This window comes from Rhipicephalus microplus, chromosome 3, assembly GCF_043290135.1.
Source record: "Rhipicephalus microplus isolate Deutch F79 chromosome 3, USDA_Rmic, whole genome shotgun sequence".
In the NCBI taxonomy this organism is placed as follows: Eukaryota; Metazoa; Arthropoda; class Arachnida; order Ixodida; family Ixodidae; genus Rhipicephalus; species Rhipicephalus microplus.
Genome location: NC_134702.1, coordinates 134,312,955 through 134,385,043, shown reverse-complemented (window position 1 = coordinate 134,385,043; position 72,089 = coordinate 134,312,955). Strand labels below are relative to the sequence as shown.

The following is a 72,089-nucleotide window of genomic DNA, read 5'->3' as shown; positions in this document are numbered from 1 at the left end:
GTCGCCTCAACAGATGGCATAACGTCTGCTGCTCGTGTGACCGCAAAGTGGCGCTAATCATGCCTAGGATCTGCGACTCGTAAGAGCAACTGCGCTTGCCAGAGACTGTGCCTTTCTCGCTTTCATCGTTGTTAACGACCGCTACAGAACCTTCAGTGGAATCATCGAAGACGCCAAGCTTCATTTCTCGAGAGAGCACAACCGGCGTAGGCGAACAGTTCAGTGCCCACCGAAAGGTTGCTCCTTCATCAACAGATACCAAACAACGAGGGACGAGTAGGCCTTTGTTAGCACATTGAACGATGGCAGGTTCAACGATGGCGTCAAAAGATGTGGCAGGTTCTGGGGCGAACACTGCAACTGACCTCATTGACCACGGCGGCACTGTCAGCTCATCGGAAACAATCAGAGCATCCTTCGCGGCCTCCGGTGCCTCATCGACGAGGGCAGGAACAATGTCACCGCTGACGGAAAGTTCACCGCTTCTACAGTCAACGAAAGCGCCACATCCTTGGAGAAAGTCAAGACCAAGAATCACGTCGTGGGTACAATGTTTCAGCACAAGAAACTCTGTTGGGAACACCTTTCCTGCCAATAAGACATTGACGGCACAAACTCCGACAGGATGAAGTACTTCCCCATCAACACCACGAAACCTTGTTGATTCGACTCAAGAAAACATAACTTTGCGGCCAATGCGACTTTCGAAAGAAAGACTCATAACTGATATCGTAGCACCAGTGCCCACCAAAGCACTTGTGCAAAAGCCATCTATTTCCACACGTATCTTTTTCATGGACATTATAACTGGCGGAGGCATCTGAGGCAAACCCTGTTGTGCGACCTCACCTCCATCGGTCGCGCTGGCTAGTTTGCCGGTGGTGGAGGTGATGACAGGCATCGTCCCGGCGAAGAGGAACGATGCAGTCGGCCAGATGGAGGCGTCAAACTACGGTCAGAAGCGGGAGAACGGCCATGGTGATTTCCCAGCCGTGAGGTACTCCTGGAATAGGCGAGCCAATGACCGTTGTTGTGACCAGTGCCCGCTGGCGGAAACTCTGATGGGGAACGATATCGGGATGTCGGCTCTCTCTGTCGACGACAGCACCGAGCTATATGCCCAGCGATACCGCAACGGTAGCGCACAGGGGCTTGATGGTACGCATTGTACTCCTGGAAGGCATTGCGCTGACGTGTTGGTGGTGAGGGTGCATCTTCGTTCGGGTCGTAATAGGTGTTGGCTGGCTGATGGGGGTAACTGAAGTGGTCTTCGTACCTCGGCAGCGGGTAGTTATTGCGCTGTGACCTCGGTGGTGAGGGTGGCCTGTAGTTGCAGTCATCGTTGCCTGCTGCGGCAATTGACACAGAAGGGTGAGAGGGAGGCGGTGCAGGTGTAGGTTCGTACGGCGTCGGGCGAGCGTGTCGCGTGAGCTCTTCTCGAACGATCTGGCGTATTGTCGACGCGAGATCAAGCGGCGTGTATTTGTCAACACTTGCCACGGTGGTTACATTCGGTAGGCGACCGAACTTGGGGGTGATACGTCGCATCTTCAGTGTCTCGAATGTGCGACAGTGGCTTATGACGTCAGTCATCGTAGCAAGGCTGTCTTTGATCTCACGTAAATGTGAGATCAGTCATTCTAGAAGGTGTTAGAATGGTGTATGACAAATGCAATGCAAAGTTTCTGTTGTGATCAACAGAAAACTGACTGAAGTGTTTCCATAGAAGTAGGAATGCTGTTTGTCATCCCTACTTTTTGATCTGTATTTAGAGCCCGTTTGTTTAAAAGTTCTTGGAAATACAAATATTCATGGCTACAATTTATTCCATAGCGAGGTCCAGCTTGATTTTTGCTTATGCCAACGATATAGCTGTCTTTTGCACGGATGAAAGCAGTGTGCAAGAAGTAATTGCAGACGCTAAATACTTCCTCAAAAGAACTGGGAGCGTCATTAGCTGGACGAAATCTATTAGCTTCTGGCACAGAAATTGGGAGCATGCCCCAGATGAGGTTGGCAGCATACCTTTTAGCACATTGCCCAGAAACTATTTAGGACCGCCCCTTGATCAAAACAAAAGCAGTAAAGACTACTAGGCAGATGAAGGAAAATGAGTAAAAATGCAAACAGAAAAGCGGGGTGGACAAGATTTCTTGATGTTTACAAGAGCGACCGTTTGTAATGTCTTTTTGATCGTTAAACTTTATTATATGCTACACATGTTAAGCATGGCTGGAATCCCAGCTCAGAAGCTGCACAGGCTTTTCGCACTTCCTATCTGGGGGTCATCTTGGAAACGCATGAGCCGTTCCAATGTTTTTCTTCGTGTGAAAAACGGTGGCCTATAGCACTATCACATTTGTTCTTCAAGCAAATTGTCAGAAGTTGTTTTTTTTTTCTTGCGGGACCAGAGTGATCCTTTTCTTTGTACGGTAATCGAAGTGCGATTAGAAGAGCCTCTCGGAGACTTCGTTATATCAACGTATTCCTTGTGGGCACGGAAATTGTCCACCTTCTTATGTGAAGTTGTTGTTTCAATGAAAATTCTCAAGGCCAGATTTTTTTTTAATAATTGGTGGTTTTGACGCGAAAGCGTTTGTATAGGGATATAATTGATGTCTTTTTTGCCGGTTCCCTTGTATCGCGCGTTGTATAACTCAGGCCCTGCACGTGATGTGCTTAAGTGGGTAAAACGAATGTCAGTCAAACCATCAATGGAAACGGGCACCCTCCCTACGAGGCCTTGGTTGCAGGGCAAATGCCTCTTTGTTGGATGGTCAGTTGACTGTCATATCTGTGCAAAACCAGAAACCATCGATCACATGTGTCAGCGGCACTCGAGTTCGCACAGCTGAATTCTCCGGCAGTGTTTCATTCTCCGGCAGCGCCTCCTTCTCCGGCAGCGTCTCCGTGCTTGCTCGGGAAACGCTGCACTGCGTTAACGTGGACTCCGAGCCCTGAGCGCGTCCACTCGACGCGGTTGCCCATTGGTTCAACGAACATTCAAAAAACAAAAAGTGAGCCTTCGAGCGAGACCGCATAGCAACGCATCGCCAGAGAGGGAGAACGAGCCGAGATTCGAGCCGGGACCGCAGAACAACGCACCGCGGAGCGAGCCGAGACGCGAGTGGCGTCGGACGTATCCGATCGAGCTCCTGCTCTGAGTTCAGTTTCCTTATACATGTAACCACTGCCGATTCACCTGTAACTTAGCACAATACAGTTTTCCTTAAAATTTGAACCTTGCCTTGACTACATTCATTCGGACATCGCTGACATGGCGCAGCCGACAGGATGTGAATCGACCGAGCTGCATGCGGAGGAGGAAACGACGCCACGAGAAGGAGCGACGCCGCGCCGTGCATCGTCTCGGGACTCCGAAACGACCATCGTCGAAAGCGTGTTCACGACCCTCGACCACAGCACGATGGCCAATGCAACGAAAAGGCAACTCGTCAACGAGCTGAGAGCACGAGGTCTACGGTGCTCCGGAGGAAAGGACGAGCTCATCGCAAGAAGCATCCGCGACACATCACTCGCCAAGCCCTAGAGCCGACGGACTCGTCAACGAAGGACCAGGCTGCCTACGACGACAGGCAGGCGCACCTGGAGACACTGTCCGCCGACAACGCGAGGCTTTGCGCTGAACTGAGTAGCCTGCGAGCCCAGCTTAACCGTGCGACCACGAGTGAACGTGAGACATTGCACGAAGCCCATCAGAACGCTTCACTGCCAACGGAACGGGTGACGACTCCAACCCTCGGGCTGCACCATTCCGTCCCTGCTGACATAACGATGTCCTCGGGTTCGACGCCGCCACCGTCACTGAACGACGGCAACAACCAAGACGCGGCACGCACCGCCGCGCCGACCGTTTCAACGCACGAGGGAGAACCTTCCATGGCCCAGATCCTCGCCGCGCTCGTGAACACACAAGCCCTGCTCGCCAACACGCTGTCGAGAGGTCCACCGACGATGAGCCCGATCCAGATTCATCCCACAAGCGACACGTCATCTTCGATCCCCTTGTTCTATGGGACGCCTCAACAAAGTGCTCACGAATGGATTACGCAAGTGGAGAGAATCGCAGCGCTCGCCCACTGGACGCGATCGCTGACGTTGGTGACAGCAGCAAGCCGCTTGACGGGATCTGCCAAGGATTGGCACAGCGCCTATGGCTCACAGTATGACACCTGGGAGCAATGGAAAGAAGCGCTCGTTCTCTGATTCAAACGAAAGCTGACAATGCAGGAGTTCCTCGAACTGCAGACGAAGCGACGCCTTCAGAGCCACGAGACCATCGTCGAGTACATGTACTCGAAGAACGCCATTCTGAACAAGGCGCCGTACCGTTTAGCAGAGGAAGAACGAATTTCCCTCATTCTCAGCGGCATCGAGGACGACACATGGGCCAACCCACTCGCAGCGCAGCTGTGTGGCACAGTAACCGAACTCATTGACAGAGCGGCTTTGCTCGACGCGAGGCGTCGCACGACCGTGTGTGCCGAGAACGACAAGAAACCGTCATCGTCTACAGCGAGCCGTGGTCAGGGTTCGAACCAGCGGGTGCCAGCCAGCAGCTCTGCCAACTTGCCGAAGGCCAACCCGCGCAGCAATTTCTCGGGAGCTCCACACCCGCGGCCCATCTCTGCTCGTTCGTGCTTCAACTGCGGCGACATCGGTCACCTGTCCTGTGATTGTAGAAAGCCGAAAACGCCAGCAACGATCAGAGCGGACGAGAAACGAGCGAAGAGGGACAATAGCAGCCACGAAACAGGGACTACGTCACCTAGGCAAGCGAACTGTTTTTTGCATTCGATGGGCGGCACATTACCAATAGTGTCCGGTACTGCTAACAACCAACCCGTCCGCGTGTGCATTGACAGTGGCGCCAACTTATCCATCATGAGTGCCAATGCCTTGACGGACGACATTCCCACACACGCATGGGTATCGCGCGAGAACATTGAAGTTCTCAACCGTAGCATATGCCCAACTCTCGTTGCAACGCTTGATGTGACACTGGGCACCACGAATGTGCGACTCGAGGACGTCGTGGTAACGGAATTGCCCAGCGGCATCGACCTGATTCTGGGATCAGACTGGCGACGAGTCGCGAACGTCGACGTAACGTTTCACACGTCAAACGATGTGACTATTGTTCCAGTCGAGCCCTCCGGAAAATTTTCATCGTCCGAAGTGCCACACCCGAAACAAGGCACACCACACCGCACCAGGGAAACGCTTATTGCGACGTTCTGCCGGCAATCGGACGAGAGTGTTTCCAAAGACGAAGGGTACGTGCGCTTCAACACGAAATGTCCCGCACCCGACGAAGACTTCACGAGTCTAGTCGAAGACGCCACACGGAAGATAACGAAGGATGCCACCGAGGCAGAGAGGGAACAACTTCACGCAATTCTGTTAGGGCATCACCAAGCGTTCACTTCCAAAGGTGACACTTTTGGCGTGTGTCCTCACACCGAGCCCAGCATCGAACTCAGAGACAATATACCAGTGTCATCGAGGCCGTACAGGTGCTCACCGGCTGATCGCAAGTTCATCCGAGAACAGGGGAATGAATACCTCTCCAAGGGCATCATAAGGCCGAGCGAAAGCGAGTACGGTGCTCCAACGATAGTGGTCGACCAACCGCACCACCCGACGGCTCCACGAAGAATGGTACACGACTATCGTAAGCTCAACGAGAAAACCATCAACCCTTCTTATCTAATGCCCGTCATGGAAGACGTTATTGACGATGTCATGCGCGACGGATCGGCTTACTTCACTGTGTTGGACGTGAAGACGGCATTTATGACAATACGAATGAAGCTGGACGACGTACACAAGACCGCATTCGTCACTCCAGACGGAAAGTACGCATACCTTCGAATAGCCTTTGGGTTTTGCAAGGCCCCTCAGACCATGCAAAGAGTCATGCGCCGCACGTTCAATGGCTTACCTAGGACAGCTACGTACATGGACGATGTCGGGCAGGGAGCCACAACAGTGAGGGAGGCTTTGGATTTGCTGAACGAAGCACTCAGGAGAGTCGTGATCAACGGCTTGAAGGTGGATCTCCGGAAATGCCAGTTGATTCAAGACAATTTATCTTTCCTGGGTTACGTGATCTTCGCCGAAGGACGAACACTGGACGAACCCAGAGTTGCCGCTGTCGAGAAGTTCGAGCCGCATCGCAACGCAAAGAAGCTGTACTTCTTCCTGCAGTTCGCTAACCACTACCGAAAGTTCATACCGGAGTTTGCAAAGGTCACGCACAAGCTACGGCGCCTTCTGGCGAAGGACGTTCCTTTCGTATGAAGCAACCGTCAACACCATAAAACACGCCTTGAAGAACCCACTGATTTTGGCGAGCTTCCGCCCAGACTGCCCGACTAACGTTCACGTCGACGCTTCGCAAACCGGGCTGGGTGCGGTGCTTTCTCAAACTCAAGACGGAAAGGAGCGAATCATAGAGTACGCAAGCAGATCACTAAACGAGCACGATCGTGGTCTACACTCTAATATGCTTGAGTGCATGGCGCTCCACTGGGCGATCACTGAGAAGTTTTCGGTCTACCTGAGAGGAGGCCCTCGTTTTACAGTGTTCACGGACAACTTCAGCTTGTCATACCTCGTCCAGAAGGGAGACAGCAACCGCAGATTTGCGAGGTGGACGCTCGACTTAGCAGAGTACACCTTCGACGTCAAGCACAAGCCAGGACGCCAGAACTCCGCTGCTGACGCACTCTCGAGGCAGTCGGAATCTGCAGAGGCTTTTGACCAGGGCATTTCGACCCGAGACCTCCACTGCTACGCAGTAGTGGTCGGCAAACACAGTCGCCTACGCGAGTTTCAGGAGAGGGATACTGACTGAAAAAGATTTCGGGAGGAGGCCAAGCACAAATCTTCAGACTACTAGATCGAAAACGACATACTGGTGAAGAAATCTCTCGAGGGAGGACGGGTCCGTCGGAGGGTGATCATTCCCGCTGCCCTCCGAAGCAGTGTGATGATCGTTTTCCACGACTACAACGGCCACCTAGGCGTCGAGAAGACAAGAGACCTGATCCAGCGAAAGTACTGGTGGCCATCGATGAGAAAGGACATACGCGAGTATGTTGACTCCTGCCACACGTGCCAGACTATCAACGCCCGCACGACACGGAATGAAGGTTGCCTCATCCCACGCGATATTCCTACTGAGCCAAATGCGGTGATATCCCTGGATCACATGGGTCCGCTAAACGAGAAGGGAGACCACATCCTCGTGTGTATCGACCACGCCACGAGATACATGGACGCCGTGACCATACCGAGCACTTCGTCGACGCACTACCTTGACTTCATGACAAACCGGTGGATTCCGCGATTTGGAGTTCCCAGCGTCATTATTACGGACCAAGCCAAGGGATTCGTGAACAAAAAAACCAACCAATTTCATCGCAGACTGGGAATTGCTCATCGGAACTCCCCACCGTACTGGCCACAATCAAACGGACTGATCGAGCGAATGGTAGGAACATTGAAACAGGTGCTACGCAAAATGCTAAACAACAAGGACAAATGGCAGAAGGAACTACCCCGAGCAACGCTAGCAATCAAGGCCACGAAGCATCGTCACAGTGGCCACAGCCCATTTCGACTCATGCAAGGCTACGACCCAAAACTGCCAGGAGAACTCAACCTCGCCTCAGTCGAGGGAGACATCGACGAGTCTCATAGACTACACGACTTGGCAAGGGGACGTGCGGAGACAAGAGAGAGGCTACTGCAGAGTCAGCGCAAAACAACGGTCCGATACGACAAGCGGCGAACTCCGAGGTTCATAACGGGGGACCTCGTCCTGCTTGAGTTGAGAGCTCGAGGCACATTAGACCCTCGCTATGAAGGTCCGTTCGAGATAACGGCCCTCGTAGGAGGAAACAGGGCCGAGATCCAAAGAGTACCCCACAAACCGGGCATGATCAACCAAAAAATCGTCAACGTGGAGCAGCTTCGTAGATATAAGGAGCCGCTCCTAGAAGTTACAGAACCATCGCCATGTAACGACACGCACGCCTGAGAACAGGCGTGATTTTCGGGAGGGCCGTGTCAGCGGCACTCGAGTTCGCACAGCTGAATTCTCCGGCAGCGTTTCATTCTCCGGCAGCGCCTCCTTCTCCGGCAGCGTCTCCGTGCTTGCTCGGGAAACGCTGCACTGCGTTAACGTGGACTCCGAGCCCTGAGCGCGTCCGCTCGACGCGGTTGCCCATTGGTTCAACGAACATTCAAAAAACAAAAAGTGAGCCTTCGAGCGAGACCGCATAGCAACACATCGCCAGAGAGGGAGAACGAGCCGAGATTCGAGCCGGGACCGCAGAGCAACGCACCGCAGAGCGAGCCGAGACGCGAGTGGCGTCGGACGTATCCGATCGAGCTCCTGCACCGAGTCCAGTTTCCTTATACATGTAACCACTGCCGATTCACCTGTAACTTAGCACAATACAGTTTTTCTTAAAATTTGAACCTTGCCTTGACTACATTCATTCGGACATCGCTGACACATGTTTCTGGACTGCCATGATGCAATTTTCCTCTGGGATGGGATTCAAGGGACGTTGAAAAAAGACTTGCCATTATGCCCCTTCAGGATTCGCTACTTGATGTGCGCGGTAGGTGATGAAGTAGCATGCAATATGCTTATGCTCATGTGTGTGCATAGTGTCTGGCCTATAAGAATGAACGTCAGACATACGCAATCAAAAGTGCTTCCGGCCAATCATTACTTTTTGGAACAAGTGATCTATGTGCGAGATGTACTGCAAGCAATAAGTGATCCCCCAGAGTACATAACACTTCTGAATGAACTTGTAAAGGTTAAATACTTTTTTTATTTAAATAGCATAGCTGAACAGCTAGTGATCTGACAATTCTGTGCTGCATAGCTGTTACTTTCATGTTCTTATATTGAATGAAGGAAATGAAGAAAAAAATCCGGCATGGTCTAGTGGCTAGGATACCTGGCTCTCACCCAGGATGCCCGGGTTCGATTCACGGGATCGGAAGTACGTTTCGCGTTTCCTCACTTTTAGTTTTTGCTGGGTTGTTTCTCTTGTGACATTTTAAATAGGTTGGGATGGTGCTTTGCTCCTTCGAGTTCTCCGGAATGGTCTAGTTATATTCCACTTCCGGCCTCCGAAGCGAGCGGACGTGTGTGACACATGCTCCGTTATCAAAGGGGCGGTTTCAGCGGCCCAACAGGGCCGCGGTATTAGAACAACTATCAAGGATTCAATAGATTACCAGGTGCTTTTGCCATGGCTACCTACAGGGTGAGTCGCTTCGAACACTTCGTTTTTACATGCCGATGTCAGTGCAAGGCCATATCGTGTAGAACATTTCAGGGACATGTTGGCGAATTTGAAATTTCTTTCTGGAGTGGTTGCGCTAGGGGCCTATCAGATGAGCGTATCAGAGAGCGACATTGAAGAATAGCGATGCGGTGAAAGAAATGTTGCGAGCGAAAGAATTCAATGTGAAGGAGCACCACTGTGTGGTCATTCATCCAGAGAACCAAGCTGTACGCATAAAAGTGGATTGGTTGCTTCATAACCTATTTGACGAGGATCTGTGTGAGGCCTTGGCACCCTACGGCATCGTTAAGGAGATTGCGTGGGAGTGGCGGCGTGTTTATGGCCTACAAGACAAGCGTTCTTCGACATGGATTGCCAGCCTTGTGCGGAGGAAAGGCTTAACCGTAGACGGCGTGCCCCATCTGTTACATGTTGACGGCGAGCAGGTGTTGGTTGTCGCCCCAGGCAGGGCTGCGCTCTGCCTACGATGCAAGAACGCGGGACATATACGCCGTGAATGTTGTGTTTCATGTTGCGCACTCTGCCGACGCTATGGACACGACGAGTCACAATGTGTTGGGACGTATGCGAACGTAACAGGCCCTGCTGCAAAGGATGAAATGGTGAAACGCATTATGAACGAAGCCGACATCGAAGAAGTGTGTCCTGGGAACACACAGAAGGCGAAAGTACAGGACACGCCCCCTGAGCAAACGGCCCCTGAGAAAATTGGCCCGAGGAAGTTGACCAAGACTAAGACCAGTAACCTACACAAAAATTAAAGGGAAAGATAGACAAAACAAAGCCAAAGAAGACAGCGACACGCAAAAGGCACTGAACAGCGAGGAGCTAGACAGCGAAGAACGCCACGCAGATGAAATGGATGTAGTTTTCTCAAGCGGGAGTGTAACAAAAAGGACTCGGGACCAAGCGGCAGGTGACGACCAAAAAGAAAACCATACCAGTGAGGAACCAACGCAAAAAGCCGTGACCATGCCACGGGCGATCTTCTGCCCAAAGCCCAACATTCCGCCGGACAGAGGACTGGCGGACAAGGAGCCCAAGTAGGATGCGAGCCCAAGTAGGGCACTGTCACTCACTTCATCTGGTTTTGCAATGCTGCCGTGATCAACCCTTTGTTGAGGAAGCGACGACGTCATGTGTCTCACTTGTAACGACTACATTAAGAAGTTCTGGCGATCTGTTCCAGGGGAGGCCACTAGTCATCGCTTAAGCATCGCTTGTCCCAGAGTACAATTTGTGTGAACTTATTCTTTAATGACACGCGTTGAATCAACCTGGGCTCTCCCCTGGCATATCCTACCAAGGATCAGGAAGACTCGTGGCCAATCCACGCGCTACAGTCGCGAGCGACCGACGTTGGAGGTCGAGGCTGCGGACACCTATGGAGCAGGCCACCCCATGAAGAGTGGCGGGAGGAGCGTGAACTCCTGTCTACAGTGGTGCACACACAACGTTACCACCTTGTGCGTGGGCGACAGAGCGGAAGTGGTAGCTTCCTCTCTCTGCCGACACGCATGGTGGCCCCTACGGACGCTGCGAAGAGGACACTACCAATTCCTCCCCGCGCACAATCGTTCGATGAGTAAATTCCGCGTGCCAAGCCCAGGACGTGACGGTCGCGTATCGACCACGCCCTGCGCAGTTGGTCGCGGGACAGACATTCTTACCGCCTCACTTCGGCTCCCCCAGCGGAGGAGGGCGGTAAGCGTGACCCCCACGTAAACGGCCTGGACCTACCTGGGCCGCAGTGTCACCGGTGGCCAACGCCAACTATGTCGACCTTAGAAGCCAATCATTCTGTAGAGTCGACTGTTGTTCTGGTGACATACAGATGCACGCCGGGGTGATTTGAACCTACAGGCATAGGGGACACCATTTAGGACACTACAAGCATCACAATTGCGATTTATTTATTTATTTTGTAGCGAAGCCTCCGAACTATAAAATGGGTCGAACTCTTGAGTACCTTCTAGTGGGGCTACCCAACAAGGACGCCGCTCGCGCTGAGAGCCCGTGCTTGGCTGTGACTGTCGCCATTATATATTCTCGCTCGTTGCTGGCTAATAAACGCCTTAACAATTTGGTGGAGAGTGCTGCGATCCCTGTCTATGCCTTTGGAGCTACGATCACGTACCCTGCCATCTACTATGTACCACGACGCTTCTCAGCAAACGCCTCCTCCAATGCCACCCCCTTGTCCCGGTGTCCCCAGAATCCGCGATCCACCCATCTTCACTGGCGCTGATGGCACTGACGTGGAGGACTGGCTCGCCATTTACGAGCGCGTGAGCGTCCCCAACAAATGGGACGAGGACGGCAAGCTGACCAACTTGGTGTTTTACCTTGCCGGTGTCGCCAGTTTGTGGTACAACAACCACGCGTCCGATTTTGCCACCTGGTCCGATTTCAAGACCGCAATCGTCAACGTCTTCGGCTGCCCTGCTGTTCGCAAGCTGCAAGCCGAGCAGCGCTTGCGTGAACGTGCTCAGGAGGCTGGTGAGTCATTCACCAGCTATATTGAAGATGTCCTGGACCTATGTAACAAATCCAATCACACCATGTCCGAGTCTGACAAGATCCGAAACATCATGAAAGGGATCGACGATGATGCCTTCACGATGCTGCTCGCCAAAAACCCTGGCACGGTGGCTGAGGTCATCACACTGTGCCAGAGCTACGAGGAGCTCCGCCGGCAGCGTTCGATGACCCGACGCTCCCCACCACGAGCTGCAACGCTTGCTTGCTTGGAGGCCAGTTGTGACCAAGTGGCGTTGATGGCAGAACTGAAGTCCTTTATCCGTGAGGAAATTGCGCGTCAGTTCTCCCTCCTGCCCTTTTCCCACCAACCTGCTGTTCAACAATCGGCTACTACCCTTCTCCCTCCCATCCGCCGAGCGATTGAACAGGAAATAGCGGAGGTAATGCCTGCTCACCACCCCCAACAGCCTCCGGCTCCTGCGTCCCTGAGTTACGCGCAAGTGGTCGCCAGGCCGCTCCAAGTCGTTCAAGCACCCGCCCCTCTGACCTACGCTGAAGCTGCTGCACGACCTCCGTCATTTGCAGCGGGTATGCCCGCTACGTATGTTGACGTAACCCCTCAGCCTCAGCTTCAGTCCACCATGCAGCCACCGTTCCATCCATCAGCCCTTGCGACATGGGTTAGACCTACCCTGGTGAACAGATGGCGCACACCCGACAACCGGCCCATCTGCTTTGCCCGCGGTTACGCCGGTCACGTGGCCCGTTATTGCCATCGCGTACAGCCGGCTCCAATTTCTTCACCTGTTGCTGGCCAACTCAGCCGTCCTTATCGCGAAGAACCGCCGTCTATGCCACCTCGATCTCGCCCAGGTCCATCTCGAAGATCACCGTCTCCACGACGCCGTTCCCTGTCTCCCATGCGGCCAAGTGCGGCAGCTCATGAGCGGGAAAACTAGTCGTCGCAGTCCCTGAGGCAAGGACTGCGACGCTATCGCAATGTGAAAGCCCTCAGAGCAGCCCCTCGAATGTCATTGACGTGCTTGTGGACGGTGTTTGTGCATCGGCTCTTATTGACACTGGAGCTGCCGTATCAGTTATGGACGAAAAACTCTGCCGCTTACTTCGAAAAGTGACGACGCCACTTTCTGGGTTATCCCTCCGTACTGCAAGTTTGCACCGGATTCATCCTACAGCAGGGTGCACAGCTCGCGTTGTCATCCAGGACGTTCTGTATGTCGCCCAGTTCATCATCATTCAGGCATGCTCTCATGACGTCATCCTGGGATGGGACTTTCTCTCCCGCCATGACGCCGTCATCCATTGTGCCGCCGCCGAAATTGAGCTCTCACCCTTCTCGCATTTGACGCCAGAAGACAGTCCCCCGACACTGAGCAAGATTCTAACGAAAGACGATACAACAGTGCCTCCAAACTCGACGACGGCTGTGTCTGTCTACTGCGCTGGTCTCTCCGACACCATTGAACTTGTTTCGCCATCTGACCGCGCTTGCAGCAGGAAAGGGTTGCTAGTACCTTTCGCGACCGTGCAGGTCAACCAGGGCAACACTGCTATTTTTGTAACCAACCCGTCCCCGTACGAGGGGAATGTCTCGGCAGAGTGAAACCAGTCGGCGACGCACAAGTCCTGGACGTACCCGATGACACGCGCGCTCCCAGGTCGTGTACCATCAATGCTGTTTCCACTTCTGATTCGTCGTCTGCTGATGTATTTGGCCCCTCCATCGCTGACAACCTTACGGCCGTACAGCGTTCCCAACTTCTGGACCTGTTACAAGAATATCGTTCTTCTTTCGATGTCGGGCGAAGTTCTCTCGGTCGCACGTCTGTTGTTACGCATCGCATCGACACTGGTGCCCATCCACCTTTACGGCAACGTCCATAACGCGTGTCGCCTGCTAAACGTCGAGTAATTAATGATCAGGTTGACGATATGCTCCGACGCGACGTTATTCGGCCCTCCGACAGTCCATGGGCGTCTCCTGTTGTTCTTGTTGCGAAGAAAGACGGTTATGTGCGGTTCTGTGTGGACTACAGACGGCTAAATAAGATCACTCGCAAGGATGTTTATCCACTGCCACGCATCGATGACGCGATTGACAGCCTTCATGGAGCCGATTTTTTTTTCTTCTCTCGATCTGCGCTCGGGGTACTGGCAAGTACCCATGGCTGACGACGCTCGACCAAAGACCGCCTTCGTCACGCCAGACGGCTTGTACGAGTTCAACGTCATGCCGTTTGGTCTATGTAATGCACCTGCGACCTTTGAGCGCATGATGGACACCGTTCTGCGCAACTTGAAATGGTACACGTGCTTGTGTTACCTCGACGATGTCATTGTCTTTGCTCCGGATTTCTCCACGCATCTCCAACGTCTGAAAAAAGTTTTCGCACGTGTGAGCAATGCCGGCTTACATATAAATCTGAAAAAGTGCCGCTTTGCAGCACGGCAACTCACCATACTAGGGTACGTCGTGTCCAAAGGCGGCATTCTTCCTGATCCTGCCAAGCTTCAGGCCGTGGCCGAATTCTTCAAACCTGCATCTGTCAAAGAACTGCGTAGTTTCGTGGGCCTGTGCTCATACTTCCGACGCTTCATACGAAATTTCGCCACGATCATATCACCGCTGACGAAGCTCCTTGGAAGCAACGGGCCCTTCAATTCGTGGTCATCCGAGTGCGACGACGCGTTCGCGAAGCTCCGCCATTTGTTGACGTCGCCTCCCATTCTACGCCACTACGACCCTACAGCCCCAACGGAGGTGCACACGGACGCCAGCAGAGTAGGCCTCGGCGCTGTCCTGGCGCAGCGAAAACCCGGATATTCTGAATATGTCGTAGCATATGCAAGCCGTACGCTCACGAGAGCCGAGAAAAACTACACCGTCACGGAGAAAGAGTGCCTGGCGATCGTCTGGGCTCTTACAAAGTTTTGACCTTATTTGTATGGTCGCCCATTCGATGTCGTCACCGACCATCATGCACTATGCTGGCTTTCATCATTGAAGGATCCCTCAGGCCGTCTCGCGCGTTGGGCTCTTCGCTTACAAGACTACGATATCCGCGTGCTGTACCGCAACGGACGCCAGCATGCTGACGCCGACGCCCTCTCGCGCTCCCCTCTGCCTGAAGGTGAAGTGCTCTGCTCAGTATCCTCGGCTGCTGTTTCTGCCATTGATGTTGACATCATCGCTACCGAACAGCGAAAGGATAATAGATCGGCCCGCTCATCAACATGCTCTCTGATCCATCCGCAACGCCATCCACGCGTGCGTTGCGTCGTCAAGCTCGCCATTTCGCCATTCGTGACGGCCTCCTACACCGACGCAATTACGACGCCGACGGCCGGCAGTGGTTACTCGTGATATCCCGCAGTCTGCGGTCAGAGATATGTGAATCCTTCCATTCTGATCCGCAATGCGCGCACTCTGGGGTATTCAAAACCTACCATCGCATTTGACAACGCTACTTCTGGCGCGGGATGTACCGCTATGTGCAGCAGTTCGTTCGCTCTTGCCTCACTTGCCAACGCCGTAAACCGTCAGCCCACATGTCGCACGCCAGTCTACAACCGTTACCTTGCCCTGACCGTCCCTTTGGGCGCGTAGGTATCGATTTGTATGGACCACTTCCTCTGACGTCGGCTGGTAACCGCTGGGCCATCGTTGCCGTTGACCATTTACCACGATACGCCGAAACCGCCGCTCTCCCTGCGGCTGCTGCGCGCGATGTTGCGTCCTTCCTGCTGCATCGATTTATACTGCGCCACGGACCACCCCAAGAGCTTCTCGGCGATCGAGGCCGTGTCTTCTTGTCGGAAGTCGTCGAAGCCATTCTGACGGAGTGCCATTCTGTCCACCGCAAAACTACTGCTTACCACCCACAGACGAATGGCCTCACCGAACTTAACCGCACCCTCGGCGACATGCTTTCTATGTACGTCGCTGCCAACCACACTTATTGGGATAATATACTGCCCTTCGTCACCTACGCCTACAACACCGCCCCTCAGAGCACGACTGCTTTTTCACCTTTCTACTTGCTGTACGGAAGGCACCCGTCGCACACCATGGACACGATACTCCCGTACACGCCGGATCCATCTGAGTGTACACCTATTTCCGAGACAACCAGGCTTTCTGAAGAGTGTCGCGAGCTTGCCAAGACTTTTACGACGCAAGAGCAAGAGCGGCAGAAGAGTATCCGTGATGGCTCCACCACTTCTGAGCCCACGTTCCTTCCTGGTGCGCTTGTATGGCTCTCGATCCCGACCTCTGCCGCTGGCCTCTCTTCCAAACTACGTCCCAAATACGAAGGCCCCTACCGTGTCATCTAGCGCACCTCACCCGTCAACTATCTGATCGAACCCGTTGAACAATCTTCGGACATGCGCCGCCGTGGGCGAGACATCGTCAACGTGAAGCGCCTGAAGGCTTATTATGACCCGCTCATAATAACAAGCTGTTAGGTCGCCAGGCGGCTCCCTCTTCGACCCCGGGGTAATTGTAGCGAAGCCTCCGAACTATGAAATGGGTCGAACTCTTGAGTGCCTTCTAGTGGGGCTACCCAACAAGGACGCCGCTCGCGCTGAGAGCCCGTGCTTGGCTGTGACTGTCGCAATTATATATTCTCGCTCGTTGCTGGCTAATAAACGCCTTAACAATTTATTTATTTATTTATTTATTTATTCATTTATTTATTTATTTATTTATTACATTTGCTGACCTGTTTACTAGGCCTTAAGCACAAATGGGCATACATAAATGTTTACTACAAAAACATAATTGACATAGCACAGCATACTGACAGTGGTTACAATTCAACACTTTTGTATTAATTTTCAAAAAACTAAAGAAGAACATTACAACAATGGCATAGCTTAGCTGACTGAAACGTACTAAAAAATTGAAGCATTGCGTAACTCTGGGCTGCATAACTGTACAAAAAAACTGTTAGTGGTTATTGAGAGCATGTAGAAATAAATCAACTGTTGGACACTGTACAGCATCGGGTGATAGACAATTATACTCACGGGTAGTGCTTGAAAAAAATGAATACCTGAATGTATCTGTGCGGTTTATGTAATCTAAAAATTTCTTTGAATGATGTGAGCGCACAGCATATTCACTTATTTGTCTATTGAGCACTGTTTTGTTGATACAAATTTTGTTGTGGAAAATGAGGTAAAAAAGCTTCAGCCTCTCCATTCTTCTTCTCTCCTGTAGTTTTTCGAGATACGCTTTAATTAGTGGAAGTGAAGGCAAAGTACGCCAACTATAACAATTAAAAACAAATCAGACAGATTTTCTTTGGACCATTATTTCTAATTTTTTTAATATTGTACTCGGTAAAGGGATACCACACTGCAGCTATATATTCTAATACTGGTCTAATGAAAGTTTTGTACGCGAGAAGTTTGATGTGTGGTGTGGCATTCACAAGCCTCCTTCGCAAATAGCCAAGCTTTTTCATTGCCTTTCTTTCAATATATTCCATGTGTTCATTTCATTTTAAGTCTGATGTGAGTATTTCGTCTAAGATATGGACCAGTATCGTTTGAGAGCTCCTGTCACGCTATCATTCTGGTTAGCACACCACTGGCAAGTATGAAGTATGGCAGCACAAAGTGATGACACATGCTATTATAGTGGACGTGTGAATTGCGCTCATATTCTAACGCGTCTTTATGGGTATATTCTTCACATGTGCACAGTTTTTCTACAGGCTAAATAATTATTCAGTAGTGCTCTAGCTATTCACATTATCCGCTAGCTAAAGCTTCATTCTATTCACTAGATATATCTTTCGCGAGCCGTCACATCAACTGGTGCTAATGTGTGCGTATTTGATGAACCAGTGTGTGACGACAGTAAGGACCTCCACAAGTGACTAGCTCCAGAACGATTAACCCTATCTGTCATGTTGTAATCTCGTGCAGTGATTCGGAATGGCTGTGATTACGGGCATGTACCATACGCCTGTATATCCGCATCGTGTGCCCAAATGCTTCGAAAACCACCAAGTGCAGGGGTTGCTCCACCCGGTGGTTCTATGCCGAAAGCACGCTGCCAGGTATGCGCGTGCACCTGTTCTTTCCTGTGGGCAGGCCTCCGTGATATGGACGCTGGGCTGATGACACCTAGGTCGCGGATTCGATACCTGCCGGAGCGGTCGCATTTCAGCGGAGGCGAAATGGCAGAGGCCTGTGTACTGTGCAGTGTCAGCGCATCAAAGAACACCAGAGGGTCGAACTTTTCGGAGCCCTCCCTCACGGCATACCTCATAATCACGTCGTGTTTTTAGGACGTAAAACTCCAGGTATAATAATATTAATATTATATTGCTATTATTATTAGTATTATTAGTAGTAGTAGTATTATTTTTAGTAGTAGTAGCAGTAGTAGTAGTAGTAGTAGTAGTAGTATGTTGTTGACACGAGGCATGAAACAATCATTAAGCTATACGCACACCCTCCAACGGACAATGGCGATGTCTTTGAGGAAACATCTTTTACGCCATCCTGCCTCGTCGGTGAAATATCACACATATTTCGGTTCACTTTCGAGCCATGGTTGTTTTTGTTCAGCGCAAAAACGCTGGAAACAGTCCGGTCATTCGGTTCGCCGAAAATTGTTGTTCCCATAAGAGTGCTTCGTCCGTGGACGTGATTCACCAGGGCTCAACCATAAAGACAAAATGACGCACTTTTTAAATAAAACGCTCCGTGCAGCTTCTCGACCGACCTTTTCGAGCTCGGTGCGTAAGGTATGCGCGACACCGCGCATCGAGTCGAGCTAAAGTGAAACTGAAAAACCTCTTCACTGGTGAGAAGCAGAAATATCCGGTGCCTATCTTGAGTCGACACGTGCAATTCTAGGTCACACTGCGAAAATGGGCTCCAGCATAAGCATTTTTAATCGGTATCTACTCCCCCGATGCATAGATTATATGGGCGTCCGTTGAGCGCGGCTGTCGCAAGTCCTCGAAATGTTTTCCTTGCCGCCTCGTTGCGCGCGCACTTTTCATCCGTTGCGCGCTTTTGCAAGACGAGGCATCGTGTCGTTGGAATGTGTCCTTGTCGCCTATAAATGCATTCGCAAAGTGTCGCTGGAGTCAACGAACCAAACCTGTGCGCGTGCGTTCACTTTGTTTCTATAATTGGGCTTTTCTTGTTTTGTTTTGGCTTGTGTCTTTTCTCGTCGTTAGAGTCGTGACGTTTCTTCGGAGAGCTGGATATATAATTTTATCTTATCCACGCTCAATCGCGTGACAATTACGACTATAAAGTACGTACAGACATGAAATTGCATGCAGTTTAATGTGAGCAATCTTGTCACCTATGTCGTAATTCAGAGCAGGAGCGATTGCTTGTTTATCTTTCGTACTGATCTTACACACACTGCGCGGGTGCCTAAACGCAATCATAAGAAGTCAATACACAACGTAGTTCTATAAAAACCATAAGTTAACTGTTTGAATTTAGTTTGAATATGCTCGACAGCAAACGGGAATTCATCTACAGCGACTCCAGGCCGGCCATCAAAGCCTTCGAACGCGGAGTCATCTCCGACCAGGCGTTACGTATCCTGCGCAGCGCAGACTCGAGTGCCCTGATGCACCACACGGTCATCTGGTTCCCCGCCCATCTCGGCCAGGTGCCGGGTTCCCTATCCAACCTGCTCGAGATCGCCCATGATGCAGCGGGCGTGCTTACCGACCGTGCCGCCACAGGGCAACCCAATCTCGCTGAGTTAAGGGACCACTCGCGATGCACTCATTACGTACAACGACATAACAAAGCACTTTTACCTTGAACGCCGCATTTTTTCCACCCCCACATCCGAAACTTAACAGACTGCATGCGCTAACCCTATGCCTATTACAGACCCATACATACCCTAACCTTTCCAAGCTTTACGTTCATTATCCTGATGCATACCCCAGTGACGCATGCCCCTCGTGTGGACACACGGTGACACTCTCACACATGCTGTGGGAGTGTAGAAATACTCCTTCCGATTCTACTTCAAACAAGTGGGAGAGGTCTCTCAGGAGCTCCCGTCTGGCTGACCAGCAATATGCCGTCCAGCAGGTCCTCGAAGGTGCCGCCAGGTACTCCCTGTCAGTCCCTACGTGGGAGACCCCGATACGTGCTCAGCGCGTCCTGCAAGAATAAAATAAAATTTTTTCATTCATTCATTCTGGGTATATTGCCTTAAATCGGTGATGTAAGATGTGATAATAAAGAACGCCGTAACTTTTAGGTTACCATGACTGTCTTATTCTGCATGTCAGTCTTTTCTCTTTCTTTACTGTCAGTCTTCATGGTCAAAATTTCATCAATTGATTGCCGTCTGCTGCCTAAGATACAACGATGAGTGTGCTGGCCTGTTTGGTCCCGTGTGGTCACATTCAGCGCAATCATTCAATGGTTTTTTTATAACTCGCTCATCACATCAGCCACCATTTCGGCGAACGCAAGAAAGAAATGAAGGAAGGAAGGAACAAGTGGAATGACTAAGGTTATTTATTTATTTATTTATTTATTTATTTATTTATTTATTTAGTCATAATGCTGTGCTAATAGCACTATGATAGGAGTAGATATACAAAGATACACAGAAATATAACTAAAAACAACGAGAATAACGCAAAGAAATAACATAATCATCGTGCGAACATTAAAACAAACACATCAGAACATGGAAAAAAGCAACCAAATATCATTTGCAAACAGATCAGCGTATTTCACAAATATGTGATGTAGATTTCGGCAACAAAGCTCTGCGATGGGCATGAACGAATAGAACCAGGTAATAAGTTCCAGTCCTCGATGTAACGGGAGGAAAAGGGAACTGGAGGAAAAGTGAGCGTAATAAGGCCTCAACTTCAGGTTGTGATAGCTTCTCGTCATTGACTGTGGGGCAAACTTTGTGTATCCCTCGTTGATTGATTTGTGGGGTGTAACATCCCAAAACCACCATATGATTATGAGAGACGCCGTAGTGGAGGGCTCCGGAAGTTTCGACCACCTGGGGTTCTTTAACGTGCACTTAAATCTGAGCACACGGGCCGACAACATTTCCGCCTCCATCGGAAATGCAGCCGCTGCCGCCGGGATTTGATCCCGCGACCTGCGGTTCAGCAGCCGAGTACCTTAGCCACTAGAACACCGCGGCGGGGCGTGTATCTCTCGTTATTTGACAGTTTTACAGTACAGAAAACGATGGTTAGCAAGAATTTTAATGGCTCTATTCGGTGACGCGAATCAGGCGGAGTTAATTCCAATGAAGATAGAGTACAAGAGGGTGACAGATCACGGTCGTAACGATGACATATCAATTTTACCATTTTTTCTGGACTTCTAACAGTTCTTGAATCTCGCACTGCTTCTACGTATTCCAGACAACGGACGCGTAGTCAAGTACAGGATGAATTAGTGATCTTAATGGGAGTAACTCTGTGTCTTCTGTCGATTAAGACAGAGTGCGACCTAGATGGCCTAGTTTTTTTAATGCTTTGTTACATGTTGTGTTCGAACTTGGTGCGTTCGCCGAATACCTTCAGATTGTTACCCGCCTCGTTGACGGTGAGCTCACGCCATGACGGATAAGCGGTATCACTGAATTGGCGGAACGGTGGCTGTTAGTCGGCCATAAAGGACGCGAAGACCCACGTCGTCAAGGGGCTTAGTGGTAGCGCCTCTGGAGACAAGAGCCGAGTCCTGCTCTTGGGATGGAAGGCACACTTGCGCTCCACTATATACAACCGAAACCGGCGGCAGCGGCGTCATTAACGCATGGGCCAATTATACTGTTGACCTGTCAGCCCAGCGTTGCAGGAACGTACCCAGGAGGTGCGTTCTCATGGCTCTTTGACGCCGGACGTCGAACGTTCCGGGGACCGGAGTGAACGAAGTCGAGCGGCGACGAGGGGCGGTGGTTCTTTGAAGGAGATCCGAGGAGGGAGGACCCCGTGTCTGCCACCTTCAATGGCAGCCAACTGGTAGTCCAGAAGAAAGGAATTCCTGTATTCCGTAAGGATTGTAAGATTGTTTCAATGGGGAGTTAGGAGATAAAACCAGGGGTGCAGGGACAAGAAGAAAGAGTAGGAATGGATAAACGTGTCTATCGACAGGATGTCCGAGCGGTGCTTTCCTCAAGGTAGCAGCAGATGAAAAATCTCGTCTTCGGCTTCCTTGGCGGCAGCAGCAAATGTCATGCAACCAGCGAAGCGCGTGGTAGACCAAAAAACGGAACTTCACATATATAGTCGATGTGCTTAGATCAGGACATATTGTGTGTAAAGAAGAACACCAAGATACTCATGTTCAAAACCCTACTTACTAGGACAATTATCAAGAGTAATAAGAAAGAGAGGGTGATTTATTAGAAAAAGACACAAGCATGGTCTTCTCAAAATTAGACCGGCTGGTTGCCCTGTGCTGCGGAAGGGGTTAAGGGGAATAAATAGTGATGGAAACGAGGTTACAAAAAAGTTATAAAGGGCTGCAAGAGAAATAAAAATAAAATAAAACAGAATACGATACGGCTTAAAATCTGTCGCTAAGACCAGTTGCCCGCAAAAAAAAAGTAATAACGCTTTCAAAGCCTTCTTGGCTGAGGATCGTTGCACTAAGCCAATGACCTAGAGTCCTTTGCTCCGACAAAGAGCAATCATCCAGTCTATCTGATTCTTCACCAACACTCTAAAAAAAGAGCGAGTAAAAAGGGTGTCTTTTTGTCCCACAACAATAATCGTCATCTATATTGCGTTTCATCCTTGCGCTATCGCCCCGCGCCCGGTACATTCCGGTCACAATCGACATGCCCATTATCAGGGTTACATTGCATTCTCGATAGGAAAGTGGCCAGCGCCGAGTTTTCAAGAAAGGAAGCGCACGCAAGCCTGATGACGATTATTGTTCTGGGACAAAAAGACACCCTTTTTCCTCGATATTTTTTTAGAGTGAAGTTCTTGTCTTGGCGCGTTGAAGCGGGTGCACCCACACAGAAGATGGGCGATTGTTTGCAGCTTCTGTTGTTGCATATGGAGGTGCTGACCATTCCAGTAAGAAAGGAGTATACATTTGGGAAGGCTGCACAAAGCCGACGCCATTAACGCGCCAAGTGGCCCGCACCATTTGGTCAATGATTTTTGATATGTTTGTTCCGCAGATACTTTTCACCACTTTGACTTACAGTTGCATTGAACCACTCCTTGCCGATCTACAACCATTGCATGGTCACGCTCCTAAACATGAGGTCAGTATTTGGCGGTGGTGGCGATTAAATATTCCCGGCGCTGCTGTTCGGTAATGCGCAAAGGATGCGCTATACGGCAGCACTTAAGAGAGAACAAGAAAATATCAGGTCTTCATGAGAGGTATCCACTCAGGTGTGCACGCTTTAAAGATATAGTGCTGCTTTCGCACAATAGCGTAAATCATGGGACGAAACTCACGTCATTTGCAATGTGTCATGACCTCCCTGACCTTTCTTGTGTTCAGGCTGCGAAGGGGGGGGGGGGGGGTTGCACACATTGCAAGAGACCACCTTGAGATTTAGAGTTCGAGTATCATTCCTGAATTGCTTGACGATGTAGCGCAAGCTTCATATATAAAATATTCTACGAAATTATAAACTGATACAAGTTGTCAAAACCAGTCACAAAAGCGCGATGTTCTTTTCGTTTCGAAAAGCACAGTAGAGAACGAGCTTTACGTAGTTTTACGGGCTGCTTCTGTTGAGCTGCATATGCATAATTTGCACAGTTCTAAAGTGCAGAGTAAATACACTCCCTGCACCAGCCATTGTTCGTTTCTGTCGACGGTCTTTCGGAAGCCGTTGACGAGGAAGTATGAATCCAATTGTGAAATTATGATTATGTCCATATTAAAAGATCACTGGGTAACAAACCATACTTCACGGTGAGGTACATATCTCGAGCTGAAGTCATGCCTTCAGGTGCAATAAGAATAGTGTTCGTGCTGCTACTTGGTCGTTTTACCGATTATTATTTAATTTAGAAATATGGTATACGTAAGAACCACCTACGAGAAGCAGAAACGACCTTCATCAATGCCCGCCATGGTGGAGTAGCGCTTACGGGGCTCGGCATGATCACCCACAGGTCGCGGATTCGATCCCGGTCGTGGCGGTAGCATTTTGACGGAGGCGAAATAGTAGAGGCCCGTGTACTGTGCAACGTCAATGCACGTTGAAGAACCCCAGGTGGTCAAAATTTCCGGAGCCCCCCACTATGGCGTCACTCATAATCATAAGGTTGTTTTGGAGACGTAAACACCCCAGATATGACGGCCCCTTCGTGGTGGTCTCATGGCTAAGGTACTTGGCATCTGCCCCGCAGGTCGCGGGATTGAATCCCGGCTGCGGCGGCTGCATTTTTGATGGAAAAGAAAATGCTGTAGGCCCGGCTGGTCAGAATTGGGGGCACGTCAAAGAAACTCAGGTGGCCGAAATTTCTGGAGCCCTCTACTACGGCGTCTCTAATAACCATAAGGTGGTTTTGAAACACTAAGCCCCACATATCATCATCATCATCATCATCATCATCATCATCATCATCATCATCATCATCATCATCATCATCGTCGTCGTCGTCGTCGTCATCATCATCATCTCCCAGATATTACTATGAACTCCACCAATGTACCTTTTCCGTATTGGCTGCTCAATGCGGTTATGTTGAGTTCCTTGATCTAATGCTGAGGCTCATGGTCGCTTTTTTTTTTCAGAGGATTATTGAACTTTTCATTTATTGAATATTAAATCTATATCCCTAAACTAAAAATTGGCGCATTGACATGGTGTGCGTCTTCCCTTGTAATTATTGTGAATTAACGCCACGGCTACCGTAGCACGTTAAAATCCACAAATCAACAATGAGGCATTATTAAAATTAGTTTGAAAAAAAAAAAAAGGCCCGCGGTGAAGTGCCGCTTTCGGTCTTTTTCCGCTCCATGCGCGTTAGCGCGCAGCACGACGAGGGCAGACATGAGAGAACAAAGCAAGATGACTCACTACTAAACCAGCCTTTTCGATGGAGGTGAAAACGATGTAGGCCCGTGTGCTCAGATTTAGGTGCACGTTAAAGAACTCCACGTGGTCAAAATTTCCGGAGCCCACCACTACAGTGTCTATCTTCATAATGTGGTGCTTTTGGGACGTTAAACCCCACCTAACACTCAATCAATGACTACTATAATCTAACTAGAGCATGTGTCTCAGTGTGGCACTAAAGAATATGCAGCGTTCGCAAGTCCACGCATGCGCACACGTCTAATCATCGTGGTATGACGATGGTGCTATTGAAAGACACCCCATGTAAGAATAAGGAGCAAACGTAGTGAACCTGTCTTGGAAAAGGATCACCGCGCATCTTACGCAGATTTCAAGAAACCATACGAGCCGAAGGTGGTACTCTTACGCATTTTTGTGTGGTTTCGTTAAATTTTTACAGCAGCCTGCTTTCGCTGCGCACTACTGCGAAAACCAATCAACGCTGCAAGTGGCCACTCAGTCATATAGCGCACGCAGGCGTTCACAGCCTTGGGAGGGGAATCGGCCTCCAGCGCGGCAATACTATCACTGCACGCAATAAACCGTCCGCTCCTACGTGGTGTGTTGAAGATCTTGGCGCAATCGTCGTGCTGCTTGGAGGCTGCGAAAGGGGCGACACGTGTCGCCCGTCGGATCCGTTTAAGATTTGCGGCTCTGGGTTAACGACGGCTCCACGCTGCTCCTGCTGCGGTTTCAACAATCGCCGGCAGCGTATCGAGAAGGAAGAAGAGAAGGCGAAAGTAATGTATTGGTACTTGCGCAAGATTAATGCGCGCGATAACTACACTCGCCCTGTCGCGCGTTTTGTTCCTTTAACGCGCGTTACAGCGTATCCCTGAGAGCAACGACCTTCTTAACGAGCGAGGCCGTTGTTTTGTTGTGGTTCTGTATCAGCTCCCGCGCGTGCTAATCCTCTCACCACTGTAGTTGCGAGAAGAGACTGCGTCGAATGCGTGTATACGCTGCGATGCCTCGGCGTCTTAATGTTATTACTTACACCTGAAAATTGGACGATTTTTTTACTATTGATGGTGCAATAGCAGCGTCATGTTTTTTTGTCAAATTGCAACTCGTTTTTTATTTTACAACTTGTTTTGTGCATGCTTGGTGGAGATGTAGCTTGTGGTTATGTGTGTTCTCCTTTTCAAAGTATACATATATATGAGTTCTTATCATCACTTTACTGTGTCGATGGCTTCTTGCGCTATATTCCTGCGAACGGTCACAATTATCGACTGAAATCGTTCGCCAGCGTGGGCTATAGGAAATGAAGCCCATCAACTCTGGCCACTTTTGAAGGTTACAGATAACGAAGACATGCGAAACTAAAGAGATGAAGCCGTGTAAATATTGTAGAAGCACAGAACTAAAAACTAGGGAGCGAAATATATAAAATTGATGTCGGCGAACAGACGCCGACATCTGGTGGATCATGAAGACCCAAATTTGGCATCAAATTGTTAGGGGTGAAGCTCCTTAAGTCGTGGGTTTGTCCCTCCTAGCTCGTCGTAGTTCGGGACTGCCACGTTCGATGATTCACTCAGCAGGTGCGGATGGACGGACGGACGGACAGACAGACAGACAGACAGACAGACACTGCTGACCCACAGGTCACGGGATCGAATCTCGGCTGCGGCGGCTACAGTTCCGATGGAGGCGGAAATGTAGGCCCGTGTGCTCAGTATTGGGTGCACGTTAAAGAACCCCAGGTGGTCGAAATTCCCGGAGCCCTCCACTACGGCGTCTCTCATGATCATATGGTGGTTTTGGGACGTTAAACCCCACATATCAATCAATCAATCAATCAATCCGTTCTTGCTCTAAAATAAGGATGGTAAATGTGCTTCTGACTTTTTGGCGTAAGCCATGGCATTAAAATAATAAACGTGCGTGGTAATACGTTTTCACGACAGGCGTTTTTCCTTCAGGGTCGGTAAACATATTGCTATTGGTGATTAGCGCCTCGGACTTCTTGTATTATCTCCGTTTACTTAGCTGAGAAAAATGGAAGGAATGCTGTTGCATTGCTTAGTGCATTGGTTTTAAGCATACTGTTTTCTTGCCGGCGTCCCTACCACTTTATTGCGGTATTATAGTTTTGCGCTACTCTTGCCAGCACCTTAGCCTTGTACATTTTTTTGAAGTTTAGATGCATGTGTACACTTACGGTGAAACGCTTTCTCAAGTGGTTTCCAAGTGTGTGAGCTCTTCTTCAAGCTAGAATATTTAAGAACCACCACCGCATATACCGATACGAGAATCAGCAGTGCAGTAGAAGCGCCCACGGAGACTTTCATCTCGACCCAGTACTAACACTTTTCCTAGGCCCTAAGTTATATGAGCAACAATGCACCACTGCGACAGGGGCTTGAACAAAAGAGGAAACGCCGCTCCTTGTGTTGGTCACACGAGGTTTTTTTGTAAAATGAAAGATTTTGTTCTCCCTTTCAATGGTCAGCTCCCTGATATTGTGCTGTATAACATGCTTGTGGTAGCAGTACACTTTCTCCTCCATAACCTTGTGGCTATTAAGACAGATGTTCGCCCCGTCGTGCGGGTCTAGTAGCTAAGGTACACGGCTTCTGACCCGCAAGTCCCGGCAGCGGCGGCTGCATTTGCGGTGAAGGCGAAAATGCTGTGGGCCCATGTGCGCAGATTTGGGTGCACGTTAAAAAACCCCAGTTGGTCGAAATTTCCTGAACCCTCCACTACGGCGTATCTCATAATCATATCATGGTTTTGGGACGTTGAACCCAAGATTTCAACCAAGAAAGATGTTCAAAAAAGTACAAATAAAACTGCATAAACTGGGCAAACGAGTAGGAACAGTTTCTTTGCATGTTCTAGATAGGGTATGTGTGTGTGTGTGCGTGTGTGAGTGCGTGTGTGAGTGCGTGTGTGTGTTAGTGTGTGTGTGTGTGAGTGTGTGTGTGTGCATGTGTGTGTGTGTGAGTGTGTGTGTGCGCGCGTGTGTGTGTGTGCGTGTGTGTGTGTGTGTGTGCGTGTGAGTGAGTGTGTGTATGTGTGTGAGTGCGTGTGTGAGTGTGTGTGCGCGCGTGTGTGTGAGTGTGTGTGTGTGAGTGTGTGTGTGAGTGTGTGTGTGTGTGTGAGTGTGTGTGTGTGTGAGTGTGTGTGTGTGTGCGCGTGTGTGCGTGTGTGTGTGTGAGTGTGTGTGTGAGTGTGTGTGTGTGTGTGAGTGTGTGTGTGTGTGAGTGTGTGTGTGTGTGCGCGTGTGTGCGTGTGTGTGTGTGAGTGTGTGTGTGAGTGTGAGTGTGTGTGTGCGCGTGTGTGTGAGTGAGTGTGTGTGTGAGTGTGTGTGTGTGTGCGTGCGTGTGTGTGTGCGTGTGCGTGTGAGTGAGTGTGTGTGTGTGTGTGCGCGCGTGTGTGAGTGTGTGTGTGTGTGTGCGTGTGAGTGTGTGTGTGTGAGTGCGTGTGTGCGCGTGTGTGTGAGTGTGTGTGTGAGTGTGTGTGCGTGCGTGTGTGTGAGTGTGTGTGTGAGTGTGTGTGCGTGCGTGCGTGAGTGTGTGTGTGCGTGTGTTTGTGTGTGAGAGAGAGTGTGTGTGTGTGTGCGTGTGTGTGTGCGTGTGTGTGTGTGAGAGTGTGTGTGTGTGTGTGAGCGTGTTTGTGTGCGTGTGTGAGTGTGTGTGTGTCAGTGTGTGTGTGCGTGTGTGTGAGAGAGAGAGTGTGTGTGTGTGTGCGTGTGTGAGTGTGTGTGTGTGTGCGTGTGTGTGTGAGAGAGAGTGTGTGTGTGTGTGCGTGTGTGAGTGTGTGTGTGAGTGTGTGTGTGTGCGTGTGTGTGTGTGTGCATGTGTGAGTGTGAGTGTGAGTGTGTGTGTGTGAGTGTGTGTGTGTGTGTGTGCGTACGAGTGTGCGTAAATAAACAAAGCATGAATAATAAAATAAACCTTACTTATTTCGTTACTTTGCATGGTGCATCAATTTTTGCTGTCATAGGTTAACCATGAGTTCAATAGCGCACAGTCTTTGACATTTCCGTGGAATAAATGGCCACAGATTAGCGTTCAAACGCTTTCAAGCGTAATACATTACTTAAACCAACGCCTTTTTTGCCGCGAAAGGCAGAATAAAGCTCTACAGAGCATGAAACTGACCATAAACGCTTTACCTTTCAACGGGAGATGATAGTGAATAATGAATTCTCATCTTCCCGTATGCGCGCTTGCTCGGCCGAAACCAGTGACGTTACGGCGGCAGTGAGCACGCCTGAAAATATTCTTCTTGTTGGTATTGGCGTTGACTATCTACAGCTAGCATGCGACGTCATAGACGCATGTTGTTATAACGTACTCGTACTCCACCATGTCGACTTATATGACGCCAAGGCAGCCTAGTCACGTGGTGGTTTGCCTGCATGCTTGAATGTGTTAATGACGCAAGTGGACTTACGAGCATGAATAAGGAAGTAAACTGCAAGCATTGCGCTGACAACCTCCACGTGCCACCACAAACTTCGCATGCCAGTATTTTTGTGCCCCAACATGACTGCTTCCGTGGCGTCAAGGCAAGCTATTTATAGTGCAATGCACTTCTGGCAGGGCTGCTGTACATGGTACAGTCTTTGCATGCGCCTGCTGGGCTTATTCGTGCGCTCGACTTTTACAGAATTCTGTCGGCACGAACCTTGCGGAAGTTTTTAGTATCGCAATGTCTGTTCTTAATAAACGCGAAGATTTGCTTAGCGGGCTTCGGCGATCCTATCTATCTATCTATCTATCTATCTATCTATCTATCTATCTATCTATCTATCTATCTATCTATCTATCTATCTATCTATCTATCTATCTATCTATCTATCTATCTATCTATCTATCTATCTATCTATCTGTCTGTCTGTCTGTCTGTCTGTCTGTCTGTCTGTCTGTCTGTCTGTCTGTCTATCTATCTATCTATCTATCTATCTATCTATCTATCTATCTATCTATCTATCTATCTATCTATCTATCTATCTATCTATCTATCTATCTATCTATCTATCTATCTATCTATCTAGCCGCTTACGTTTGGGTACTTTCTTGGTCACCCTTTAACTTGGCGTGAACTAAAATTAGCATAGGAGGGTAAGATGGTTTGACGAATATGACGCGCTGGTCAAGACATGAATAGTGCCACAATCCCGTCACGTACGTCGTCAAACACTTCCCGCCAGACAGTGGCACATATCCACGGGTAGGTATGTGCCACTGGTATGGGGTATGCGCCACAGGTGACTGACACTTAATATCCACCTAGGAACGACGAGACCACGCATGAACAATTTTAACGCGTGAGCGTTAATAAATAACTGACATCGATAGCGTCGACGCGATGAATGCAAAAAATTAACGTCAGGGTCCCAGCTGGAATTGAGCCGAAGCATTCTGCGTGGCAATGAAGCATTTTACTACAGAGCTACGCCAGGTCTCGCAAATACTTTTCAAACAGACGCTAATCTTCATGAAACGTCAATAGTGGTTTCAGTGCTGCCTATGCAATTTTATAAATATTACATATGTGACCCTTGGATACAGCCGTCGCGTCGGATCAACGTCAATTGTGGTTATGTGCCACCTGCTGAAGTTTATTTATGTAGCAGTGCTCAGGGCCAGCATCCTAGCGAGCATCAGTGCTGAATATCAAGTTCTAATGTTGCTATATGCATGTTCCAGTTGGCATTGTTGCGCAAGTGCAAACAACTGGTTATATAAACACCTGCAACTCTTAAACATATGTCTGCGCGTGCAGAATTTGTACATATATTTAGCGTCATTTCATGACGTGTCGCTCAGTAAAAAAAATTGCAACACGGTCAGCTTTCCTCCGCACGCTCCACATAACGTGGATTCTCAAGTACGTGGGGTCTGCTGAATTTTTTTCCTGTGAGTCCACTGAACAGCACAGTACTGGGTGTAGTAGATGCGTATATACATTGACATCTGCGTGGGGGGGGGGGGGTGCTGCGAGGAACTTTCGCTCCCCCCCCCCCCTTCTGACGGGAAACCCTGCGTACGCCTCTGAGAATGCCCTAAAACTTATGCGGCCTCTCTCGTGTCACTACAGCCGATTTCGAGCACCATTAATGAATGCTGTCAACGTAAGCACTCCGTTACTTCGTATTGTAGTTGACTCAACGAAAAACGATGGACTTTATGACCGGGCACCCATCCAAGAATTTCATTTTAGGACAACCTTGGCACAATTATCTCGTGAAAAATACAAGACGCACGAGAAAGTTTTGTGTACTACTTCACAACAAAACGTTTATGAAACTGAAATTCGTGTCTTTTATGACCGTCCTCCATTAAAACCTATCCACAAAGTAATTTCATATGATTTTTGGCACGTAAACTTTGATTATTCATTGTAATGTAACCTTTTCTTGTGCGTCGCATCGTTTCGTATGGAAGAGTTAGCGCGTAGACACGAAGCTTAACGGCGAAAGGGTGTGACGTTATTTTGTAAAGAAAAAGAAAGAAAAAGAGAAAGAGAAAAGTTTGCACAGTGTATAACTAACATCATTCCTACAGTTTAGCTGTTTGTGGTTCATAACCAGCCAATTTATTTATTTATTTATTTATTTGTAGATACTGCAATCCCTAATGAGGGATTATAGCAGAGTGGGAAGTACAATCATAAATATTCCTAGGTGAACAAGAACAAAAATACGGAAGCAAACTACAGTTCTCGGAATTACAAAAAAAGGGAAAAACTGATATACAAAATTCACGAATACATGATCAACCATGGCGACAAAATACAATTCAAAATGTACAGGATAATAAATATTCCAGAAACAGAGTCACATACGCAAGGATTGGAAAAAACACGGGTGATAATACTACACAATTTCAAATATATACACATATATACATACATATACATACACACATATGCACACATATATATTATGCAGTTAAACACAAGGCAAACTTTTCAAGTGATGGCTGTAAAACAACGTCATTAGTTAGGTTGTTCCATTCCCCGACTGTTCTCGGGAAAAATGAATACGTGAAGCAGTTATTGCGTGTTTGAAAGGGCGTAATGGAGAGGTTATGGCGATGCCTTGTCGGATACCCAGAGGAGAAAGACAATAATTTGCTAGTGTCTATCTTATAGTGCTTCTTAATTAGTTGATATAAAAATTTGAGACGAGAAATTCGGTTTCTTTCAGTTATTGGTGGAAGATTAGCTCTCGCTAGCAGTGCACTAACAGATGTGCGACCATAACTGTTGTATATAAAAGGGGCTGCCTTTCTTTGTATTTTTTCAATCTTCTTTTTATTAGTCAACGTAAAAGGATCCCATATAACGACTGCATAATCTAGAATGGGTAGAACTGTTGATTTGTACGCCAGCAAGCGCACAGTGGGAGTGGAGTGCTTGAGAACTCTCCTAAGAAATGAAAGTCTTGTGTTAGCACAAGCTGCAACATAATCGATATGTTTATTCCACGTCAAGTTGTTTGTAATGTAAACCCCTAGATACTTGTAATACTGCACCTCAGCAAGGTATATATTGTTACAGCAATATTGGAACAAGAGGGGCTCTTTTTTGTGTGAAATGCGCATAAATACGGTTTTTTTCAAAGTTTATGGGCATCTGCCAACTGTCGCACCAAGATTCAACTTTTTGAAATGCGGCATTTAACTTTATTTGGTCATTAGAATTTTTCACCTCGGAGTAAATAACAGTCGTCTGCATAGAGTTTTATGTTAACGGGTATGTCATTCACAATGTCATTTACATATAAAAGAAAAAGAAGCGGTCCAAGTACCGAACCCTGGGGGACGCCAGATTCCACAGAAACCCTCTCAGAGCATTTATCTTTAAATACAACATATTGCTGACGGCTATGAAGGTAAGATAAAATCCATTTAGTTAACTGCTTGTTTTTGAGTATGTTGTCTAGTTTGAGAATTAATTTTTTGTGAGAAACCTTATCAAACGCCTTTGAAAAATCCATAAAAATCGCGTCAGTCTGCCCACCATTATTAATTGTCAATGCAAAATCGTAAACGGTCTGAACTAATTGGGTACAAGTAGAGTAGCCTCTTCTGAATCTATGTTGAGACTCGGATAGGGCATTATGAGCAGTTAGAAATTCCGAAATATGATTATGAACTATATGCTCGAGCAACTTACAAACTGTTGACAATAGTGATATTGGCCTATAATTACTAATTCCATCTTTCTTACCCTTTTTATGAAGTGGTTTCACTTTGGCTGTCCTCCAATCGATTGGCAGCTGTCCTTCTTTCAACGATTTTCTAAAAAGAATGCAAAGATATTTGGCGACCCATTCAGCGTACCTTTTGAGAAAGGCATTGGGTATTTCGTCAGCACCACCAGATTTTTTTACATCAAGTTTCAAGAGCATGTTGAAAATTCCCTTTTCACTTACGGTAATGTCAGGCATCGGCGGTAATGGTGACACAAAATTAGGCAGTTTGCCATCATCATTAGTAAAGCAGGACTGAAACTGCCTATTGAATGCATTTGCAATTTTTGTGGCATCAGTAATTTGGACACCATTAATGGTAAAGGCATCCACATCAGTATAAGATGGGGAAATTGCTTGCCAAAACTTCTGCGGCGAACTAGTAATGAAACTAGGTAATGAAACTGAAAAATATTTGTCTTTGTCAGCTGCAACTTGTGTTTTAACTTTGTGAGACAAATCTGCAATTTTGGATTCCAGGTTTACGCAGTCGCCTACAGATCGACGTTTTTTCTTTAACCTCTTTAATTTTCTCTGCAAATGTATAGTAGAACGACTTATCCAGGCATTCACACGTTTGTTTTTCTTGCGTATCAATGGCACAAATTGTTCAATACATTCATGTACAAGTTTCGTAAAAGAAGCCCAAAGATTGTGAACATTTGCATCACTGCGAGAGAAATTATCTAGATGAAACGAAAGCACGTCTATTATAGCTTCGTCATCGGCTCTGGAAAAGTTTCGAAAATACGAAGCTTCGTTAGCTTTGTCGACTTTAACATTGCTGAGGCTAAGGAAGACGGCCTGATGATCGGAAATTCCTGGCATGATTTGAGATGTGGCGTTCTCGAAAATGCTACCGCTTACGAAGAAAAGATCTAGTAGAGTCTTACTGCTATCCTGAATTCTTGTGAAGCCTTCAACAACTTGAGTAAGGTCAAAGGCAAAAGCAATATCAAGCATTGCCTCTCCTACCTTGTCATTACGAATTTTGGGGGACATTGTTAGCCAGTCAACATCAGGCAAATTGAAATCACCAGAGAGGATTATCCGATCATCAGGTTTGACATGGTCACATAAATACTCCTTCAACACATCCATGGTAGAAGCATCAGAGTTAGGGGGTCTGTACATGGCACCAACAATATACCTAAGGCCGCCACTATAGGCTTTGCAGAATAAACACTCAATGTAGGCAACTTCAGGCATCAAGAATACGTTAAGCGCACTTTTGTAGATTATACAAACTCCACCACCCCTACTACCACGGTCTTTCCTGTAAACTCGGTATCCTGATGGAACGAATTCACTATCGTATATTTCATCACTGAGCCATGTCTCAGTCAGTATAACAATATCAGGATCGTTAGCAATAATTAGCCCCTCAAGCTCTGTGCTTTTATTGACTACGCTCCTACAATTGATGTTAAGAAGTTTCAAGAATCGATCATCATTTTGCCTTTGTCGAACCCGCCTATCACTTTTCAACTGAAAGCGGCATTTCTTGTCACTGTCCCAACCGTACATAACGCCGTTTACACTTAGCTTATCATAGATAAGCTTTACCTTAGCCCCTTTTTCCTTTTCGTCTTGAGCAGTTTTCCAAAGCATCCTTCGCTGCTTACGGACATGATGCGAAAAATCTTCCGCAATAGACAATAAAGTGCCTTTAAGTTTATGCGAAACTTTTAAAATTGACAGCTTTTCTTTATAATCCAGACACTTTATTACAATTGGACGATTTTTATTTTCCATACTGCGGCCTAACCTATGGATTCGCTCAATGCTGACCGCTTTAGGTCCCAGTTTTTCTTCTACAATGTCCTTATTAAATTTCTTTTCCAATTCTTCATGTGTCTCATTCTTGGGTTCATAAAGACCATAGATGATTAGGTTATTTCGGCGACTCCTATTATCTAAATCATCTACTTTGTCCCTAAGCGCCACGAAGTTTTTATCAAGGTGGGACATTTGGTCTTCTAAGTCTTTAATGTTATCGCCCAATGTGGCAAGACTAGACAGCTGTTTCTCCAATGCCTCCATTCTGTCGCTTACTGATGACAATTTCTTTTCTATCTTCTCATGAGAAGATTGCATAGATGCCATGGTTTCCATTATTTTTTGTTGTCCAGCCAGTAACTCACGCAACGTATCACTTTGGGAGGAACCGGGGTTTGTTTCAATGTCGCCACAAAGTAATAAACTTTTTGCTAGGGTGAAAATATAAGTAACAATATTTAGTACAAAGTGTGGGCAAGGCAGCAGCAACAAATAAGGGTTGTCACTACGAAAACAATGCGATGGCCGGTTATCACCAACCTGAAGAACGAAGCAGAAGGGATTACTGAGCATCCCGCCGGTAGTGCTGCTGCCTGGCCCACTGGGGTGGCTCGCCGGTTCACGCCCTTTTGTAGCTTCCAAGATGGACACGTGATGTGACGTCACCGAAGATGGCCGCAATGGCCATCTTGCTGTGTGAGGACTTTTGATGCTGCTGATACCGTAGTCGGCAAGCGGCGATGGCTCCGGTCCATATCTGCGTAGCAGTTCGGCTTGCTTGATTCCAGGGAGGCAGCCGCGCTGTGATAGCCGAATTTCTTGAAGCACAGCCAAAACCTGAAGAACGAAGCAGAAGGGATTACTGAGCATCCCGCCGGTAGTGCTGCTGCCTGGCCCACTCCTATAGATTATCATCATCGTCATATATTTCACCCTTAAGAACCCCTTAGGAGCAATACAAAAGAGGGGAGAACGTTTTACTAAATACAGAAAAAACAAAAAAATAAGAAAGTAGTGCGAATACACGAGCAATACTTTTGCAGGATCCGAGAACAGACGTAAAGAAATGTGCTTATACAAATGTAAAAACACGTGCGCACAATATTTACACGTACAAGAGCACGAAATACGGTGGCGGTGGTGGAGCATTAATGGGTCTCCAAATTTAAGTGCGCTGTTAGTAGCTGTTTGAATGCGCACGAGTCACGCTCCGATACAACGGCTTCCGGTAAGTTATTCCATTCCTTGATGGCGACCGCAATAAATGAATTGTTAAGTGCAGCGGTCCTACCGAAAAGACATTGTAGGCTTCGGGAATTCAACAGCTGCCGAGTGTAGTGGGCGGGAGAAAGTAATTAGGAGAGAGCCATGCAAGTGAGGAAAAGATTAATATATAATTTATGAAACAAAGAAAGTCGAGAAAGCATACGTCTGTTTGCTAGATTCCGCAAGTATAAGGGCTCCTTAGTTAAAGTGGTGCTTGATGAGCGACTGTAGTCAGACGTGATGAACCGGGCAAGCCCTATTCTTAACGAATTCTAATAGATTAATCAGATAGGTTTGGTGTGGGCTCCAAATGGAAGACGCGTATTCGAGCTTCCTACGAACGAAAGTTACGTATGCAATTTTGGAGACTGTAGGAGGTGAGAGGAATAAAGTTCTTCGGATGTAACCAAGATTTTTTGATGCGTCAGCCATTAAGTGTGTGATGGGATATGACTATGAGAGAGTGTTAGGAATGAGAACACCAAGGTATCTGTATTTGTCGACATTTGCCAAGTTTGTTGAGATTGAATTGTAGACGTGTTCATACTTTGATTTCTTGCGAGATACGCGCATGACTTCGCATTCGAAAACACTGGTCTGCAACAACCACATTAAACACCAGTTTTCAACTAAAGATAGGTCATTCTGTAGAATTTTGTGATCGTCAGGGGTGGTTAGTCGGTGGTAAAGGATACAATCGTTCGCAAGTAATTGAATTATTGAAATTCGTGACGGTAGATCGTTCAAATATATAAGGAGGAGCAAGGGGCCGAGCACTGACCCCTGAGGGACACCGAATTTAACGGGAGCAGCAGTGGAGTGAACTGAGATCGATGTGATAGAAAAAATTGGTTTCACGACAGGTTTAAAGGGTCCAAGTTGAGACAACAGAGTTTGTTTATTAGTCGTTGATGAGCGACACGATCGAAGGCTTTAGGGAAGTGAATGTATATGACGTCAGTTTAAAATATAGAATCTTATGTTGGAAGTCAGTAGTGAATGCGAAAAGCGGAGTTTCGCAGGACAAACCAGGTCGGAAGCCGTGCTGATCTTTAGAATTGGTTTTTATTGAGGTGGTGGGCATCGTGTGAATAAATAATGTGCTCTAAGATTTTGCATTCAATGTATGTCACTGAACTAGGACGATAGTTAGATGGGGTTTGGACGGTCACCTGATTTGAACACCGGGGTTACCTTGGATACCCTCCAGTCCGCAGGTATAGTACCTTCGGAAAGGAACTGAGAGATTATGATTTGCAGAATGTGGCTATAGTAATAGCTCCATTGGATTTTAGTATCTTTGCCGATATGTTATCAGGACCAGTGGCACTAAATGTTTTCAGTTGGTTTATAATTGTTAGGATTTCTTCAGCATTTATGGTTAAGGGTGGTATCTGGGGAAAGTCATATCTGTAGGCAGACGGAATATTGCCGGGCGGCTCATTAGTAAAGACTGAGAAAAATTTAGAATTCATCAATTGAGAGCGCTACTGAGCTTTTACCTGTGAGCCATCAGGACTACACAGTGAAATGTTATGCGATAAATTGTTGGGGTTCATAATGTTCCAATTTTGGGGGGTTTGTCGCGGATGACTTTTAGGAGATCTTCGTGGTATTACGCGCACGTACGTATACAGGATTGATGATATGAACATCTACATTTGAAGGCGTCACCGAAGAAACATGGAGAAGTGACATGCCAAGTTATCAGGTGTATGCCACATCCTTATCGTTTGTTTTTTCGCGTAAGTCTGCAAGAGCATTGCATAATTATAATAGGCTTCCATTATGAATCGCCTAAGTCGGACGAGAACGTTGAAAATAAATCGCAGATTTGGAACAAGCGGGTATTGTCTTCCCCGTGTTTATGCTTCCAAATAAAATACGACAAGATGAAGTTCACAGCAGGTGAGAGTGGTTCATCAGTTGATGTGGTCATGGGCTGTCTGCTTTGAACCTTCGAGCAGCTCACTAGGTGATGAGGGTGGAAGTTGGATCTTCCGTTACCAGGAGCGTAGGCAAAACTTTGGTGTTTTTTTTTTTTTCGGGGAGAGGGGAGTAGGAGGTGGGAGGGACATGTTTTTGAAATTGACTTTTTTTTCGCTCTGTACAAGCCATGCCCAAAATAATTCTGGGGAAGGGGGTGCGCACGGACTTGGTGTGCCACCCCCTGTTTGCGCTAATGTCCGTTACGGAGGGATGGTGAACCCATGTAGGCGTATACAGGTATGGACTCACTGAGTGACATTCTTCATTCCTTATTTATCTAGAACACCTCAGGTACAGGGCAAACGAATTCCCGCTTGATTATACTGCTCCGGATAGCTAACTGGACACTCACAACTGACTAACATGCCTATTTATTATCCTGTTCCACGCCTGGCCTGAAGCTTTCTTTTTTCTTATTATTCTGTGCAAAGCTTTGATGGACATCAGCGGCCGCAGACTTCTACAACTGCAAAATTTACTGTTATTGCGCGTTCATAGCAGCTTTCTAGTAAGATTTTTATATAAGTAGAATAAATATAAGAGTAATAATTATGATAATATCTGATTACGAAGAGCGTGGAAGGGCAAATTTCAGTCGCGCAATTTTTTCCGCTGAAACGCGAATCTTTCAGCCAGCCCTGTCGTCGCTTCAAGACTCATGGTCCTCCAGCAGTCCACTCCATCCGACGCCTGTCAGAGACCTCAGGACAGTGTCTGTGCGAAAGGCCATTCGACAACAACTAGAGAGAACGAAATATGTGGATGACGATGCGTGCATTCATGCTCCAAGCGTTCGTTAACCTGCGGCAGACTGCTGAACCGATACCTCAGCAAGTAGATTACTCCCCTTTCTACCAAGGCCAGTGCGCAGCATAAGTGTTTACCGGTTCTACAGCGCGCCGCCGCAACGACCATTACTCATACCGAAACGTCTCGACCTCTGACTCTTTCTGTTGTGAGGTCACGAACAACGGGTTCACGTCTTCTTTCCCAGCGGTTCTCGAAACGGTCTCTTCTAAATTTTTTTGAGCCGACCTATGCCATTCAGGATCTTTCCTCCTGTCGACATTGGGGAGAGGTGAACGCTATGCCTCAATTTTTTCCCCTTTAACTTCTCTTCCGCTTCCTTTTCGGACAGTCAGTTCGGCGTACCGTTCTTCACGAGGTAATCCCCAGAATTCTTTGTATTTGAAATAGATTTATTTTTTACACCCTCTTAGCGGTCAACTTTGGTCCTACACGCTTCTTATAAATTTTTTTCATTTCCCTTTTTCTTTTTCTAAAGTGCGGTGAAGCTACGAATAATTTTGCTCTCGTATTTGATGCTTTCATTCTAACCCTCCTCTCCTCGGCACGCGGTCAGCAGCCATTCCTTGTGGTTGCCGCTGAGCACCTTCACAGCCAGATCGAGGGGCGGGCGGGAACAAGGCCCGGCGACGACCGTTCAACGACCCCGGCAGACTGCTCAGTCAAGGTCGCCTCCGTCACCCGACGACCTGCGGCGGAGTTCACCGAGCCCTCGAGGAAGCGCTTCCCAGCGGGCGCCGTCTTCGCGTTTGTTCCCCGGGGAGGCGGGACCCAAAGGGATTGGCCCCCCTTTTCGGTTCCTTTCTCTCCTTACTCCGCGGGCATCCTTCGTCGTTTTAGCCGTTCTCCTCACCCACGGAAAGAACGAGGAAGAGAGGGTAATCGGCGCGGCACCCAGGGTAGGCGGTGAACCCGTGTTTAGGGTTCTGGGAGCCCACGGCGCGAGCTGCGCCCGAGAGGTCAGTGACCGCCGCGCACAGATCATGTGGGCCGCCTGACCGTAGATGCCGGATGGCCGCTTGAGCTTCCGAAAAAAATTTTTTTTTTCGCCGTCTTGTGCCGTTTGCTTTGTAGTTATTTCCGCGTACTCTCTGACCGTTTATCACACTGTCGACAGGCCAAGTGGTCGCTTGATGGTTTACGAGGAACGGCGGCTTCCGCGTGCTCTCCATTTCTCTCTCTCTCTTTTCTGAACTTTATTCTAATGTTTATTATTTAGATCCCTGTACTTTTTTTTTTCGCTCACGAGGAGGTGGCGAGGGTTAGCGACGCATCTTGGTCTACATGCAGCCTTATTGACGTTCTTGTTTTCTTTCCTAGGCACCAAGGAACACGCGTTCCGTGGACCATGTGCCCACTCATTTGTTGTGACCGCGGCCCTCGTCTTACTAGCTGCGGTGGGAGGTCAAACGAACGGCGAGCTTCGAGAGTCGATGACCTTCCTGGAAAGTTCACGCGAGTTCACGCTTGACCATGCGAATGCCTCCCTTGCACTTGTTTTCCTATATTCATCTTCAAGTTGTTTTACAATGCATGTCGTTCCTGTCAACCTGTCTAGACAATATCATGATAAAGAAAAAAAAAGGGCGGCCACAGTGACCGAACCCATTTCTTGGGCCGGGGTGCAGCGTACCTATTGGTAATGTTCTCATCAAACAAGTGCTTCTTATTCAGGCAAAAGCCTTGAATGCCGCATCAAACGCGAAAAGGACCGTTGGCATCAACACTAATTCATGCAACAAAGTCATCATGACGTCACTGTAACATCAAATAAAGCAACGGTGCACTGTGACGTCGATATATGATTTCCTCACTCGATCAAAGGCAGGAGCGTAGGCAGAAATTTTGTTCGGGGGGGGGGGGGGTTGATTTATGCTACTACCTGGTTTCGCCGCCGATCAAAGGTGAGCCCATTCCGGAAGTAGTGCGAAAACATGTTAGATGCAGCAAACTTTCGTGGGACAGAACAGAAGAGGGGGGGGGGGGGTCAGTACAATCAATGCAGAATAAAAATGATGGATTTCACCGTCGAGTCGGGTTCAACGAACGCATTCGACTTTTGGTACTTTCATCCAGCTTGTCGAGCGCTTCAAACAAGAACACGTCTCCCAAATATGATCACTTTGATAACGTCACATGCGGGATGAATTTTAGCGGCCATTTGTACGCGGAGTTTGTTTAACCACACGAATGCATGCACGCACGGCATCAGAGGTGCAGGAGCGTAGAGGCTAACGTCAAGGTAACCTATACGTGCAGTGTCTTCGGATGGTGCCTTACGAAATAGGCTACCCCTAGCTGCAGCGTTGGCCCGCCATGACGACAAGACCTTGACAGAACAATCAGTGCTCGTATGCTGACACGATCTGCCATCGCACAGAGAATCAGCCAAGGGCTTTATTGAACTTCTTGAGTGACATCGACCTATTGAATATGCTCTAGCACCCCCGCATTTGTTTTTCTTTTTTCGCGCTTGTACTTTTCTCCCACCTTTCCTTCTCAATTTTCTTTGCCGTTCCCCTTCTCCTAAGTTTAGGGTAGCAAACCATGCGCTACAGTCCTGGTGGACCTTCCTGCCTTTTTTCTCATTTCGTTCTCTCTCTCTATCCAGTCCATCTTTGCCCTCGTAGTGTATTCGCAAATTTGAGAAACATCAAATTTTATTTGTGGCTCGCATTTTCCCTCTGTCTTGATGGTATTAAATGCACGTTTATGTGCGATCTTCAGTCTTGCGCAAGCCTAGGCAGGTATAATGGCCGCCTTAATTGTGGTGCCTCTATAGTTATGAGCACACGTCAACCTCGGACTCTACATTCAAAACCGCGTTCAGTATAAGCATAGTTACCTGAGAGTTGCTCATTTTTCAGGTTAACACTTTAGTGATTCAGAGGAAAGCGAAATCTGAATCCCGTGGCAGTCTTTTAGGAAAGTTTCTCCGCGCGCCTCAAGCGCGTAAAGGTGCAGCGTGATGCAACGATCATGGCATTTAGGCAAGTTTAAAATGCGCACTACTTCATTTATTTCCAATACGTCATGCTAACTGATTGTAGCACTTTGGCTGTGTCGTAGAGCTCTGCAATATCCTATTGATAACGGCTACTACTCGACCATGAGAAAAAAACAGAAATAGATTTGCTTGTTTAGAGTGAAGGCTACACTAGAGCCGACCAGAGTTTAATAGCTACAACTATAACAATGTAAAAGAAATGCACACTTCAGAAATTTGCAGCCCGATCACACTCGCTTGCAGATTCTTCAACTGACGAGAACCTGTTAAATATTTACGAATGTACTCGAGACGTTCATGCATTGTATTAACTACCGACTAGAGAACATTAACAACGATTGTATATTCTTCGCCATATTTCATATCAGCTCCCGATGTTTTGCTTTGACTATCGGGGCTCTGGAGGCCTCCGACGGCTGGCCCTGCCCACCTCCGCTGTGAGTTCGCACCGTGCTACAATGTTAATAATTAACATTGGCAACACTGGTTCACATCCACTTTAGCCGAAAGTAGGCAGTTGTAATGATGACGATGGCCCATTTGTCATGGCTCACCTTCTAAAAAGTTCTGATGAATTTCAGTGATGTTCCGTGCAGGGCATTTTTCTTTTTCGGAGAATTTTCGCCTGTCATTTTGAGCCAAAGGGGAAAAGGGAATCTTCGTGATATTGCAGGTAATTTCAAGATTGGTTAAATTCTCCTATGATGACCAATAATTAGTGGTCATAGTGCGTCTTCATCTACTGTAACCTATTCTGGGGCATGCACCACACAAGCATAGCACTCGAGATTTGTTTCGTATATTTGTGCAAAGTGATTTCTAGTTCACAATTGGTCTTATATAACAAGCCTACAATGTACAGTATATGAAATAATATAGTCATGCTTTTGTTGTGCGGCAGTGGAGAACCACTCATGATTTCAAAAGTCACCAAAACGTCAGACACGTGTATTCATAGTATGTGCGTCCATGGATGGTCCTGGAATTCAGTGTTGTTCTTCTGGGAAAAATGCTGAGAAACTCGTGAATGTTTTCAGGAAAAAATATCCGAAATAGAGAATTTCCACATCTCTGAATGGGAATTCTTCAACGTAGTAGGGAACATCAATGATGAGCTTCTTGTTAAACGCAACGGTGCATCTTAAAAGGTCCCTGAAACACTTTTTTGAAGTAAACGGGAAACGGAGTTACTCAAACAGCTTATTGCCTCACGAATTGAACACCGCCAAAAATTTAAGAATCCGTCCAGTGCGAGCGCAGTTCTCGTTCATGTTCACCTATTGCTCATGGCACATACCCGCTGTGGGGAATTGGCCATGGACTGAGTGTTTTTCTAAGATACTGTGCAGTTTTAGAATATAGAGGTTATAATTTAGAAATATTACAATCACCTATAGAAAATTGTGGTGTTTGGTATATTGCATATAAATACTTAAATAAATAAAAGAATTCATGCTTACATTAGAGCACTACTCTGATTTTTGAACGTATATAACGTTATAGACACGTTAGAATAATAATGCAGAATAATTCGTCAACCTATCAGTTTCATTATTATAGTTCCTGACCGGGCATACTCTTGCACTGGAAAAGCCAGAAATAGAAACTCCGAAAGACAAAATGACACGCACAGATAAATCCATACCAGTACCACGTAGAAGTAACTTTAAAAGGGCTTTTGGCATTGTAGCAAACCGCCTGCAGGTCAAAAAGATATGATCTCTTGTTTCCAGTTTCCCACGGAAAGCGCGCAGTGGCGAAGGTGCCTGAGCAGACCTGTGTTTGTTGAAATTTATATTCGGTGATAGCTATTTCTAGTTTACGAGTTTGGCAAAAGGCTCTTCGCCAGGGACATAATAAATGCCGATATTCGGTAGAAGTCGTAAGTGAGGTTTTTCCAAAGTCTTCCATAAGCGCACGCCTGCGGAATCGAGCAGCAGTCTTACATAAGCGGATGTTGGAAAGTACAGTAGAATTGGAAACCCGTTAGAGCGGAGTTAATTCATCCATACGAGGTCATCATCATCATCGTATTCTACTTCCTCTTCTCCTCGATCTGCTGCTCGCGCCAATGCTGCACTGCGTGACACGCGATCGAGAAGAAGTCGTTTCAGTGTGCTACGTGTAGGTGGATCTTCACATTCCGCTTCCTGTTCTCTGCGGCTATGAGCCCGGAGTCATCGCCGAATCTGCTGACGTCCAGCAGCCAGATCTCCCCGACACCGGTGACCAGCATACGCAGTCAGTCCTGGCCACTGGACGAGCGTCACGAGCATGAGGGCAACGGCGCCGACAGCCAAGAAGGAAACGGGTACGCCGTAAGCACGCTGGCGCCTCGAAGCATTCGTGCGAGCCCCATACGTGGCTTCGAATTTCCTGCCTCCATCTCTTCAGGTTACCCTTAATCTGCGTCTGTAATTTCTTATTCTCCTTAATCTGCACGAATTGGTGCCGGTGTCACGCGAGCACTTTCCATCGCGATTAGGGCAGACCGGGATCTTATTTCTTGATAGGGATCGACAATCATCCCTGATGCACTATCCCACCGATTCGAATTGTATTAGTGCAAACGTCAGCCATATCACGATCGTATGGATCCCTATATGGCGTAACCGCAACCAAGTGACCGTGTAGCCGCATCTGATCCGGATCGAGTCCAGTCCAGATCATCTTTAAGGCTGTTTTACATGCCGCGATTACAGCGAAAAAAAAATCGTTCCGTTCGCTGCAATCGCTCTATTCGCAAACGCTGCTAATGGCAGTTCCGTTTTACATGGACCGCGAACGGTCCATGGTGTCCACTTTGCAACTGGAGCGGCGAGCGACGTTTCTTGCCACCGTTCATTGTGGCAGACAATAAAATTTTCCAAATATAATGTAACAATCTTTGCGCTATGATATTATTAGGTGTGCATGGACGGTAACGAGGAGTACTTGCGTTTCGTCATTTATTTAAGAACACTTTCCAATCTAACTACACTTTGAAATGCGCAACAGCAGCCATTACCAAAACAAACACGTTAACGCAATCTCGACAGTTTGACAGGCCTCACTCTATTTCGAAGGGCCCCGAACCGAAATCACTTCCGCCGATGCGATCAGAGCAAAAATTTCTCCAAATGTTGGAAGCTCGCCGTTGACCGCTGTGGTGGAAGCGAACTGGTGTTTTTTTTTTTTTTTTTCACCGCGAGCGAATTCGCAGACTGAAAAATCGCTACTTTTTGTGTCAAATGAAACAGCCTCAAATGAAAATCGCGATTGAAATTGCCTGGGTCATCGGTATGAAGAAGTGGTCGATGTCAGTTGTATGTGACATCATTTGGCGTCCCGAAATAGTGTCGTGTTGTTACATGAAACCGCTAACGCCGTAATGCGACATGTTGGTCCAGTCTTGAGATGCATCGCCTGCTCTCGCCAAATCTAGCCTGTCTCTCAGCCGGCCTCACAAATCATCATCAGGTCTCAAAAATCTCGTAAAATATCTGGATACTTCGTAGACACTATCGGGCTAGCAGCTGAATATTTAATGCTTGGCAGTACACCTTTTCACCTTATATATAATATACATATACTCTCCTCGGCCAAACCACCTTGTCTGAACTCTCTTAAATCAAAGCTGTCCATGACGAGTTTCGTGCACTGGATTTATTCGTAGTTGCTGTCTAAGCATCTGCAGCGTTTGAAGGCAGTTTTTGACTTCTTGTATATTTGAGAGCGATGTTATTCAGCATTTGCAAGCCTCTGCGGGTCACGGCCACCTTGATTTTATTCTCTGCGTTACTGACCGGCCAACGAATAAGCTCTGGCTCACCGCCTGTTGCAGCAAGTTCGCAAGCAGTCCTCGGTACGGGCAGCCTAAAAAGTGAACGCGCTGGCAAATAATGACCTCGCATAACGCTTTGAACTAAATGGTTTCCATGCTAACGCAAACCCACCGCCATTTGCTCGAGAGCACCGTTATTCCTCTTTTCTTTGCACACTTTGTGCATATGTTGGTCTTCGGCAACGAACTTGTGACGATCTCCTGCGTACACTATATCAGCTCCTAAAGTATACCCGCCGCTCTCTACAGGCCATCCGGCAAAAGCTCGCCCCGGCGAATGGTCGTGGCGGCGCTGAGCAACGCCATCCTGCAGTTCGGCATCAACTTGTACCACGCCCGGCAATCGCATCGCGCAGCGCCTGCAAGCGACCCGCAGCATGCCCATCACCACCCACAAAATGTGGTCTTCTCGCCTTACCTGATCGCCAGCACTCTGCAGCTGATGCAGTCGGGCGCACGCGGCGAGACGGCGGCGCAAATTTCGCGCCTCTTGCAGTGGCCCGTACAAGCAGGCGTCGATAAACAAGAACAAGTAGAGCAGGTAAGTGCTCGTGGGCAGTTTAGCGGATACGAGAAGTACGCAGCATTTTGTTTGGCCTTTTTCAGGTGAAGCGTTTTATGACTTTTGATTTCAGTGGCAGCGTTGTCGCGTGTGAGAAACCCGGCGCATGCCGGAAACCAAAACGGGGCCCTCTAATGGACGTCGGTGGTATTGGCATGTGGCATCTTCTAATGCTGGTCTATCGCCGTCTGCTTGCCGGTAATCACCCGCATCTGACTTGGCAATCTGAATGATAAATCCTTGGCACTTCCACGCTCATTGCATGCCAAAACATGAACGCACCTGTCACATTCCGGCACGGGCTCCAGAATGAGATCAGGCCTGACGACTTCGTCACAATCGCACTGAGAGTCGTTTCACTTCCACCGCGGAAAGAAAGGCACAAATAAACAATGGTAAAATAAATGAACAAAAACCACCCACATCTTCCCACGGGGAGAACTCGAGTAAATGCGTCACAGTGTGTGTGTGTGTGGGAAGTGTGTGTGTGTGGGGGGGGGGCATTGCGTGAATCTCGCGTAACAGGTATGGTTTAAGAATGCTTAATTGTTATTTCGTCTTTATTTTTCTTATTTATTGAATGAAGGAGAAGCATTGCTTCAACGAGTGGTGAGACGCTTAGATGCGATCCAGTGCTAACTTATTTGGGGTAGCCGGTGAATGGTTGTAGTGGTTGTAAATAACTTCATTAAGGCAGCTGACGGTTTCCTAAGTGGCGAGAGCTGTCAGGCCATGCCTGGTCGCCACCTCGTCAACGCTTTTGATGGCCCGGAGCTGGGTGTCCAGGCTTGTGGTCGGAACGATTCTCTCCCAGGCCTCACTTGAACGTGACTGTCCTAAGAGGTTTGGTGGGGAAGGGTCCTTGCTGCATCCCCCGATGATGTGGTCCAAGGTTGCGGTCTGTGTCTTGCAAAGGGTGCACGAAGATGGGAATAAGGCTGGGTATATGTGTCTGTATATGTACGGGCAAGGGAATGAGTTCGTTTGAAGCCGCCGCCAATGATTTGTTGAGCTTTGTTTTGTTGCGGATGTGGAGGTGGTCTGGTTTGCCTTAATAGCTTGTAGTACGTACTGCGTGATGTCGTGAAAGGTGATGGGTGGTTCGGTTGCTTCGGTATCATGGTCCTAAGTCTGGCCCACCGCTCGGTGTACGAGTCTTCGAGCTTGTCTGTGGGCGGCTTCATTACCCGTGTTTCCTGCGTGTGCTGGGACCCAGATGAGTTGAATTAAACGGGGATCGTCATCGTCGCTGCTGCTGGCAGCAGTGTCGGTTGGGGCGTTGCGTGCCGCTTGGGGCAGAGGACGGAGTATTCGTGCCGTGGTTGGGGAAACATTGCCACGGGCAAATCGGGTGATGGCAGATTTGCCGTCAATATTGATTGTTTCAAAGCCGGCTATTGCGGCGAGTGATATGGCAGCTTCTTCGGCCTCTGCTGGGTCCTGTGTTTGTATGGAGCCGATACACATCGTGGTAGGCTCTTTATCAACTGGGGTACGTTTCGACGAGACATTGATTGCATATGACTGTTTGGGGGCTGGGTATCTTGCCGCGTCCACATGAGCCGCCTTAGTGTTCAAACCGTATATAGTACTGTGAAGGTTTCTGGCGCGGGCTGATCGTCTGTACCGTCATGAATGCCGGCCAGCATGTGCTTCGGCAACGGCTGCACAAAGAAGCGCTGTCTGATGAGGGGTGGTAGCGAGACCAAGTCTTGTCCGCTTGGTGACGAAGAAATGCCGATACGTTGGAGTATTCATCTTCCGGTCTTACTACTACGCAATTGTTCAATTTCTACAGTTTGGTGCGCTTCGATAAGCTCATTTATTGTATGGTGAATTCCAAGGCTGAGGAGGTGCATGGTCGATGTGGTGCGGGAGAGGCCCAGGGTGATCTTGCGAACTGTGCGAATAAGTCTGTCAACTTTTTTTTTTCAGCCTTGATGAGTCATAAGTACGGTAAGGCGTGAGTGAGTCTTCGAAGGCGTTTAACAGCTGCAGAAATTCCTTTTCTTTCATGCCGTGTTTCCGCGCAGAGATTTTTCCTAACTGACGGGCAGTCTGAGTGACGTAGACCACAAGCCTCTCTAGTGCGACGGTATCGCTCCTGCTGGCTGGTACGTGAAGGCCGAGAGCGCGCATGTGCTGCGCTATCGGTATTTCAGATCCGGCGATTCTGAGAGTGATGCTTGGTTCTGGCGGGTGTTTAACCTTATGGTAGTCAGGAGGACGAAGAAGGAGGGGTTCAGATTTCTCCACTGAGCACTCGAGACCCGCACGAGCGACGTATTCGGCCACTGTGTCCAAAGCGCGTTGCAGTGACTCCTCGATCTGTCCGTCGGAGCCGGTAGTGGTCCGTACCGTCACGTCGTCCGCATATAGGGTGTGTCGGATGTTGGATATGCGGTCTAGTAACTGTGGGAGTTGACTCATCACAAGGTTGAAGAGGAAACGTGAAAGAACGGCTCCCTGTGGCGTGCGTTTGCTAGATAGGGCAAGTCGCCTAGTGGCGTTGCTCTCATTCAGGGAAAGTTCCACAGTGCGGCCTTGTAAGAAGGAGCACACGTAGTTGTAAATACGTTCCCCAGGGTTTGTTGAAGCCAAGTGCTGGGCTATCTCTTGATGTGTCACCTTATCGAACGCCTTGCGTAGGTCTACGCCAAGCATTGCTCGCGTGCCCGCACGTACAGGGTTTTCCAATAAATCATGGTAGATTTGTGCCAGGGCGTCTTGAGTAGGTAAGTGGGCGCGAAAACCGAGCATGGTTGAAAGGAAAAGGTCTTGCTCTTCTGCAAGTGTTTCTAGCCAAGCCAAGACCACGTGCTCGAATAATTTGCCAAGGCATGAAGTTAACGAGGTGGGGCGAAGATTTCATAAATCTGCCTTTTTTCTTGGCTTTGGTATAAGCACTATTTTCGCGTGCTTCCATTATTCTGGTATACTGCCGTCATGCCAGCAGTCGTTGAAATATTCAGTGAGGGCAGTTACTGACTTTGCATCTAGTTTGCGGATTGTTTTGTTAGAGACGCCGTCTGGACCTGGTGCCGAAGTTGTGCGAAGCATTGAAATGACTGCACACGCTTCGGCTTCTGTGATGTTGGCATCAAGAGTTGGGTTTGGTTTACCTTCATAGTGTGATATTGGTGTCGCTGGTTGGTGGGATTGGTTGATGTATTTTTCCGACAGGTCGGTTACTGGATGTTCGTTTGATCTGGGGTGTTGGTGGACAAGTTGCTTAAGTCTGTGCTGGGCGGCTGTTTTCGAGTCGTCGGGATCCAGTAAGTGGCGTAACAGGTGTCACGTCTTCTTGTTGCCTAGCTGTCGATTGAGTCCGCTGCACAGCTGGCCCCATTGTTGGCGGGCGAGGTAGGTACTGTGTCACTCGATTTTTTCAGAGAGGGTATGCATGCGGTGACGCAGTTTTTTGTAGCGTTGCTTCTGCCATCTGTGCAGCAGGCTTGCGCGTGCGTACCCACACGTGGAGAAAATGACAGTTTGTGGCAGGCGTTTCGTCTACTGCTTTACTTTTGCGCGTTGCGTGTCGCACGTGGTCTTTTAGTGAGGCTGTCCATTCCTTGAGGTTTCTTATGCGTTCCAGGGCTTCACTTTCGCGGACGTCTTTAAATTTGGGTCACTTCATGATTCAAGCGAGTGCTTTGTGTACTCTCTTGGAAGTGGACGTCTGTACCTGGATGGCGAAGATGTAGTAGTCACTACCAGTGAGTTGACAGGTGTTCTCCCAACTGGCCTGCGCAATATTCTTGCAGTATGCGAGATTGGGTGACGTGTCCCTACACACGCTGTTTCCTATGCGGGTCAGTGTCTTCTGCAGGTCATTTAGTAGAGTGAAACGGAGGTCCTGACTGAGTTGCCATAGCTTCTTGCCTCATTTGTTTGCCTGCAGGTAGTCCTAGTCAGGGTACCCGGCGTTGAAATATCCCAGTATAAGCAGTTATGCGCCTCGTGATAGCGATGTGGTTTTCTGAAAAAGCAGGTTGAAAACGTCTGTGCGTACCCGGAGTGCGCAATATACGATAAGGTTAAAGACTGACTGATGCGAGCGCTTTCGTGGAAGAACTTCCACGACCATGTGTGGAATGTCCGGGAATTCTAAGTCGTGTTGTTTTGCCGTGAGGCTCTTGTGGACGAGCATACCTGTACTTGGAGCTTCTTGATTGTGCAGGTCGGTGAATTGTTGGAAAGCGATGTAACCCTGCAGTGAGATAGCAGCCGTTGTTTCCTGTAGTTCGATGACGTCTGGAGGCGTTTGGCAATTTGGCAGTTGTGTTTCTTGTACGAGTTGCTGCAGGTGGGCTTTCTTTTTACGGACGCCCCTGCAGTTACACTGCCATATAGTCAACTGGGTGCGGGCCATGATGTATCAGCTGGAGGATTACTTGAGGGCGTCGTGGGATTGCGGTGCTGGGTGGAAGAGTGAGAGGACACTCATTTGCGTATGACATCTGGGGCTCTGGCCAGGCTTTGTTCAATTACTGCAAAACTGGTGTCTGTGGCAGTTCTAAGTGCTTCTAATCCTCCTACGGTGTTGCTTATGGTAGCTTCCATGTTTGATAGTCATGTCTCTCTGTTCGTTAAGCGTGAGTCTATGGTTGCGAAGGCTTCTGTTACGGTGGCGTAAACGGCTCTGCGACCGTCGTGTGGACTTTTGTGCGGAGGGCTTCGGCAACGGATGCGTTGACCGTTAAAAGAATTCTCGCTGTCGTGTCCTCTTCGGATTGCAGAGTTTCCGCGGAAGTCGTTGCTTTACGTTTGGCTGGTGCGGCTGGTTGGGGCTGTGGAGTTTAATTATGCACGGAATGGCTGGTCTTTGCCACTCGGATTTCTAGAGAGCGGTTCTGTGCAAGCAGCGTTTTGATCCGAGCTTGCTGCGACGTCATTTGAGATTTCAACACATTAACTGTTTGCGTAAGTTCCTTGACGAGCGGGTTATGCGTCGAGGCGCAGGATTTCGATGGCTGCGGGGGAGATAATGGAAGCGAAGACGTTGGGCTTTGCGCCCATGCTACACTAGGGTTGCTTGGTGATGATTTTGATAAATCGACATGTCGAATGTGACTTGATGATCGGGTTCTCGATTTGAACCTTGATTGAGAGGCTGCTTGACCCTGACGAGATCGTGACTTCAATTTCATCAGCATTTGTGATGTCCCCCGAGACTGGGGTAGCTACACTCGTCCAAGGCAGGCGGGCTATCGTCATTTGATATTGGCTGCGTCGCTGGTGACTTGGTTTGTAGCGTCTTTTCTGCGTGTGCTGCGTAAAGTGGTTCAGGCTTTTTGGCGAAGCGGTACTGGCAAGTTGAGCTGTTAGTCATGTGTTCTCCTTGACAGTCATATGTCAGGTGTCCGCCGAGATGCGAGGCGCGAGCATACGCAGTGGTGCTGCCGACGCCACCACCAAGGTCGGATTTGCGAGTAGGTGCGACTATAAAATGCTCCGCATTTAAAAATAACTTCCAGCCCGCACCTACCAAGCTTCCGTTAATCTCATTTCCCCCACAGAGGAAGGGCTCCTTAAATTTGTTTTGTATATCACATTTTCTTAACGACAGTACCGGCCTGCCAAAGTGTTGTTCTTTTCCCTGTCAACCAGGTGGTCCGCTACTTCGAACATCGAGACAAGCGTCTGCTGCCGGACGGCCGTCACGACTGCTACCAGAAGGCGGGCTTCACAATCCAGTACGACTGCTGTCTGCACAGAGACCGCCGGGTGACGCTCAAAGAAGAATTCCAGGCGCGCCATCTGAGGCCATCGACAGCAGACTGGGTGGTGTCCACGTCACTGAGCGGCGGCGCTGAAAGCGGCAGCGACAGCCGCCGCCACAAGCAAGCACGCGGTAGCCGGCGTCTTCGTAGCCGGAGCCATGACTTCGTCAACGACTCGGTGCACCAGCGCTGGAAGATCGAGGCGCAGCTGAAGGAGGCCGTCCCGCTTCTGGGGAAAAGCGTCAATTTCGAGGCCCTCCCGCGGGGCACGGTGGAAGAGAACACGTCGCTCGTGCTGCTCAGCGCCGTCGGGATAAAGGGTCGTTGGCGACGCCGCTTCGACCCGATAAACGTGGGCGAGGGCTTCTTCTACGAGCCTGTGCTTGTGGATGCGGTCGACGGGCAGCCAACAGAAGAATGCAAACCGAGAGGCGTCACCATGATGCACCGTACGGGAAACTTCCGCATGGCCGACAGCGCCGAGCTCGAGGCCACGGCTCTCGAGCTGCCTTACAAATCCGGCGCGCGGTGCCTCGTCATCTTCTTACCACAAAAGCGAGATGGCCTCGCTACCCTCGAGGCCCGCATGACGGCGGCCAACCTGGCGCAGTGTCTGCGCCGGATGAAGCGGCGCACGGACGTCGACCTGACGCTGCCCAAGCTATACGTGCGCGACACGATGGACCTTGCCGCGGCGCTGTCGTCGATGGGCGCGGACGCGCTTTTTCGCAGAGGCGCAGCGGACCTTTCCGGCATGTGTGGATCCGAGGGCGCGTTCGTATCCGTCGCCAAGCACGCGGCGGCCTACCGCACCAGCTGGAAAGGACGCGTGAGTCGTTCGGCCACCCTGCCACCGGCGCCGGAGCACGAGAAGTTCACGGTGGACCGGCCGTTTCTTTTCCTGGTGCTCAGCCGGCGACCCAACGCAGTACTTTTGCTGGGCTCCGTGAGGAGCGTCAGACCGCACTTTTGCGAGGAGCTTCTGCCGTCGCCCTGAAATAAGAGTTTGCGACGAGGGTTTCCTAAGACATTGTAATTGATAGTTTAATTATTGTTACGCGGATATATAAGTTTGGTCTAGCTATGAGAACGCCATGATTGTTTTTCACTGAAAGATCACAGAACACAGCTACAAGAGGACCAAAAATCGGCAGGAAGAGAGAGATGAGAGAGAAGAGAGAGGAAGAGAGAGAAGAGAGCAAGCGCTATAAAAAAAAATCCGTGAACAGGTGTTGTGTGCTCGTGGCGACGTTTCGACGAGCGCACTTTGCCTTGAAGAAGACAAGTCCGCTCGTCGAAACGTCGCCACGAGCATACACCTGTGCACGGACTTTTTCATAGCTAGAAGCGAAGACGTATAGAGGCACGTTTTTAATTTTGGCGAAAACTAAACACCACACCTGCATGCGGTATTTTCAAACTGAGGACACATGGCGCGAATTGTGAGTTCTACGCAGGCTAGCCCTGATATAAATCATATTGAAGAGCGAATCGTACAAAATTTGATCATAACAGGAGATAACTACTAAAAAGAACTAAGAGCGAGCTTGCAACCGACCACCCCACACACGATCACACTGGACAGCATACCCCGGTGGAAGCTTCCATAGTCGGTCGAGCAACCATACGAGGGAGAAGAAAGAGGAGTAGGTTGTCGAAAAGCAAACGTAAGCAAAAGAAAAGGCGAGGTAACCTGGACTGCTTCAGAAAAATGAGATGCACGATATGTAAGATCGAGTTCGTGTTTAGCAAAACGAAAACCAGGATTTAGTAAGTAAACCAGCGGATAGGAAGAATTTTTCAAGTCGGAATCAATGTACCGTTTCATGCAATAAAACACCAGGCCTACGCTGAAAGCCCAGCACTGTTACAGCGAAAGCTTGGAAAGCGTCGTTTTAGAGATCTCGATCTGGCTGCACTTTCTGGACGTAATTTACGAAAAGTTTCATGCCAGGGCCGCCCCAGTTCCTCTATAGTGTTAGTGCAGCACGCCATAGCGGTTTTGGTGCTCCTGAAGTTGAGAGCAAAAACGCAGTCACGCCGTATACCTTGCGCAATACTTGCACGAGACGAGAACTGACAGGGAAGCAATAGTGCTGAGGTGCCGATGAACTATTGCATGCAGCGCGACGTCAAATGGAGTGCAGTATAACTCGGGTGGCATGAACTGCACCCGCCAAGTCAAGGACCAAAGTGCCGCACTGTTTCTCTGGTGTAGAAAGTGAAGCCAGATCAAAGAGACTATATACTCAGTTTCATACATCAAGTGCTCCACTGTGAATGGTATGCAAGAAGCTCGGCCAGCAAAACGTAAACTCCGCGCGTCTCGTGATCGCTTGCGTGACATGTGATCGGTGCACCCTCGCGTTTCCTTGTGCTCCCCTACGGCGTGACTGGCGAACAGAAGAAAGCGGGGTGACCCGAAAACGCGGGTACTGAACGACCCTGTGGTGTCCTATCCTGCACTGACGCTAAATACGCCACCTCCTGCCGCTGGTCCCCTACGACGACGTCAGCGCACCTCTGGCTGACTGAATTAGCCTATACGCCATCTCCTGTCAGCGGCAAGAGCTCTCGCAAGTGGTGCCCCGTCCTCGGACTCCTGTGACCGTGTTTCCATCTTTCCTATCTCTCTTATGTCGTCGCTCGCTGTCCTTGCGCATCTTTCTCTCTCTCTCTTTATACCTTTAATCCTATCCTTTTAATTCCTCCTCACCCCCCCCCCTTGTGAGCTACTGTTGAGGTGTCGCACGCTGATGCAGTCACGGGGCTCACTTTTCTCTTCTTTTCCTTCTTATAACCACAGTCTGAAAGTCCAGGTGGCCGCCATCATGACGTACCCACAGTAGAGAGTTTGTATGTGACGTCACGGGGAAACTAAGATATAGAGCCACATAATTACAGACGTTCAACGGCGTTTTTGTTTGTAAGGCACACAATATTTTCAATGACTTCTCGCCCCATTAACGAAAGAAAAATTGATTTTTCGTTAAGAACATCGGACTACTCTTTGTTGCGACTTCCACAGCGTTGCACCTGATGGATGAAACGGAGTATAGAGCCCATTGGAAGTACCCTCGGTGCAACTAATACAAGAACACTTCCTATAGGTACCCGATACGCCATAAATCGCAACTTTCCTCAAGTTGGGAAGCACCCACTATGGCCATTCCTTAATTGGCGGAGTAGTGACCCGTTGCAGATCTGCAAGGCACTACGTGCCCTCTGCGGATTACGCTGAATAATTATAGCGGAGCCTTTGTAATGTGTTGGAAGCAATCAACGGCCCACTCTTTAGGCAATTCTGTGTGACGTCTGCTTACACATTTCAGCTGGGCACACGCCTGGTTGCTATTTCGCTCTTTTACTGCGCTATAAATTACGTATCTTAACGTTGTTCCTTCCGAAAATAACGCTTGTATACGGTCTTTATGCGAAGGAATTTCGAGCACCGGGATATAAGTAAGCTTTTAAAAACACACTTCAGCATTTTCTTCGCAATGATGTACATTACGCACATTTGTAATAAGTATGAAGAAAACAAAAACCGGCATGGCCATGTTGTATATTTCTAGGCTGCCAGAGAGAAGACCTTGGTTCAAATCCCGTTCTACTTAGAAGATTTTCCTTATTTTGTTCTTTTTTGTGTGTTTTTGTTTTTGCGATAGCGGCTACGGAAACTGGCGGTGGCGGCGGACAACTATACGGCACCAATGTGATCTCATAACAACTGTAAAAACGGTGAAAAAGCGATCGGTAACTCGTATTAAATCTACAGAGAAGATATGATAGTGGAATTCTAGAGCTCAATCCGCAGAGCTGTCGCAATCAAGCTGCGACGGTGTGACAGAGGGGGGGGGGGGGGCCTACGCAGCAGTCGCCTACAGCTTGCGTAGATTTTACGCTTCTGTAAACTTGCGGATTAGCTACATGCTGCGCTGGTCGCAGCTACCCCTGAATTACACGGGAACCATCATGCATATCAGACTCTGCGTACTATACGTAGAATGCGCTGCAGCTTACATACACCATTATTTGCGTCACTCGTGGGATTGGATTAAACAACGTTATACAGCTATCTCAGTCGAAATGTGAAGTTTATCACGATCTGTCCATATTGAGTATGTATTGGAGATGGTTAAAGCGCAACGACGTCGAAGCGCATCTAGACGTCGCGTAAATGAAGTTTACACAATTTCGAAACAATACTTGAGAAAAACGAGTCAGCTTCGTATCAGTGGCGCTGAACCAAGTGCCGAAGTGGGCAACAGTCTATTTCTCTTCGGTTTCTCTCTTTCATCGTATCTTTTCTTTCTCTTTTTCGCGCTTTTCATTTTTTCTCTTTATTTCTATTTTCATTTCTATTCTTCTACATCCCGCCTGTTTTCTTATGCTCTATGCTTACACATCGCTAAGCCTGCGTTATATAAAGCGATCATAGCATACAACAGCACTCGGCAGCCAGGGAACCTAAAGTGTTCTGCACTTATCATCATCAAGGCGCTCGATGAACAGAGCGTGGAGACCTTTCTTTGGCGTGAGAGCGCACTCAATATGCTATTTAGATGGCTATGCTACACGTGCAGTCGTTATGCCAAGAAATGACAGCATACGACAGCCAACGTCCCTAAAGTACTGTAAAGTTTGTATTACAGTAATTGCCATCTCACGCACAGCGAAAAATTGTGACGATGAAGAACAATTGTCGCTAAAATAAATGATAGCGCATTAGGTACTATAACACTATATCGTGATCAAATTGTCGCCTGGTCAGACAATGATGAACAAGTGTATAGCAGACTTGATGTGCATATCTTGCACATGAGTGATATGCGTAGTCGATGACGCTTCCATATATGTACGAGGTCGCATGCTCAACGACAATGATAAAAAACAAAAACAACATCAAGTCAATTCACTTTTAGCGCGTGGCCACGATTTCCCTACAAACCGGACAACTGTACTCGAGTGATCACAATTCGACGGATGGGGTGCTTACACAGCAGTCGCCATGCTTGTGAATTTTTCGGCCGTCTGTAATGTCACTAATGAGCTATATGACCTGTGCTATCCTACGAGTCACACTTGAAACATCGTGCATATTAGTGTAACACGTAGAACACGCTGCAGCTTACGTACACGGTTGTTTGTGTCCTTCAGGTGGTTTTACATGAAACGTGGTACCACCATCGCAGGCAAAATCGGTAGTTTATCGTGATCTGTTAATATTAAGGAGTCAAACGGAAACGACGACAGCTCAGCAACTACGCATTTTCACATCACGTTAATGAAACTCAGCCAATAAATAACAACAGTTGAGAAACTCAAAATGTGCGTTTCACACCATGCGTAAAATTGTCAGGATTAATTGTGGTTACTGCAAAAACAAGCGCACGCGCACTAGGTCCATCTGGTTGTTTACTGGTAAGAGGAAAGCCACTTACTAAATACATTGTTCACACTATGTACCCGTGACCTGGCACTCCTTGGGCATCCAACGGCCCTTGTGCCATAAAACACAGTATATCGTCAAGAACTGGTAAGAAAATGAAGCAAAAAAATCTTCCTAGCAGAGTTGAAGTGCATATCTTACACATACATGGTAAGCGATTTGCGCCATCGATGGCGCTGCCACTTCCGTACATGTGCGATGTCGGGTGCTCAACCGCCCTCTAGCCCAACCAGCGCGCTTGACCAACTCGAGGACAAGACGTATGTGTACACGTTCCGCCATTACAGCGGCGTGAACATACTACACGCTTCGAGCAATACGACGGCACCATCGTGGTGCCATGCTAGCCCTGGACCACGCTCCGGACAGCTTTCCCATCCGCCAAGCAGTTACTGCAACCTGGGCTACTCAACCCTGCCGGCACGCCCATCTTGTACCGGGCTGCCTTCCAAAACCGTGGAAGTCCAATGACGTTCATCACGGCTCTGGTAATGTCTTATGGCACATAGCGCTTATTATAGTTGTCGTTTAGGTCATTGTCATAGCAGGCTATGCCGGTCAGTCTATTTGGACGGCAGCATTACCCGTTGCAATAGGGCAGCAATGGTGAAACCTACTGCCCACAGAGTGGCGCTGGCTCAAAGAAATGCATTGTGCTGCGTTTTTGTGTTATGTGAACATTTTGACGTTGATGAAGACAGTGATCAGCACGTCCAAGATGAAACTGTTAATTTGGAAGAACTTGTAACCGGTATATAGAAAATCATATCACAGCAATATACACTGACACGGATAGCGGCGAACTGAGCATCGGCCATCGATCAGCTGACAAGCGATGAGACGCGTCGGCATTTATACGTGTACCGTCCAATATTTCAGTGCTATCGCTAGCGCAGCCTCGCAAATTTCAGAAGAATCTGTAATGCTTCCGTTGTGCGCGTAATCACATCGGGAGGTTCCACGATTATCTCGACAGTTAATGACAGTCAATAGGTGTTGGTGCATGCCAGAGGTTACACGTGTAACGGGCCGATAAAGAATGTTGAGAAATAGCGTGGCAATATTCAGAACGTGCATTAAAGAGTATTGTGATGTTTAGGACGGTTCGAGCACTTCCACTACTGTGCAGCGGCGCAGGAAACCGGCAGGGAGATGAGTTCAAACGTTTATATACAAAAGGAAGGCTATGAAAAGTCAGTGATGTGGACGCTGTCGGGACGACCACCACGGCACATGAGGAAGAAGAGTCCCGTAGACTCACGACTCTCGAGCATGGGTGGCGTCGTCTAGGAGATGCCTGGACCAGCGCGACCTCGGACCTTGTTTCCGAGCTCTTCATCACCGCCCGGGCGTAGCGGTTCCACGTGCGGGTTCTGGCCAGCACAGCACCGTCTGTGCCGCGCTGAAATGCTACTCGCTACAGCTGCGGTGCGGCAACTCAGTCACCGGCGTTCCTCGCCTTGGCCAGGGGACAGCCAGGTACCCTCGGGTGCACAGCTCGTGAGCTCGCGGCCCACTTCCGAGTCTGGCGCGTCGCTCGGTACGGCTCGGCACCGCTCAGCGATCCTCGATTCAGCCAGGAACTCCCCTGGCACCTGGATCATCGGCCACCCTGGACCTCGCCCAGCTCCGTGGTCCTCCGTGCACACGCCCGCGTCTCGCCCGGCAGAACGTCTCGCTCGTCCCTTGCCGATGTGCGACGCTCTGGTGACACCGGCGCTTGATGGCATGGGTGCGACTACGGAGCAGTCAACCCGCATCGGAGACGCGATGCTGCATGTGTGTAATGGGCCAGCCCGTCCAGCGAACAGCTTGCGTCGAGACGCGATACTCGGCGCAACGGTGACCATTAGCCAGGCCACGTACGTCGCTGTGCCGAACGTCTGACCACGGAGATGCCTCGCCGAGATCCGCGATGCCATCGGCAAAGAAGAGAACAGCAGGCCAGGCCGCACCCCGAGATGCAGTACACGTGCCGGTAATGCCACCCCAGCTGGTAGTTGGACGACAGTAGCGTGGATAGCCGCGTTCCCTGGCCGTAACCTGGATCGCCTGAGTCCGACGCTTCCGCCCGCTGTCTTCCGTCTGCCGCTGCTTCCGTTCGTCCCCAGCCCCAAAGCCTACCGCCACGTAATGGTCACACGTGGCCCAATCATGGCACGCCACCTCTATGGGCCACCACAGGTCATCAGCTGATTGATGATGATGATGATGATGATGATGATGATGATGATGATGAACCTTCAGCTTTGCTGGCACTCGCCCACAAAGGGGGATCGGCCAAGAACCGGGCGGCAGGATCATCAAGTGTGCTAAGTCAGGCATTCAGGTAGTCTCGTAGCCGTAAATAATAACAACAGGCTAACAGGGTAATCTCTTTGTTGCCCTTATGTACTCGCACACAGCAGAGAAAACCTCCCTGTGGCTATAACCTAATGTAATCCCTCCGAAGGATAAAATTAGTTCCACGTTTATTTTTAAACCTAGCTTCTCAATTGGTTCGACCAGGTATCTTTTCCTTTGATAAGCATAACGTTGACAGGATAAAAAGAAATGATCTATTGATTCCGATTCCTTGCAAAAGAGACACAACAGAGATGCTGTTAGTCCAGCTTTATGTAGGTAGTAATTCAGATGCGGAATTCTGCATCGTAATCTGGTGATTGTAATTTCTAACTGCCGAGATACACACCACTGTTTGTTCCAGCAATAGCTTAGATGTACGAAGCCTCTGACTTTATCCAATGATAATTTTTCTATTTCTTTGTGCAAACAAGCCTTTCTATTTCTGAGTGCTGTTACGTAGGCGAAATCAGGTAAAATAGGTAAGAGTGGTCCGCTTAAAGATGCTTTGGCTAACGAGTCTGCCATCTCATTTGGATAAATCCCGCAGTGGCCAGGTAACCATAGCAAGTGAAATTTTTTCAAGTTTTCTGGTAATAAACTGCTAATCATACTCAATAATGTCAAATTTTTTGCTGCAGATTGTGTAGTGCATACTGAGAGAGAATCGGTAAGTATGAACGCTTCTGATTCGCTTGCAGGAAATTTACGAAGCGCTAGAATTATAGCAAATAACTCAGCGATGAATATAGGCGTGTAATCCGGTAATTGAACTGAGAAAGACCAGTCGAGAGAAGTACAGAAGATGCCTATTCCAGCCTTTTTGTTCAATACGGATGCATCCGTCGCAATAATGTTCTTTATGGACAGATGAGTCAAGTAATTTTTAACCGAATATTTAAATATTGAAGGGGCAGTTGTTTCGCATTAGAAGAGAAAATATCATCAAATTTAATTTTAAGTTTTGAATTGGGCGTCTTCGTTAGGCCAATGGAATGGAATGAAAAAACTTTATTTCAGTCCTGCAGGACGCGCTTAGCGCGTAGCGGGCGTCTCCCACGTAGGGACCGACAGGGAGTACCTGGCGGCCGCTTCGTGTGCCTGCTGGACGGCCCATTGTTGGTCGGCGAGAAGTGAGCTCCTGAGGGACCTCTCCCACTTGTTTGAGGTAGAGTCGAGAGGAGTGTTTCTACACTCTCAGAGCAATTGTGCGAGTGTCGCCGTGTGTCCACATGATGGGCATGTGTCGCTGGGGTAGGCATCGGGATAATAAACGTGAAGCGTGGCAAGGTTTGGGTACGTGTGTGTCTGTAATAGGCGTAGGGTTAATGCCTGCGGTCGGTTAAGTTTCGGATGTGGGGGTGGAAAAATGCGGCGTTCCAGGTAAAAGTGCTTTGTAATTTCATTGTACGTAATTGGTGCATCCCGATTGGTATCCAACCCAGCAAGATGAGGTTGCCCTGTGGCAGCGTGGTCGGTAAGTGCGCGCGCTGCATCATGGGCGATCTCGTTGAGGTTGGATAGGGCACCCGGCACCTGACCGAGATGGGCGGGGAACCAGATGACAGTGGGGTGCTTCAGGGCACTCGGGTCCGCATTACGCAGGATACGTAACGACTGGTCGGAGATGACTCCGCGTTCGAAGGCTTTGATGGCCGGCCTGGAGTCGCTGTAGATGAATTTCCGTTCTGTCGAGCATAGCTATAGCTATAGCTACTTGCTCCGCTACTTCAGGGTTTTGGGTGAGGATTGTGGCTGAGTTAAGAGTCTGCTGCGCGGATGATACCGCGACCGTGGCGAAGGCTTGGTTGTTGCGATAGGCAGCGGCGTCCACGAACGAGACGTTGTCCGCTTCCATGTCTATGCGCTTGAGAATGGCGGTCGCCCGCGCAAGGCGCCTGCCTCTGTTGTATTCGGGGTGTGCATTTCGTGGTATGGTAGTGATAGTGATAACGTCGCGGATTTCACGGGGAATTAGAGCCCACCCGGGTCGGTACCTGGCCCTCGAGGAGCAGAAGTCGAGCTCGCGCAGAATATGGCGGCCCGCCTTGGTGGTAGTGAGTCGGGTCGATTGCACGCGTTCCTGAGCTTCGGCGATCTCTTCTAGCGTGTTATGTACGCCAAGCTCGAGGAGTTTGTACGTTGGAGTGGTGATAGGGAGGCCAAGGGCTCGTTTGACTACCTTGCGAATAAGCGCATTGAGTTGATCGCGCTCAGCACGTAGCCACTTGTGTATAGTGTTATGCCAATCTGATAAATATTTACATTGAGAGGCTCTAGCAACGCTTGGATGAACCTAATCTGAGGGGAGTGTAGTCTAGACCATTGTGTTCCAAAAAATGCGGTTGGTTCTCGAATAAAAACGTGTGAAGCTTGTCGCAGAGGCGAATTGAATATTTTTAAGAAAGTTTGAACTGTAAGTATTCTGAACCGAGTTAACAAAGGTGGAAGGCGTGTTTCCACATACAAAACATTATTTGCCACAAATTCCGGCAGTCCAAGACACAAGCGCAAAGCTTCTCTTTCCAATATTATTAATTGTCTCATCTTGTAAGCCATGCTGCCTGAAAATAATACACACCCGAATTCTATAATAGGCCGCACATACATCTTGTAAATCACTATCAATGTGCTCCTGCGCAATCCTATTTTTCTGTTTTCCAATTTGCGTAACCCCCCCCCCCCCCAAGGCACGTGACGCTTTACAGCCAACCTCGTCTATATGGCTTTTTCAATTTAGCGTCCAATTATACACGATGCCTCAATATTTCAGGAAATTGACCTGGGGAATGAGCTCGGTACGATACATCAGGGAAATTTTGACAGGATCCTTAAAAGAGAATGGCAGAAGCGCACTTTTTTCACGTTCAATGACATATGAATATTCTCAAGCCATCCTTCTAGCATGTTCATGTAATTCTGTAATGCCTGATACAATGAGTGCAGATCACTGTTTGTTGCGAAGAAAGCAATATCATCTGCATATACGTAAATTTGGATATCCTGATGAGTTGGAATGGAACTTAGTAATATGTTGAATAACACCGGGGATTATACTGAGCCCTGAGGTACACCTCGTGTTTGCTTATATTTTTTAGAAGAACATCCATCCAAGAAGCAATAACATTCTCTGTCTTTCACAAACTCTGTAATCCATGCTGTTATATATTTTGGAAAACGATAGTCTTGCATCTGCTCGATTAGGATAGGATATTCCACTTTGTCGTACGCTTTAACTAAATCTAGAGTGACTAGTGCACAGTAGTCGCGGCGATGCCGAGCCAGCTGTATGCGACTTTCCAAATCCACATGTGCACACCAAATAGAGTATCCCGATCTAAAGCCAATTTGTCTGGGGTTTAGTATTTTATGTTCATTGGTGTAGTTTATTATACGGGCATTTAAGACTCTCTCTACAAGCTTGACCAGGTTAGGTGTCAATGAAATAGGCCTTATGTTATCCAGAGTAAACTCCATTCCCTGTTTCTTAAGTATCGGTATTATTTTGAAAAACTTCCAATCTGCCGTAATCCAATTTTTCAGTGAATAATTTACTATATTACGGATTTCATGTTGGGATATTTCGTATAGCACTTCAATCATTGTAGAGGTCACCCCATCAGGTCTGGGAGGAGCGGGTGGTAAGCTCTTCATCACATCCGCCAGTTCAGCTAAAGATACCTCCTGTAAATCACAATGCAACCTTAATTTCACCATAGACTTTGGCATAATTGTCGTAAACCTGGTTTGCAAGCCTTTAGCAATATTTTCCAATAAATCAGAGAGTTCGCGAGGAGACATAATGGTGGAATTACTGTTTCTGTCTGTGGAATCAATTTTCTCGCACGTAAAAACCTGAAAAGCATTTTCTTATTTTTAGACTTAGACAGATAATTAAATTTATTCATATCATAGTCTTCTTTTGCTTTGCGCACTAGACGCTTAAAATCGGCGGCCATGAATTTATAATCACTCCAATTTTCGGGGCATTATTGGTTAATTACCAGTTTTTTCCAAGCTGATTTTCGCTTTCTATACCCCCTGACACATTCTAGATTCCACCACGGGCTAAAAGATCCCCCTGTGTTCGAGTTTACAGTAAAAGCTGAATTTTTTAATGATCGTTTAACACCGCACATAGACTCATAGCCCTAAGGTCTTCCTGCATTTCCTCGCGAAAAGTTAACGTAGATTTTAAGTCTTTTTGTAATTTAGCATAATTTACGAACGAGCCAACTTTCCCTGCCAAACTAAACCTCGGGAACTTAATTTCAAAAGTAATGGGAAGGTGGTCGCTGTTTGTAGCACAATCTAATATATTCCACTAGGATATGCTTAAAGTAGAGCTGGAAAATGTTAAATCAATAGTAGATTTAGAGTTACCTCTTACACATGTAGCAACGTGTGAGTTCAAGCTGGAAAAATTACTATCAAGCGTTCATTCCCACAAACGTCTTCCGCATACATCAGATTTGAAGCCCCAAGACACATGGTGGGAATTGAAATCACCACACAGTACTATTTCTTTTCTGCATGAAGCTACCATGATATTGAGGCATCTCGTGTCTTGAACTCCTGCAGGAAAGTATGCATTTGCAAAAGAGAAAGGCGAGCAGTCTGATAGTGTTATGTCTAACACCAGAATTTCGTAATTCGTATCCATACTCTGATACGATATCTTGGCTCTGTGAATAAATTTAGTTGATATTAAAAAAAGCCAGACCGCCACCTCTACTCGGCCGATCCAGTCGGATTAATTGATAATTTTGATGTAAACTTTTTTACCGTTAGAAAGCCAGGTTTCCTGAATGGCAATTATGTCGCAAGAAATTTGCGAAGAAATGTATTGTAAATCTGTAGTCGCCGACCAAATAGACCGGCAGTTCCAATGCAGAATTTTTAGGGAACCTATTTTGATGCTATACGGGCAGAAGAAACTGCCTGATCCAGAATATCTTTTTTCAAGAAATCATTTTTTGAAAGGTTTTCAAAGAAGTCTTTCTTTGACAAGTATTTCTTGGATTTTGGGTTCTGAGAAGACTTTTTAGAAGGGGGAGATCTGTTACGTTTCAAAGTTCTTAGAGATTCTGTGTCCATATCTGTAAAGTCTCCTGAATCATCTGTCACAGGTTCTGACTCAGCCTGAGCGCTATTTTTTGAAGGTCCTGCTTTCGGAAAGATAGATATATGATTGACTGTCTGATTTTCCTCCTCTGTACCCCTTGAAACCAACAGAGCGTGAGAATCCAGATTTTGCACAGAAACTGTACCAATGATTTGTGCCAGCTGTTGTGTTAACATATCAGCCAAAGCTTCAAAAAGAGTAGCTTCCAGACGTTGCATTGCCTTTTCAGTGGACTTTTCAATAGCCTCAGTTATCGACTTTGCGTGCGATGCATCCATTGCCGATGTGTGCCGGGATGTTATGCCTGCGTAACCTTTCGATCTTTCATGCATTTCTGCTACCGCCTCCCTCCTAGAGCAACGTCTGCGTTCTATGATTTCTAGAACACCCATTTCTCTTTCTTTTGCGCCCAGTTACGCTGCGAACGCGGCGGAAAGCCTGCGTTTTGTTCACGTTTTAGGAGAACCAACGCTCCCGCTCTCGCAGCTGCTGCGGCTTGATTGGGCCGAATAAAAGATGTGGAAAAAAAAGTCTTACTGAGCATGCTCAGTTGGGCAACTGGGCCCCCAATCTCTGACGTCACTGCGGCAGCCTTTTGGCCTTGAAATTTAGTCGGCGTTGATTAAATAGTCTTTTTCTTCTTGTTATTGCAACGCCTTGATGATTTTAACGTTAGATTTTTTTTCTCTCGTTCTTTGAGTGGCTTCATGATGATATCACAACTACATGCAGGATAGCCAGCTGCAGAATATTGAGCGTGAGCTTGTGCCAAAGAGAAGAAATCTTCCTCTTCATTACTCTTCGGGTGCTTTGGTGTGGATATAAATTTCAAAAGTTACAACTATGGCTAGGAAAACATAACAGAGCACGTAGCAAGAATCGTAATAGGAAGCAAGTGATAAGTAAGGAAATTTAAAAACAAAAACAAAAAACACAGATAAATAGAAATAGCGAGAGAAAGACATAAAGAAATTTGGGGGACCCTTAAGCTTCGCCTTTAAGAGTTGAACGCGATAGCGAAATCTGGCCCGTAATGCACCCTTCAACCGCTAAGTGCATGCTTAATATGTTTTGTCACACACACACACACACACACACACACACACACACACACACACACACACACACACACACACACACACACACACACACACACACGCACGCACACACGCACACACGCACACACGCACACACGCACGCACGCACGCACGCACGCACGCACACACACACACACACACACACACACACACACACACACAGCTTCGCTTCCTTCAAACTTGGCACGACTAAACGGACGATGCCTAAGCTTTTTTCCCTTCGCCGCAAGAATAACCGTAAAAAATTATTCGTCGCACATTTAATCATCGTACAAAATTATTCAGCCAGTGAACGAAATATTCTTGAGCTACTATTGCATGAAAAGCAAATATGTGTAGCACAGGGCACAGACCCGACACAGTATATCGATAGGAGGTACATAAATGCTAAATTTCGTGTGCTGTGTGCAAAGCCTCTTGATTTTTTTTAGTTTTTTATATAGGAAACATGCACCTTTCTTGCCGCGACTCGTGTTGTTTTGTCTGACTTGCCGCATGCTATAACTGGTGCTTGAAAGAAGCCATTTGGGTGGCATGCACCTGTTTGCCGCATTGCGCACATGTACGTTTGTATTTCACACCCACGTGGTGTCTTCATTTAGAATGGACCAACGGCAAAGTGTGGTTTGCTCAATCAATGATCACCTGCGTTCAAGCCACCGGACAACTTTTATGTGCGGAGCACTTAAAGGACCCGGCTTGTCCTCCGTTCATTCATGTCATGTGGCGTGATCACAATCACACCGAGAAGTGTTCGCTATGCATGCCATAAAGAGCCTATAGCAGTGCTCAAACCAAGGGTAAAGTGAACAAACAAGACGTAAAATATGATACTTAACAGAAATGGCTAGGAAGTAATCACTAGGGATAACTTAAAATTGCTAAAACAATTCGCAAACATAGGGCTGAGTACAGTGGAGCACGAGGGAGGGTGCCACCGCCTCCCATAGCGAGCAACTCTTCCCCAGCGCCGCCTCTGCGCCGGGGCTGGCGCGGCGCTGAGTCGCTGCGTGAGTACATCTGATGGGGAAAACAAACTGACAGAACTCGCTGCAGATGAATCGTGTCACAACTGCCATAACAAGCCGGAAGTCGCTATAGCGTTGCAAAAAGTATCACACGCGTCCCACACCGAGTGTGTGAATCTGCCTATATAGTGAAATTCTACGTTTACCGCATAAACCTGCGTGCTTAACCAGAAACATTGGCGTCACTGACGCATTGGTAATCATCCGCATGGTTCGCAGCCGCTATCTTTGTTAGCAGACGTCCGTCAGCTGAGGCAACTTTACTAGGTAAAAGTGCATTCCAGGCCTCAATGCACTTGGCGCGAAATTGGCAACTTAATGCACCATGCTATACGGGAAATCCCGCAAGTATAACCTTGCTAATAGGACATGGTACTACGGTTCCACAAGGGGCGCAAGACATTATCATCAGTTGCATCTTTGTGGAGTCCATAATGTCACTCGGTCCATACAATGGTTCTAACTGAAAACGAGCTTTAAATGCTTCTGGAATTGTTTGACTTTCAACTTACTTGTCAGGTAGCTCTTTCTGAGCAGGAAATGCAGAGATTTCCTCACTCCCTCCCCCCCAAAAAAAATCCAGCCATCCAAATGAAGTTTCCACGGCAGCTGCTCAACAAAACTATACTAGTAGTCCACAGTGGTGGCTATTTTGCCGTTGATCAGAAAAAAGCACTCTGCTGGAGCCTGTAATAAGAAGATCAGCCTCTCGATCAAAAAGGAAATACCAAAGCCGGATGGGGCTTCCGCTGCATAAAACAGGTCCGTTTGGCGAAATATTGTAGAAGCTGGTTAAGATGTCGCAAGTGCGTTATAAGGCACGCACAACAAATGCGTCATTTGCGCATCAGACGCCGTCGAAAACGATCGAGACAAGGTTGGCAAGCTCAGTCATAATGCTGGTGACTCTGACGGCCACCATATCAGGGGCCGCAGTGCCTAATTTCATACCCAGTCTTTTTCAATGATCGAAGTCAGCGGAGCTTCATTACGGCCAAAGCATATTGGAAGACTCGGCTGCGAAAACTTGGCTGTGGAAACGTTCAACGTAGACGTGTTCTGGTGCGAACACTCGCGAGAAACCACGAAGAAGCAATAATCTAATCTCCCTGCGAATAAAATATTTCCGACTTCAGTTGATGAGCTGGTGGTGGACAAAAAATGCAGTAAATGCATTTCGGTACCAGAAGAAAACGGCTTAAGAGCAATGAATAAGGTACACCTTGATATGCAGACTGTCTTTCTCTCTACAAGAAGTACAATATAGCTGGCGGTTCTCATTGGATTAGGCTAATATTAGTATCTAGTAACTGGTACCGTGAAGCCTAAGCACAAACACTGAAAGCTGTCAACACTAGCTTGGAATAGTGTCTGTAAGTCCCGTTGTCTGTTGGAGCCGACGTAATCCAGTGTGTTGTTGGTACTCCGGGTCCTGCCGGTCTCGTTTTCGGTAGCTGGCCCCGTCGCAGGATCCATCGTCCAACTATTCAGCGAGAAAGAAGCGCCCGAACGAACAACAGAGATTTATTTACATGTGGAGAAGTGATCAACTGATCCAAAGAGAGAAGAGTGAGAGTGATACAAAACGTCTTCGGCATTTTATAGCGCCACGTTGTTGACACTGGGCGCCTTGTCCGCATCGTCAGCCAATACGGTGTCCCCGGCACCTCGGCCACGAGGGAGGGGGAAACACCTCTCACAACACATGGAGTGGCACAACCCAACACGATGTCCATATATGGTCCCGGCGCCCCAAAATGTTACCAAACATGGTCACGAACGCACAGCAGACCCCGGAGCTCTCCCAGCGAGAGGAGGAGCCCGAATGGGGAGGTGGGGGTGGACGACACCATCGGTCAAGAACCGGTTCTCCCCCAAACTCGTCCTGCCCGGTTCCCCAGGGCCGGTCGTAACAGTCTCTCGCGCGGGGGGGTGAAGATCTCGATGGGCTGTGGTTTGCAGCCACTGTCCGGAGAGATCAGCGCCGGCAGTCGGTTTGGTGACGACCGTCTTTGATGAAGTAGAGGGCAACACCTGCTTCATTGTGGGCTCAACAGACATCACATACGCACATGAAAACACAACTACTCAGCCGGTGAGCGCCGGACAATTCCGCCAAACTCCACCAGGCAATTTTCCCCTTTAACTGATATTAAAGGAAATACACATTTTATTCAAAATGTTACTCACACTTTAAGGTGACACAAAACAACAACACTGGAAGCACACCGAACCCGAAACCCTGGATAGCCGTGTCTTCAACGTTTTCAAACAAGTACACCTAAAAGAGTAAAAAAACAATCACTAGCTCTTGTCTAGGTCAGGAAAAAAAATGCCAGAGTTCTCGAGACATCCTCTCGCGTCAGCGGCATCGACTTAAGCCATCAGCGTTGCCATGGAGTACACCCTTTTTGTAGCGTATTTCAAACGTATATTGTTGCAAAACGAGGCTCCAACGCAGCAGGCGGCCGTTCTTAGAGGACATGGTCTGTAGCCAGGTGAGAGGACAGTGGTCCATTTCCACAATGAACTTGCTTCCGGCAATATAACAAGCCAGTTTCTGGACTGCCCAAACCAAGCATGCACATTCCTTTTCGCTAGCGCGGTAAACCTGCTCGCGAAGGGTGAGTTTCCGGCTAACATAGAGGACGGGATGCTCTTGATCCCCCTCATCCCTTTGACTAAGAACTGCCCCCATGCCTCTATCACTAGCGTCGCATTGGACTATGAAAGGCCTCGAGTAGTCCGGTGAACTAAGCAAAGGTTGGCTCGACAAGGCCGCTTTCAAAACGCGGAAAGCCTTTTCTTTCTCCTTATCCCAGTCGACCATTTGGGGCTCGGTCTTGCGCAACGCGTCAGTAAGAGTGCTGGCAATGTCGGAATATCTAGGGATGTACTTACGATAGTAACCAGCTATTCCAAGAAAAGCCCGAAAAGCCCGAAAGTCTCGGATAGCTGCCACTTTCATTTCAGAGGGATGGCGATGCCCTCGACCGATAACATGCCCGAGATAGAGTACCTCTGCTTGTGCTAGCTGACACTTGGGCGCCTTTACCGTTAAACCTGCTTCACGTAGGCGTGTCAGTACTGCTCTCAAATGCGCCAAGTATTCTGGCCAGGACGAGGAAAATACGGCGACGTCGTCCAAGTAAGGCAATGCGAAGTCCTCTTGACCCTGCAAAACCTTATCCATTAAGTTTGAAAAACAGTAAGGCGCGTTCTTTAGGCCGAAACTCAACACTTTTGGGCGGAATGTCCCCACTGGTGAAATAAATGCACCATACCGGCTCGCCCTCTCGGTGAGCGGCACCTGCCAGTAACCTCTCACTAGGTCTAGCGTTGAGATAAATTCCGCGCTGCTTACCCTCTCGACGCGTTCCTCAATGTGGGGAATTGGGTATGTCTGATCCTTGGTGATGAGGTTTAACTTACGATAGTCTACGCAAGGACGCGGATCTTTGCCGGGTACCTCCTCAAGAATTAACGGGGAAGTGTAATCACTTTCACACGGCTCAATCACGCCCAATTCCAGCATCCTGTTAACCTCTGCTTTTATTAGCTCAAGCCGACGAGGTGACACCCGATACGTCTTAGATCTTACCGGTTCCGACGAGGTAAGCTCTATGTCATGAGTGAGGACGGATGTCCGGCCTGGCTCGCTTACAAATCTGTCCTGAAACTCGGTCAAAAGACCACGCAATTCCTGCTTCTGCTTCATTGTCAGCTGTGCCTTTGATACTAAATCCTCAACTCTTTTCTCGATCGGGACTTCGTCCGATTCGGGAGCTAATTCAGGAATTTCTGCCGGAACCTCTTCCGGAACATTTAAAGTCATGTTCACAATGGCTTCCCTCGCTTTATAGGGTTTGAGTAAGTTGCTATGATACACCTGGTGTACCTTACGACTTCCTGGTAATTTTACCACATAGTTGGTGTCAGACAATTTTCGAGTAATTTCGGCCGGGCCGACCGATTGCACTTCAAGCTTATTCTTTTGGCAGGGCCTCAACAACATGACCCTGTCTCCTACAGCAAAGTGTCGTGCTTTAGCTGTCCGGTCGTAGTAAAGCTTAGCCTTCTGCTGTGCTTTGGTCATCGCACTCTCGGTCAGTTCTTGGGCTTTTTTTAGGCGATCCAATAAGGTGAGGACATATTCCACTACTACAGGATCATCACCCTGACCTTCCCACGACTCTCTCAGCATACGAAGAGGAGACCGCAGTCTGCGGCCGTAAACAAGTTCCGCTGGCGTAAACCCTGTTGTCTCATGTGGTGGAGTTCTTAGTGCAAACATCGTTGCAGGTAAGCACATTTCCCAGTCAGTTTTTCGTTCAAAACATAAGGCTCTTAATACTCGCTTCATCACGGAGTGAAGCTTTTCTATCGAGTTCGACTGCGGATGGTAGACTGAACTATGCAATAATTTCACGCCACACCACTCTAGAAAGGTTGTCGTTAAGGCACTCGTGAAAATGGTGCCCTGGTCTGATTGTATCTCGGCAGGAAAGCCTACCCGGGCAAACACGGACAGAAGTTCGTTCACTACTTCCACGGAACTTAGCTCTTTTAGCGGGACCGCCTCTGGAAACTTAGTAGCTGGGCAGATTAAGGTCAGGATGTGTCGGTAGCCTGAAGTTGTCTTGGGCAAAGGACCTACTGTGTCAATTACCAACCGACGAAAGGGCTCCGTGATTACGGGTACCAGCTTCATTGGAAATTTCGCCTTATCTCCCGGCTTACCCACTCGCTGACACACATCGCAAGATTTTACAAACCTCTCTACATCTTTAAAGCATCCAGGCCAGTAGTATTCCTGTAAAAGACGATTTTTCGTCTTCTTTACGCCTAAGTGGCCTGACCATGATTCTCCATGCACCAAACTAAGCAAATCCTGACGATACGCCTGAGGTACGACTACCTGGTCAAACTCT

At 48.1% G+C, this 72,089-nt stretch overlaps 1 protein-coding gene across 1 annotated transcript; it reads left to right on the top strand.

The window, feature by feature from the left end:
- The first annotated feature begins 44,170 nt into the window (after positions 1-44,170).
- On the top strand, positions 44,171-53,339 carry LOC119188227 (iris). Its single transcript, XM_075888051.1, has 3 exons — positions 44,171-44,316; positions 46,078-46,369; positions 52,001-53,339. Exons 1-3 carry the CDS (start codon positions 44,171-44,173, stop codon positions 53,108-53,110), a joined length of 1,548 nt encoding a protein of 515 aa, XP_075744166.1. The 3' UTR covers positions 53,111-53,339.
- Positions 53,340-72,089: the final 18,750 nt, after the last annotated feature.

Coding starts and splice junctions, on each gene's coding strand:
- LOC119188227 (XM_075888051.1), top strand. CDS start 44,171: ATGAGCCCGGAGTCATCGCCGAATCTGCTGACGTCCAGCAGCCAGATC. Junction 44,317..46,077: donor GACAGCCAAGAAGGAAACGG/GTACGCCGTAAG, acceptor CGCTCTCTACAG/GCCATCCGGCAAAAGCTCGC. Junction 46,370..52,000: donor AACAAGAACAAGTAGAGCAG/GTAAGTGCTCGT, acceptor CCTGTCAACCAG/GTGGTCCGCTACTTCGAACA.